Genomic DNA, 72,089 nt, shown 5'->3' with positions numbered 1-72,089 from the left:
TTTTCAAGTATAATTTGGTGAAGGGTATATAAGTTTCGGCACAAACCGAATATAGCTCTCTTACATTGTTTTTTATGAGATTTGCGCCCCCTGTTGTGGGTTTTGGAACTATTTTAAGGATTAAAAAACATCAATTGTATTAATTTTTGATGCAGAATCGACTGGTGAAATCATATTTGCAATATATTCAACAGTTTTTGCTCTATAGAAAAATGTGTTCAAAATGCGCTACTTTAGGTGCGTTGAACCACCACAAGGAGTGAAAATTTTCCAAAAAAAGGACGTCATTATTTTTATTTACGCAAAAACCTTCAGAAAAATCAAATTTTTGATAATAACTATAATATATAGCTAACTAATTTAATATATTAAAACAGTTCTATTAAAAGAAAAATTACCAATTTGCCATTACTTCTTGAACACACGTCAAGTTTGAAATTTAAATTTGTATAGAATTTCCTATATTATCAACTGATTTTGTTTCTATAACATTTAATAAATGATCACAAAACCAAAAATATAAATCGAAACCGCGGTTTTGAAATTCTTCGGTTTTTTGGATACTCTAGTATAAAAGATTTAATTTATTTTAACTTTTTGTAAATTTGTCCAAATAATCAAAATCTTGTTTTAATTCGCTAGTTGTTGTAATATTAGATCTTTTGTGTGGATTTTGAACTTATTTTAATGTTAAACTAAGCTGAGCTTCTAAATCAGATGAATTTTCATTTCATTCCGACTGTTTAAAATTTCCAAAAAGTTATATGTAGACTTTTATTACAGGTGAATTATTTATTGCTAAATATGTTTTCTGACTTCTATCTGACAAAGTTTGTTTACATTGTGTAAAACCAAGAGTTATAATAGTACTCCACCCGTTCATACGTCGAGTAATAAATGGTACTCCAAAAATTTCCGATTTGAGTTATAATTGGTATTCCACCAGAATCAATGAGTTCTTATGAATACAAAAATATTCGGTTTGTCGAATAACTCGAAAACCGTCCTTTTGAAAAAATCTGTTTAAAATAACCGGAAAATTGAAAAAAGGGTTTTTCGAATAATTCGAAAACCGTTTTGACCACTGTATTATATAACGATCGGACGAGTTGTTACAAGTTTCCAAATACATGCTGTTTATAAACAATTTAAAACGATTTAAATTTTCTAAAAAAACACGCTACAGATATTAATTATCTCTATACTATACGAGTTATTTACATTAGAATTTAAAACTAAGTTTTTTTCACCTTCCTTAGTAGTGGACCTATAAATGATTACATTTGTATAAGAAAATGCCCATGGAGGATATGGAATTCTGATCAAAAAATGATTTGGAGATTATATGTATTGGATTGAGTATATTTTTAGGGAAATTAATAATAAATGTTTCTTATGTGTTAATAGTTACTATAAGTAAATCAGATTCTACAATGTCAAGTATGTCACAATGTCTAAATTATTGTTTACAAATTTCCGCCAGCACCTGTAAAATTTTAAAAGAAAATACCTTTTTTAACCACTTGTCTGCAAAACATCATTAATTAATTTTGAAGACAGAGTGTTACGGTTTAATGATTTCTTATGTATCTATTTCGAGTTCAAAAAACGTAACATAATAATTGCACCTACACGCAGAGAAAAAACATAAGTCGGCATGGTAACAATATATTGTTGTATTACACATATAATTTTTATTTTAATTTAATTTCAACAATATTTTAGTTACTGTAAACATTTTTATGTTCATCGCAATTATAAATTTGACAATATTCTTTCTCTGCGTGTAGTACCTTTGAATATACATAAATACATATGGATGTACGTATATTCATCGGTAAGATACATCTTCTCTTGCTACATACATAAATATGTTTATACATAATCTATGTATATGAAAAACATTAAAGAGGAACTTAAGTTTTTTTATAATTTTGACTACGAAAAAAAGGAACTGAATAATTAAACAATGTAATTTAGTTACAAATATTTTCGGACATATGTATGTATACATATATGCATTATGCAAAAAATTAAAAAAAATAAAACGAAATGATTTTCATTTACATAATAAATAATTAACACTAGATTAAATATTAAAGTGTAAATATTCCATTATAAAATTCTGATTTTATTATTGCAAACTATGTAATGGTTTTATTCACAATACGTACTCATAGTTGAACGCATCTTTTTAAAATGCGATTATTAAATTGTCATGAAATTCCATAATTTAACAAAAAACCAAATGAGTTCATTTATTTCTCTTCTCGTATTGCATAATTTTATACATGAACAACTTTTGCAAAAAAAATTGTTATACTTTTTGACAAACAATTTTGTTACAAAAATTATAACAAAACACAAATGTAACAATTAATTATCCACACGTACTTTTATTAAATTGTTAAATGTTGCTCCGCAGATAACGACAGTGATGAAAATGACATAATATTTGTATGTTATTTATATTTTAGACATATTTACACTCGCATTTTTGTTAAAGTAACAATGAAGCGTAAAAGACAAGATATAAATATGTAATATAATTAACTAATGTTCAGTAGATACTCGTATCTACCAACTGGAGAAATGTACAAAGACAGGTACGAGTACTCACTCATAGTACCTTTGGATATTTTCATAAAATTTCAACCGTAACAAATAATACGACCTGTTTTTTCATTTGTTGTTAATACATATTTTTATTATTTTAACACAATTACATGTGTTTTTGAATAAACATTTTGTTGTGTCTTCTTGCATCTTCACACATAGGTAGATATCTGTGTCAGTCCTTTAAGAGAATTTAATCCATCTTTTTAAGCAGTTGTGAGAAATATAGTTTGGTTAACTCAAATTAGAAAAAATTTGGTATTGATAATATAATAATTTTGTTTTTAAATTTTAACTGCAAGACATATCAAAGTTAATTATTATTAATCTGTTATGACACAATTCGACAAGTCAAGTGATGTGTCCACCTTTCACATGCCATGGTACTATTGAGTTTAACACAATTTATACAAACTTCCCGCCCTAGTATTGACGCAATATGTAAACTGCTTTGCTTAGTTCCGGGATAGTTATCGAATAGAATATTTGAAAATTAACATAAATATAAATATTTTAATGTATTTATGCTACAGTTCTTACGTTGTGAGACAATGTTGGCTACCGATTCTGTAATGAGGCAAGGATTTTCATGCATTAAAAATTAAAAATATGCGCTTATAATATGCACTATAAAGATAGAAAATGTGCACTAAAAATTACAAAAATATGCAATAAAAACAAGCTTTTTATTTGAAATATATTTATTAATACAAGAAAAATATAAATTTCTGGTCACAGTTTCAATATATACACAGAGAAAACAGATTCGTGATAGCAACCGAATTTGTTGCCAATCGAATGATTCGGTTGCACACATAGAATTTTTCAGTTCTAACAACAGAAAGCCAGTTGATAAAGAAGAATTTCAGTTGAGGAAACCAAACTTTAGTTATCCCTTACAAAATATTGTAGTCACAACTGTAAAATTCGGTCACTAAGATAGAATCATTCGATTGGCAACAAATTCGGTTGCTATCACGAATCTGTTTTCTCTGTGTATGTACATTAGGTTGACAGCCGATTGTTTTTTAGATTTCAAAGAGTGCCGGGTGGAATATTGCGACTCTAGGCCTAAAAGTTAAGTGCTGAAAATTTGAGCCAAATCGAACAACGATTTCGAGACACCCATCTAGGTCAAACTTCAGATATATGCTAAATTTTACTATTTATATGAAACTAGTTGATCGCCCCGGCTTCGCCCGGTAGCTTTTACTAATGTTAGTTCTTCAAGTTTCTCCAACCGTTCTTCAAGTTTCTCCAACCCACGCACACCAGCCGGTTCTTATTTAATTGCAAAGAAAATATCTAAATTTGTACTGTATACTTTAGGGAGCTTTTTTATTACAGTTGACTGGACTCACAAAAAAAAGAATTCGCGAGTTTTACCCGGAATTTTTGAATTTTTTCTCCTGAAAATTTCGAATCGAACATAAAAAAAATCAGCCAAATCGCTCCAGCCGTTCTCACGTGATGACATTACATACATGGACCATTTCATTTTTATATATATAGATAAATAGGTGAAAGTCGTTAACTTTCTGCATTGTTTTCTAGAAATATGTAGATTTATATTAATGAAAATTACATTAAAAAAAATTTGTTGGAAATGGCCCAAAATCTGTATTATCGCTAATATTCGGAAAAAAATTGTAAAGGCACGAGATGGTGCCTTTAAAAAACACTTTTTCCATTCGAAATTAATAAATCTATATCTTCAAATTGAGATCTAATTTCTTCGGCTACTCGATGTGAACCATGTGCTAAACATGTTATATGTATAAGTTCTGAATAAAATATCTTTAGACTATTTGCTGCTACAAAAATATTATATAAAATTAAATATGCAATAAAATGGAAAAATATGCTAAATATATGCATTTAAAAGAGAAATGCGCAAAATGTGCATTTATAGCAAAATATGCAACAACAAACCGATGCCATTTTATAGCAAATTCTTTGAATCGAAAACATAAATTGTCAAAAGTGATTTTGAGTTACTGACTAAAAACATGCATTTGCATAGAAATCCTAGCCCTGATGATAAGTAATGAAATTTTAGCGGTATTTTAACGGCATTGACTGTCATTTCAGTCTGACGGAATTGACAGTCAATTAAATTACTAAATTTAACATGTAAGAAAGTATATGATACCCTACACCAATCTAATTATGGACCAATCGGCATTAAATTAGGTGGCATGACTTCTGTATATAAGAAACATATTTGTGTTGAATTTTATTTGAATACCAACATGTTTAAGAAATCTATACTCATTAAAATGATTTTCGGAAGTGGGCACTATAAGGGAGCTATGAGTAATTATAAATCGATCTTTATAAAATTTAGTGACATGACTGTTGTTCATGTATTGAATTATATGGGAATATGTACCAACAGATTATGCTAGTTAAAGTGATTTTCGGAAGTGGGCCTATATGGCAGCTATGACTAATGGTGGACCGATCATTACAAAATTTGGTGAGACGAGTTCGACTTATATAAAACTTATTTTTGCTCAATTTAAAAAAAGTGGAAAGAAACGTATAGTCTGATTTTAATAAAATTTCCCATGTCTATAGTGGAGTTTTAGTTTTGAATTTGGACTTTAAACAACACTCGATTATGTAAAAAATTTAAAATTATGCCAAATTTATGTTCTCGATCCGATTTTATATTAGAAGATATCTAGATTTAAATTTCGGATCCAAATCATTCCCGATTTTATTGAAATATTGAAACACAAATATTTGTGTTTGGGCCTTAAGTGTCATATGGGTACTCGTAATGACTACTGAGTAATAATCAAAAATGTCACAGCAAGTAAAAAATAATACTTGCACAAACAAAAAACAGATTCGTGATAGCAACCGAAGTTGTTGCTAATCGAATGATTCTATCTTAGTTACCGAATTTTACAGTTGTGGCTACAATATTTTGGAATGGGTAACTTAAGTTTGGTTGCCTCAACTGAAATTCTTCTTTATCAACTGACTTTCTGTTGTTAGAACTGAAAAAAGCTATGTGTGTAACCGAATCATTCGATTGGCAACAAATTCGGTTGCTATCACGAACCTGTTTTCTCTGTGTGGAATTATGTTATTCATATGTAATTGCTATGAACTAATCCCTTTAAATGCTTGTCAAAACCATTAAACAAGTGCACTCGTTTTAATACCCAGCAGTTAATCAAATAGGCAATATATCCCTAATTGACAGTAATTGTCACTAATGTCTGATCGCTTGGTCAACTCCAATTTATATGTTTGGGATAATTTGACACGAATGTGCAGATATAATTTAATTGCTTACTTAATACATCCCTGGTAACCTAGCGTGAAGTCAATTGTCACTTAAGTGTCTATAAGTAATCTGGAAAGTAATTTTTTTACCCACCAGAAGTAATCTTATTTAACGTCAATTAGTACTTGTTAAAATAACTAGTTGTATAGATGATCAAGTAGCCAAGGTAACTGAATCTATGTAACCCATATCTATGTGGATCAATTTGCCTCCCGTTTAGGACATGCTCGTTAAACTAACTAGTGACGTAGCTAGTTATGTAAGTAGTTGTCATCCTAAATATTAGGTAAAATCATTAGTTCGGAACAGTCTCCTAGAACTGCTGGGTAAACTTACAACTTCATTAAGCTCATAAATACATATGCATGAATGTTTTCATATAAATATATTAGTTTTGATTTATAGTTGTCACTTGTTGAATTCAAGTTTTTTTTTTAAATAAAAATTTAATTTAATCACTTTATTTTTACGAACAACTCGTGCCTTTTGTCGACTTTAACGGTTTTATTGTGCGTTTTAATCTTTTAATTAAGTCTTCATCAAAATGTTTAGTTCAGTTTAGTTTAGCATCCGTTCGTTGAAAACGATCATGTAAATTAAGTGGCAATAAAGTACGCATGATGATGATGTTGGTTTGACGGCCTAAACAACATTTCAATGATGGATATGATGATGAAAACGATGATTGGCAGGCAGACATTTTTTTGTTAGTAGTGAAAGTATGTGGAGTATGTAAACGTTTTTAATCAATATCGATCAAGAAATGTTTTATAGACTTGACAGTTATTTGTGATATTTAACAAATCTTGTAATAATAGATACTTTGAGGAAAAAACTTGCTTTAAAATTACCCAAATACGTGAGTATTTGAATATCATATTATATATGTATGTATATAAAAATATGTATATGAAAAACTTTGTTCGAATTTACCCCTATACATATTTTGTTGCCGGGAACATTTAAATGCACGAATCTAGCAAGATGAAATTTCCGGTAATAAAAAATATAAAATTCACAAAATCGGCACAAACGAATATAGATCTCTATATTAGGTTGTGCCGATTTTGTGTATTTTGTATAATAACATTTACCTGGTTTTTAATATTCCAGCGTAGTTCTTAGTATGAATTTTGGAGGAATGTGATTCAGATTAATGTAACACTTTATATAATAATTTAGCAATGAAATTTTGAATCAAATCGCATAATGTTAACCTGTTCTTCATAAGCAAGAAGCTTGAAAAATATAATTAGTCTATTAAATATTAAGTAATAACAACAGACAACTCTTTGTAGAATCAGGACATGACTGACATAAGGATTGATAAATTCAGGATAGTCTCCTTAGTATATAGATAATGGAAGAGTATGTTTTAGAGCCCACCGCTCTCCACCAGACAAGAGCACAGTATTGACTTTTTAAACACAGATTTTCGGTTTTATTGAAATCCGGTTTTATAAAAAACAAAAATTTAATTTAACTGTTTACATTCTGTGTACAATATATGATTAATCGTTAACATGAGCTTGGAACTTATCTTACTGAGCTTGGAAATGATTTTATACGTGACAATATTTATAGATACATATAGATACCTAATATTTTCAAAGCTGATAATCATATATCAAGAGTCTGTCTATATTTAATTTCCTTATTTGTTATCGTAATCACCTATTAACTAGACAAATAGTTGCTATTTTTAGTAAAATTCGTTAATTAACAAATTGTTTCGACTATTTATAATCTGTAAATCATTAAAAAACATTTTGTCAAACTGTCTTCAAGATCTCACTTTCATTCATCTAAAAATCTGAAGAAACTAACAAAAGTGATGCGAGATGTTACAATATGATTAATTAATCATTTTTATTACGACTCTTTATTTCAGTTTTATTAAAAATATTTATTTTCATATTATTGTTTTACCATACAAATTTTACAACGAATGGCAACTATTAACGAAGGCTTTGAAATGTAACACGCTTTTCTCAAGATACGCAGTGATGGGCACAATTAAAAAAAATCACATTAAAACTAAAAACAATTTCAATTAAGAGTTTTGGTGTTGTACGTGGTTAGTTTGAGAATAAACCAAAAACGTTGGCTGAGAATAAACTAAATTTGTGTAATACATACATATATTCATTGCAATGTATTTATGTTATTCACGAATTTTTAAAATTCTAATTTAAGTTGTTGACAGTTTAAATAAACATTAATTGTTAATTGAAGAAATTGATAACCAAGGCAACCCAAACAAAATATGTTCTAAAAAAGTGTTTTATGCACTTAAAAATATAAAATATGCAATACAAATAGCTTGATTTTGATTTATTTAAAAGTAAATAAAACACTAAACTCATAAATTAATATAGGTTATTATAGGATTAAATTTAGATTTTTCTGACTTTGGCACTACATGAAAATTGTTTGATTCAGTTCATTTTATTACAGCAATAAATTATATACAATATAAAAAAATATGTAATATGCAAAAATATGCTGTAAAGATAAAAATATTCACTAAAAAATCGATGCCAAAATAACTAAATCATATGTTTATACGACGCCCAGCAAGAAATATGATATTGCATATATTTGATTGCCCTGTTGATAACATTTGCTTTGCCTTTATAACTAACTTATGAAACATCCCACACATTGACTACAAGTTTATAAAACTTTATGTAGAGCAAAATTAAAAGTTGTAAATAACAACAATTACGACTACGCACATGCACATGAATTTATTTGAATTTAATTAAAAATGGAATCTATTTCATCCGAGTAACTAAACTATTTATTTATGTTGCTAATTACAGAATTGTATACACATACAATAGTAGATATCTACAAATCCTAACCCAACAAAAATTGGTCTAAATGTTTAAAAATAAGGATTTAAAACAAAATTTTAGCAAATAATTTCTAAATCAGCGAATTTTAATAAATTATGTTTACACTATTGCTTTAATCACTTAGTTTTGAAAAATCATTGGATTAAAACTAATTACGTTAAAATGATATAACCAGTCAAAGTTGATTTTTCCCAATAAATAGGTTGAAACGTGTGGTCCAATATTGTGACTTCTACACTCTTTAGTTCAGCTAATCAACCACTAAAGAGTTATGTTATAAAAAACGGACTTAAAATTTCCGTTTTAACGTAAATCGCGATAGTGTTTTAATAATATGCATTTCTCATAGGATAATGGTGCATAAACCAGACAAGTTCTATTGTAGAAAAATTTTTCAAAAATTTTAACAAATCCACCCAAAATCAAAATAATTTAAAAACAAGTAAGAGAGCTATATTCGGCTGTCCCGAATCTTACATACCTACACCAATTTATACTTCAAAATACAAATTTTAAATATTTTTAGGTAAACAAAATTAATTTTTTTTCCAAAGTTGTTTTTTTCATTTTTTGGAAAAAAAAATTTTTCGAATTGTTATATTAATTTTTTTTTTAAATTTAAATTTTTTTTTAGTGAACAAAAATTCGGGTCCAACTTACTATGGTCTTATATACATACGTCGTTGCAAAGGTCTTTGAAATATCTATCATTAGATATCCATATTGTGTATATTAATGACTTAGTAATCCAGATATATGTCAAAAATAGGTCAAAAATCGAGGTTGTCCTGGTTTTTTCCTCATATCTCAGGCATTTGTGGACCGATTTTGTTATATTAATTTTTTTTTTAAATTTAAAATTTTTTTTTTAGTGAACAAAAATTCGGGTCCAACTTACTATGGTCTTATATACGTCGTTGCAAAGGTCTTTGAAATATCTATCATTAGATATCCATATTGTGTATATTAATGACTTAGTAATTCAGATATATGTCAAAAATAGGTCAAAAATCGATGTTGTCCTGGTTTTTTTCTCATATCTCAGGCATTTGTGGACCGATTTTGCAGATTTTAAATGGAAACTTCTCGAAAGCATGTCTGACAGAATTATTGAAGATTTGGATCCCGAAGATATATGGTGTCTTCAGAAAATTGATTTCAACAGACGGACATGGCGTAATTCGGACATTGTGTAATTCGTATAATTTATTTTTTTTGTAAACACTTTATTGAAATTATCATTTTAGATATGCATGAAACAAGCCAATATCTACATAATTTTGTAGCCCTGGTAAAGTACTACTAATTCCTGAATTATTTTTTGAAATATTAAGAAGTGTATTTTTGAAATTTTATTTTAAATAAATCGATCTGCTTACCTGAATTTCTTTTAAGCGAACGAAACGATGTGCAATATAATTTTTTCATACCCAAAATATTAAATAATTCTTGAATTTTACCGTTTGTAATTTCTATAATTTTCATATTCTGGAACAGATAGAGATGTTTATTAAGCGATAAAAGTAATGACATATTTATAAGCGGTTGCATCCAATGACATCATCGTGTTAAAATAATGAGATAAAATGCTATTGTGTAAGTATTGAAGTTCCAGAATTTAGCATTGTTCAAAACTTTAACTTATCAACATCTACTCTATAGCCATGGGCAATTTTATTAAAATCGGGATATTCGTTTAGAAGTTACATCAGTTCCCACACTGTGCGCCATGAAATTAGGTCGCGTGATTTATTTTTACATGAAACTAACTTGTGTTGAATTTTTTCTGGTAACTTTCAGAGGTGGGCCTTATATGGGAGCTATGGTCAATTATGAACCGATCCGCAAGAAATGTTTAAATGTTATTTGTTTTCATATAAAACATATTTATGGAGGAATTTCTGATACCTATATAAATCAGACAATTATTTCAAAAAGGCCCTATTTCGGGAGGGCTAGGTGAAATTATTGGCTTCGTCCTTGGGCCAAATTGTATTGGAATATCATCAAAAGTGCGGCATTTACTCTGCGCACAATGTTCACATGGACAGCCAGACAGATGGTTGATCGAAATCGAAAGTGATTCTGAGACGTGCGGTATACTTTAAGGCGGGTGTTGGACTAATATTTTTAGGCGTTACAAATATCACCACTAACGCTATATACCCTCCCCACTAAGATAATATAAAAACAGATTTACAATTTTTTAAATATTGGGTAAGCGTGAGGCCGAATTTAAATTGACGGATTATGAGGAAATTTTATTTTTGGTTCCAAAATTGTTAAAATTATTTATTAAAAAAAATATTTCTTAGCCTATTTTCTAATATTTAATTTGGTATTGTTTCTTTGGATTGCTAATTTACGAATTTGTAATTTAAAATCTCTAGGACAATGTTAACATTTTTATATCTGGGGTCAATTTCAGAAAATTTTATATTTTATATTTAAACATCTATGAGGAAATAAAAAAAACATTTAATTTTAAATTTTTTTTTGAAAATACTACTACCCAAAACTTGAAACATAAAAGGCCTTATTCGATTTTTCTCCAATTTTCATCATTTAATTTTTAGATGACGAAGAACAGTTTTAGACCTTGAGAGCTTCGAAAATAAAGAAACATCCTAATGCCCACTTGTTGAATTTGGCAAAATTTTTATATTTAAGTATGATCTCCAAAATGTTTGCTGGGTAAGTGTTAACTTCAAATACAAATAACATAGCCAAGTTAGTGCGTTACATGGTAAATCTAGCGCTTTTAAAAAATCGAATTTTTCAGTTAGCGCTGATTTAAGTGTTTCTGAAATGGCAATAGTTTTCTTACGATTTTACCAACTATTAAAACAAAGTGACGGACGCCAAAGTTTAGACCCAAAGAACAACCTTCTTAACATTTTCTTTAATATATCAGTTATTAATTTAGCTATTTCTTATTTTATTTATTAATTAACTTCAAACTTTTTTATCTGATGAAGTCAAATTTAGCTAGGAGACATCGAGTACAAAATATACATTGTTTCTCGCGTGTAGAAGGTAGTTAGTTTAACAATACTGAGTAACCAAATATTTTCAGAAGCTAATTCTTAATATATTTATACCCATTAACTAAAAGATGGGGGGCGTATATTGATTTTGTCATGATCAACAGTTTTTAGTGATAAATGATATCACTGAATACATGTATACTACGTACTTGATAATGAATATACCAGGGTGGACAAGAAACGTTTTTGTAGGCCCTCATTTATCCTTATTAATCGTCCATTGTCTTGCTACTTAAGTTATTAATGCGTAATTTTATATTTCTTGAAAAGTTTTTAAAAAAAACATTTAAAGTGATACAATTTTTCTGGAAGGTGCTGTCGAGTATAACAAGAATCTGACTTTGAAATTGGCAAAACACCTCCAAAATCTTGAGTTACGGGTAAAAAACCGGTTTTTCATACCTTTAAGCACTTATAAGCCATTAACTATACTGATTCTCAATGGATTTTAATTTTTTAAACGGATTTAAAAAGAAGAAACTGTGGCCTTTCCAATGGTATATATATTATGTTTGCTGAAGAAATGCACACAAATTTTGTCAAAATACTTAAATAATATATATACCGTTGAAAAGGCCACAGTTTCTTCTTTTTAACTCCGTTTAAAAACTTAAAATCGATTGAGAATCAGCTTAGTTAATGGCTTATAAGTGCTTAGAGGTATGAAAACCCGGTTTTTTACCCGTAACTCAAGATTTTGGAGATGTTTTGCTAATTTCAAAAACATATTCTTATTGTACTCTATAAAGCCTATCAGAAAAATAGTATTACTTTCCAGGTATTTCTACTTTAGTTTTTTTGTCTCATAGTGTTATTTATTATTGTTGCTGAACTACGATATATGTATTTGAAATTTGATTTATTATTTTTACAAATCACATATTAAACACATTAGCTACTAAATTTCCAATGTCTTATTTTATACTGATTCATTAAAGTCATGTATGTAGTTTATTAAAGTTTTTCACGAGAGTTCAATTTTCAATTAATTTGTTTTTGCTTTTCAACAGAGGTTGTATGTTGATTTGTTAAACGCGAACCATATTTGATCTTTATATATTTCACAGTGGAGTATAACATTACAACACTGCGTTGTGCCAAAAAATATAAATCACTTTCTATTGGTGGATATTGCGATTTCTTTAACAGTTTCCTTAACACATGTTGAAAAGTAGCTTTGTGATATATTTTTAATTCAATATCATTATTCATTTCTAAACTAAAATTTCCCAACATCTTGTTTATCAACTATTAGCATACATGAATTTGTTAATGAAATTGTGAATGTTGACTAAAGATTTTTAATATCCTCAAATCTATGTACACATATTTAAAATTTTATATTTTCTTCCCGTATGTTTTTGTATTTCTTTTTAAATTTTAATCGAGATGGTGAAAGCCGCGATCAGTAGTTTTTCATCTTGTAATGTAGCGGACCTAATAGGATATTTACATATCTTTATCAGAAAAATCTATATCTATAAGAGAATAGTTTTGCAGATATCTCCCTCATTTTCCTTAAATATGGCCAAATGCCTAGCGGGAATCAAGTATTAAAGGAGAGCTATGTAAGTCCCAATTTTAAAGTTCAAAAGTTAAGAAACAAATAAATAAATTTAAGGGCTATTCACACAAAAAAAGGAAAGTAGTATGTTAACTTATATAGATACCTACAAACCTAGACTTCGTGCGATTTTACTACTTTGCTTGGACCACAAACATCCGACCGAACAGCTGCACGAGGAGACACTCGTGCATTTCTTTATAATCGATGTGATTTTACATATTTTAAATTTTTTATTAATTTTTGTTTTCAAAATGTTTGTGCTGAAATTATTGAAGGGCCAGCAGATGTCCAGACCTGGTATAAACAATCGATTACACATGTTAAGGGGTGTTAAACTTAAAAGCCTACTCACTCAAACAATTTATGCCTCCTACCTCCTTTAATAATGTTGTTGTATTTTCAAGTGCAACTGCTGTAATTTTACAAATTTGTTGTATGTTTTGTTGTTGTTGTGATTATGTTTGTTCAACAACACTATTAATAAACAATTGTAATTTTTGCTTGTCAGTTATGAAATTTATTGCTCATACGAGTGCAAGTACCAGCAATTTATTTACAACTTCAATTTTATCAAATAAATAATTGAGTAACAATAGCAACATTAATAGCTAATTCCGATATAACACTTGTAATAACAAAAAAAAAAACCGCTGTAAATTCGCAAGTGAAAGTGTTTAATGTTTTTATTGCCACTTTTTTCGTCTTCTAGCGATGACTTGTGTCTGACATTTGCAACCTTTTCTACTCGAGGGTTTTATCACGTCATTAAATTGTTGTTTTCATTGTCTTTTTATTCAGTATCTATGAATGTGAATAAGTGTGTATTACGTATGAGTACAAAATGAGTTTGTCATTCATGCGAATTAGAAGATACGACTACATAGTTTACTGGCTGTGTAATTTTTTTATGCAAATTAGGACGGCTCAGTTCATATCGAGTCAAAAACAAAGTTGACTATGACTTCAAAATCGATTTAAATAGATTTCCGAAACTACTCATACAAATAAAAAGATAAAGATAATTGGACTTTTTGAAATATTTATTGCAAAAATCTTGTGTATTTTGGTGCGTAATTTAAATAAGTGCATTTACAAACAAACTTGTATCCGATGTTAATTGAAAAAATCGTATTCAGAATATTCAATCTCTCGATCATAAAACCGATATGGTGTTATGGGATCCTACTATGTAGCACGGCCTCGTCGTCAAATGTTGAAAAAATCCTAAGACGACAAAACAAATTTTTAAGAATGATCACAGTTGCCCCCTGCTATATCAAAAACACGAACATACACAAAGATCTAAACGTGCCCTTTGACTGAGATCAAGAAACATGGCCCGCACGTTCGATTAAGAAGGAGGAACACAGCAGACCTAATCCATAGACTAGCAGGAAGAATACCAATTTAATCAAAGTAACAATAGATAAAACAAATTTTCGTTCGGAACTGTCTGGACTAATTAAATAAGAGTTACTAGATATAAGATTTGAAATACTTATTGTTAGTTTATTAAGTAATGAAGATACAATAAATAAATGAAAATTAAAAAATAACTTCGAAGTGCGATAAAATATGAATTTTGAAAAAGAACACAAGTTCTTTGAAACTACGAATACATTGATTATTAAAACATTGAAAATTAAAAATACTAACAAATTTAAAAAAAATAAATCAAAATTTTGCACAATATTTTTTTGGAACATTTTTAACGTTTTGAACAAATTTGGATGAATTCGGAGCAAGGACACACAGGATCAAAAATGTCCTTTTTCAAAAATTAAAAAAAAATTACAAAAACTTAGTTTTCATAACGTAGTTTTGTAATTGAAACACTTATAAATAACATTCCCAATATGTCAATAAAATATTGTTTCCGAATGGGAGGAAATATAAATGAATTAACCTCCATATAAAATAAGTTTTTTTTACGGTAATATGCTCCGGAATAAATTTTTTTTTAGCTTCTAAGTAATAAGACGTGATACAATCTTCATGAATAGAATTCACTACTTTTCACATCATATTATATTGCCTAACAGAGAGATCCATGTCTATATATAGAGCTAATGCTTGTTCCACCAATAACTTGTTAACTGTTTGTGCATCAGATATTTTGTGTGCTACTTTAGCTGTAGCATCGACTGAAGTTGATGCAACAAGTTCATCGACTCGCCTTCTTTGATCATTTCAGCCATGCAATCAATTGATTACTGAACTTCCATACCTTTATTCGATAGGAGATTTAATGTGTCAAGAACTGTTGGGACAAAATCCCTCCAGGAGAATCCATTAGAGATTTTCAGTGATGGCTCGAAATCGAAGGTAGGTGTTGTAGAGGCTTTTATATAGCATATATCGATATGTGTGCGTCTTTCAAACTATCGAGCATGTGTAGTATTCTTCACGGAAATATCTTAGCCATGGGTAGGGCAGAGAACTGGCTAAGGTTTCAACGAGTATACGGGGTGGATATTTTTATTTATACTGATAGTCAGCCCTTCATGAAATTTCGTAATGGTGTTAACACGGGAATCTCTGAACGAGATGTCGAGATATTCTTCAGTTGAACTCTTCTGGATACTGGATCATCACCATAGCCCTGGTAACTTTATTGCGGATTCGTTGGCCAAGAGGGAATCCTCACTCTTTGAAGAAGATGTTGACCATTTGTTCGGTATACCACTTTCATCGTGCAAACGATGAGGTCAAAATGGCCTCTATAACTTTACGCAAACAAGGTTGGTCAATTGAGATTACATTGGCGAAGCAAGGCTTACATGATCTGAATATAATTAAATCCGAACCTCGACACTGATAGACTCTCCACGTAGTTGGCTACTCAATGTACTTGCAGTGATTATAGATTACTGCCTTATCGGTGTGTATGCTAAGGGATCGAATATTCCATACAATGAGTTCTGTAGAAGTTGTCATGCCCGGTCCCAGCTTACCGAAGATCAGAAAGTCTGGGCGAACTTTTTCATGCACGACCTGGTGGATCTATCGGTGATGGACATCAGAAGCCTAGATGCCTAGAGCTAGTTTAATTTCAGGTGAAATTGTCATGATGCTTGGTCCATAAATTACCTTAAATCCCATATAAGGCCCACCACGGAAAATGTCTTTAACACACTTAAATCTCTTATTTATGTATCGATATTAACATTCAGCGTCGAAATAAAACATTAACAATTGCCCAATTCACAATTGGTGTCGTATCGTTGTAGCGTTGTATGTCGTCATTTTTTTATTAATATTTTGTTTGAAAAATATTTATGACAAACAACTTACAATGCTACGACTCCGATTGTGAATTGGGCAAATATATTTAAATAACTGTTTATTCTTGTATACTATGAAGACAAAAATTATTATTATATTTTTAACTTTTCCGGGTATTCATTCAAACAGGAAATAAAAAAAACAGATAATTACCCCTAAGAGTTAAAAAATAATAATAATTGTTAATTAAAAATGTTTTGCAACATTGCAAATAGTTTTTAGCAAAAACTATAATTACTTTTGCAAATTTAAAATATACTTTTTCTTGTCCAATTCAATTTTAATAAATTGTACTGTTAAAATAAAAATATTCAGTACACGTGTTTAAAATATTTGTAAATCTTATGGAAATATCTATATGACTTGGGTGCATACATACATTCTTTAAATGTATTCATATTTTTCCAACAAATACTAACTAATTGGTGGTTAGCCGCTGATTCCTTCTTACATTCCATTCACAATGGCCTTAACTTAATAACAGCAAAACATACTTTGAATAGGAAACTTATTGTATTGTGTTTTCATATTTCAAAATTTAGTATCAATTAATAATTAATTTAACGAAACTGAGTAAAATTTGTTTGGTTTGGCTTTGATGCACATTTTATGGCCCATTAACCAACATAAAAGTTTCAATAATATTCTTATTATTGTATATTTTTGTTTTACTTCATTTAAAAAACATCTAAAAAAACACATCTATTTTATTTATTTATGAATAGTGAATGGTACGTACGGTAGTTAGTGAAATAACACGAGTACAATAAATACAATACTCGTAATAAAATAAAGATAAGTAGATTTAGGATTTGTCATAAAGATTAAATTAATTACAATATTAAAAATCGCTTTGTTTTTTCTTATTTTGTTTCAGAAATGAAAGTGAATTTTTTAAAAATTTTAAATAAAATGGAGACAAACAAAAAATAATATGTAAAAATAAAATCTAAACGGCACTTGAGCTGTTAATTGGCCCTGATCATTCGAATTTAATGACAAAAGTCAAAGAACATTAATTTGATTGAGTATTATTTTTATTTTAAAGGTTGTCGTTGTTCGCTATTTGTGTTAAGGCTTTCTTTGTTGGCTTAATTGTCACTTTTGTCGTAAATCTTTTGAGTAAAAAAACAAATAAAAATACAAGTGAAAAAATTAACAAAATCATTTTGTGAAACAAGAAAGTTAGAAATTTAATCGAGTTGAAAACAGTACTTTTATCATTCGTACAAATATTTACGATTAGACAAATGCCTATGAATTAATGTTAATGCTGTTAGTAAACGGTACAAAGATTTATTTTACTTAATTATTTATCACAAAGAGAAAATGTTAAAAAATTAGTTTTTAAGGAAGGCTTGTTTTAAAATGTAGCCAGCTGGGTATCAAGTCTGGTAGATAACATCCAATGAAGCACATTAAAAATATCAATCACAAATCATTTATAATAATGCAGATAATTTTTAAATAAGTTGACAAAGGTAGTATTATTTTACGTTTTCGGTTCTGTAGATATCAATAAATTCAATTATTGAAAATAGGCATTTGTATTTTTATATAACGGTAACGGTATTTAAGTGTCAACGGTAAAAGTATAAAGTCTAGTTAACATTTTGCTTTTGATTACTTGCAAGTTAATTCGTAAATGTTAAAATTAAATATTTCCCGATTACTTATTATATTTATGAACAAAAAATAATTATTGCCCTGCACAGAGAAAACAGATTCGTGATAGCAACCGAATTTGTTGCCAATCGAATGATTCGGTTGCACACATAGAATTTTTCAGTTCTAACAACAGAAAGTCAGTTGATAAAGAAGAATTTCAGTTGAGGCAACCAAACTTTAGTTACCCCTTCCAAAATATTGTACCCACACCTGTATAATGCGGTCACTAAGACAGAATCATTCGATTGGCAACAAATTCGGTTGCTACCACGAATCTGTTTTCTCTGTGTGTAAATGTTAAATTATATTCGCTTGAATTAAATCTATTCTACAACAAATTGAAAACTAGCATTTTTGCAACTTTTTTAAATAAAAATTTAAAAAAGTTTTAATTAAAAATAATAAGAAATATTTCGTTTGCTCTAAGATCAAAATTACACCATTTCAAATAGAATTTCTGAAGTTTCCAGTTTTATCTCAGAAAATTTCCAATATTATCTCGTAATTATAATTAAGAATTTTCCAATTTTCGAATCATTTACATTAAATAATCATTAATCAATAAGTGGAAAATATTAATTTTTATTTATATTACTATACAAAACTTCCAGTAAAGAAACTTCTATATTTTTAATTAAAAATACTATTTTGAAGATTTTTTACTCTGTTGGCGATATCGAAAACATATCGGGGCATTTATTATTTATTTTTCTGAAAGCAGCTATGCGATTTGTGAAAATATGGCATAAAGTTGAAATTTACATAAAAATTAGGTCTACTTCGGAAGGGCCTGGGTCTCGCAGTAATAAACATTTTGAAATTATTTTTCTTCTTTCTGTATAACTATACATTCACACCTATTATATAACTCGTTGTCGGCAGCAAGAAAATTGTATACATATCGCACACCCAGTTCAAAAGTGACACAACTCAAAACTCATTTTTCGGGTTTATATGCTTAAACTATGGACAATACACTTGTTTATCTATAAAAAAATATCAGTGTATTTTGTTGTTGTTGTTAACTGTCGCTAAAACAACAGTTATGTCTTTCATTATGTTTCAATTTGTATATAATTTTTTGCGATTTCTGAAAAATTTAAATTTTGAATTGTTTCAATCTTGAACTGGGTGTGCGATATGTTTCGTTGACGTGTCTTTGTGTCGAGCCGACACTGTCGACAAAGACTAACATCATAGGGGTTATTAGAGTTTTATTTTTCTGAGTAGCAGTAGTTTTAGTAAAAATAAGAAAACTAAAAATGCTACTGCTATCACTATTTAAAATTAATTTCAGTTAAGTTTTGTGGGCCGAAAAATTTCATTATATATTATTAGGGGGCGGATTTTCATGCATTTATTATTGGAAAATATGCGCCTAAAATATGCTTCAAAAAAATCAAAATATGACCTCAAAATTTAAAAAATATGCACTTATATTTTTGTGCAGAAACATAAAATAATTAAGTATGGAATTCGAAATGTCCAAAAAATACACAACACTGTTGCCAGCAGTTAGAACTCTTTAAATTATACCACACACAGAAAACAAATTGGTTGGAAAACGGTTGCTAATACGAAAATTTTATAAAAGTAACCAAAATATTATTATCATTACTAAAAATTCATAAATTCAACCGATTTACTTTATTTATAGCTGTAAAAACATAGCTATAACGGAATTGTGGTTACTACAATAGCAACATTAGTTATTGTAATCAATTTGTATTTGGTTAAAATAAATTCAACGAAATCGGCAGATACAACCTAACTAAATTCAAATAAGTAGAACTTTAACTATATTTTCAGTTGTAGTAATTAATAAATTCAAGAATTCTATATTCACAACCGACAAAAGAATACGTAAACCCAAAAATTTAAATTTTGTTTGACTTTTTTCAAAAATAAATAAATATTAATTAAAATAAAAGTTATTTAAATCGGAAATACATAGTTTACATAAAAAATTGAAATGAATCCAAAAATAAATTAATGTGAATTAACTCTAGAAAGCGGTAGGACTTCTTTGGAATTATCATGGGTAAGTGTTCGAATGTTCATTGTTTCATTATGTATTTCAAGAGTTATTTATCCTTTAAACAGAATGGAAAATGGTCAACAAATATACTGCCTATTCCAAGAAACTTGGGCCAGTCTGTGTCTGTGGCCAGTATTGGTCGTTCTTGTCGTTGCAATGGAGTGGAAAGATTACAGAATTATATGGTCTTTATAGTAGATTGGTGACAAACGATGATGGAAATCTTAATGAAGCAGTCAATGAAGTGACTTACTCCCTGATGACGAATGTACGGAATAAAGGTAAATTGTAAGATATTCCTTGAAAATCATTGATTAAAATGTTTTATAAATTCTCCTCAGAAAATCTACAAAATTTGAACCACGTGAGAAACGTATAAGCAAACAAAGCTGCCTTCAGAAACATCGCGCTTCATTTTCATCTGTGTTATAAAAGGGTAACGGTTATATTGTTAAGAGAAATGAGCATTTATGTACTTATTGTATTTCGTTGTTTCATTTGCCTAGATCAAGAAACTACAGTCATGCTGTAATTCTAATACCTTCTTGAAATATAACCATAACCTTTTTTCTGTTGTTTTCCGAGACCTGTTGACGACATTGTAGAAGGTCGTTATGCTGACTATCGATTCTGGAAAGCTGCAGTAAAATCCATGTTTGGCTGACAAATTTTTAAATTCTGCTAAAAGCGGCTTTTTTGATTATATAAATGATCTTTACGTGTTCATATGTTTAGAAATGGAAATTTATTAACAATTGTTTCAGCTACTAAACGTTAATAAAACATGCATAATTAAAAAAATTATATTTTTTTTTACTTGGACCAGACTAATAAATATATATTAAATTTGTATATATTCCAACCGAATAAGTTTTTTATTGCAGTTGTGACTATCAATATATTCAGCAACTACAACCGAACTATGCGATAGTACATGCAACCGACAGAATTCGATTGGCGACAAATTCGGTTGTGACAACGAATCTGTTTTCTCTGTGCAGGAATTAAACAAATAAAGTTCTAAAACTATTTTTAAAATAATTTTTCTTCTGAAAAAACGATGGACGATATATTAATTGTAATATCTTGGTATGAATACTTGTTTAAATCCATAATCTTTAGAGCTTCTCTATTTTGATCGTGCTGTAAAGTAGCATCCAACCTTAACATTTATCTCGTAATAACCAAGCAATTAAGCAATTAGTAAATGTATCCCTTATAGAGGGAAATAATATCTGATCACTTGGCTGACTCCAATTTATATATTTTGGGTCATTTGACGTGCTATTTGTAATGCAGAGAGAAGTCAATTGGTTACTTTATACATCCCATGGAATCTAGCATAAATACAATTATCACTTAAGTGTCTCTATGTAATCTATAGTGTCTCTAAGTTATCCAAAATCACTAGTTTACTACAGTCTCGTAGATATTACTGTCAGGAGCGGTAACTGTGTATGTGAAAGAAGTTAGTTAGTAAATGTTATCTACTGCTATTTCTATAATAAATTCGACAAAAAAAATGTCGAAATAATGTATTGCCCATTAATGACAAAAAATTATATTTTTATTAAAAATTGGCATAATATGCATATAAATATGCATTTTGAAGTAAAATATAACAAAATATGCATTATCAATAAAATATGCAAAAATATGCACTAACAAATCGATGCCATTTTGCAGCAAAATGTGAGATTCAGATAGATAATTGGTCTACATTGTATTTGGACGTTCGAGAAAAAACATGCATTTGCATATAAATCCGCCCCCTATATATTATGTATATACCATAAAACGACTTTAATAATCATAAATATCTAAAATATTTACTTGTCTAGATAAAATTCATCACAAATAATTCCAATATAATGAACCGTAAATAATTGTTCCTAACTCTCATATACCCCGAAAAAATTAAATACTCAGAAAAATATTAAATATATGGATTTTAGGTAAATCTATAAATGAATGTTTATATAACAAATATTACATAATACGGAGTACACTAGTCAATAATAAAAGCCAATTTCCATACAAAAATCTTCCCGAATTAGGTTCATAACTCTCAGACATATTTTAAACATCTGGTTATGGAGTCATTATGAAGGTCGGGTAATAATTTGCTCCAGCTCCCATAAATTGCATTTCATGCAATAAATGTTTAAACATATGGGACTCTTAAAAATGTGACTATCATAAAAACTTACATATACACAGAAAACACTATTTCCTAAACAGTTTCAATTCAAATATGTATCAAATATAGAACTGGTTTCAATTGTTTCATAATTGAATCAATTATTCATATGCTCAAAAACAATTTTTTTTAATATTTTGTACTGAATTTTGAGTTTTGAATATAAAGAGATAAATAGCACACTCATGCCGAGCGGTTTCCCAAAATATAAAAATCTTTGAAATCGGATGGTAAACAAAAAATGGCACGTGTTTAAAAATTTTACATGTCGAAGGTATCCTACTTTGAGCAACCATAGCACCGCCCCTGTAAGATTTGTTGGGCCCATTTTAATATCTTAAACTCGAATACTCTTTGGCGATTTGGCCGATTGGACCTGCCGTTTAGAAATGCCAGATTTATTTCCAAAAAAAATATTGATTCTGCCCCACTGTGCAGTGATTGAAAGTAAATATTTATATATGGGGCATTTCATGTCAAGTGAATCATCTTTTGAAATCGATGTCTTCCGATGTAAAGACTAACCAAGGTTAGTTCTATTGGATAGTAACTCAGACACAATTTTTCAACAAGATCGGTAGAGAACTCTCTGAGTTAGAGGGGGTAAATATTTGACATTTTGGTCAAACAGGGGTTTTTCCTTATCCATGTAACTTATTACCTATTGTTCTTAGCAAAATGTGTCCCAAATAGTTTAGATAGCTCTTTCTTCAAACATTCGAAAAAAATATTGAAAAAAAAATAAAAATATTTTAATATATTTTTTTCCGAAATCAAAAACTTTTATATATATGATATCAAATTTAAATGAAACCGGGGAAAAGCTTAACATTCGTCGGAGTTATTATTTTAGAGCATGGAATATTAACAACTTCAAAGAAAATACCGTATAATAAATTACATTATATAACGAAATACCCTGTATGAGAATTCGTTATAGAGCAAAATAGAAATAGCGAAAAGAATTTTTGAATCATCAAATTTGTTTATATTCGTCAACACTCATATGTTTGTTTGTATGGATATAAAAAATAAATAAATATAAATATTTACATATTCCTACACCTGTATTTGTTTGTAGAGCATATCTGTGAGTATGTTTAAGATCATTAATTCGTTTGTTGTGTGAAATGAAAATCACATCAAAATGAAAGCATTAATTTTGAATAATAAAAGACTGTGAATTTTTTTATACTCTGCCTTTTATTTTGTTTATTTTCTGATTTTTTGTTTCATCTTTATAACAATAGATCTTCTTTAACAGACATTTTTGTGTTTTACCGTTAAACCTAATAATTTGTTAAAAATCATAAAAAAGTCGATTTTTTATTTTGTATTTTTTTAATTTAAAAAAAAACCAACACTAATCGTCTACTACACTAATTCATAAAGAGATTCGTACACAGAATACATACTTTTAAGACAATACTCCTCAAATCAAATCAATTAATTTTGTAATTAAATCAAAAACATTTTAACTACATATTTATTTAACTATTTTGAAAACCGTTTTAGGGTTTTAATGACTTTAATTTCTAATCAAATAAATGAAAGTTTTCTCATAAAACCAAAGCAAAAACTAAAATGAAACTGTTTGATTCAAGTATTTCAAAGATTCTTTCTTCTACTTGTTTTATATGTATAGTATACTGTTTCCATTCATCAGGCTATTATCTATTTATTGTAGCAAAAATGTTTTTAATTAAAGAAAAAATATTCTCTTAATATAATACTGCAAGAGAAAATGGGAAAAGTTTTAAAAGAAAATTGTTACAAAAAAAAATACTAAACTAAACAACCAAAAGTAGCCATAAAAGAGTTTTAGTTTTAGATACTTAAAGAAATACACAAACAAACATACGAGTACATAACGTTTGTACATTTGTATCTTTGGATAGATATAGTATTCATACATTCATATGTATTGTATCTATACATATGTATCTACATACATACATACAATATACGTATGTATGTTCATCTGTTTGTATTCATTGTTACAATCTCCCAACTTCAATCTTGACCATGTATCATGGTCTTTGGTTTAGAAAATTCATACACTATAATTCATTGAAGTTGTTTTAAATTGTAATGCTCTTATTAAAAAAAGAAATAAATAAAAAAAAACTATAAGGTTACCATATGTATTTAATTGTTTATGGAAAAACAAAACAACTTTATAAAAAAATTTTAAATAATCCAATACTTAATCGACAGAAAATATATATTTTCGAATATGGCATTTCCGATTCATCATACTTTCAATATGACGCCTTGAATACTAAAAAAACTACAAAACTTTATAAAAGTGTACACACATATTTACTTATAACTTTTAAACTGTACAATTCACAACTTTAATTTAGGTATAATTTGTTCCTTTCAATACCTCAAAAACCAAAATGTTTGAAATTCTAAAAAAATATGAGAATAACTAAACTTAAATACGGTCTACAGCTAGTTTTTCATAAAAATTCATATGAAAAATCTAACAATACAGTAAATGTTAATTACTTTCGCAGTACTACTATAGCTATTACAAATAGTTTAAGAGGTATTGACGAAAGGAACGAAAAGCATATTTTAAACTGTGGCAGATAATTTTGCACTGCAAGCATCATTTTTCTTTCTCAGTATATAAAAATCTCAATTTCATCCAAATTGGAAAATGGAATATCTTAAAACAAATTAAATTCAAATTGTTCAGCTATGACAGAATCAAAATGTTTTGGAAATAAATCTGGAATTTCTAAACGGCCATACCATTGTCCACTTTTTTAAAAATATTGGACGTACTTTTGGACCGAATGGACTCGAATTTTTTTGTTAGTTAGACAACTAAATTACTAAAAAATATACAAAAAATAAAATGCAATATTAATTAGGGATCCAAAAATAAACGATTTTCAATTAAAAAATTAAAAAATAGTCGATTTTTGCTGTTTTTTGGGCTTTTTGACTTAATATTTTTTTTTTAAATTCTTATAACAATTTTATTTTTTTCTGTAAGGAATCTTTACAAAGAATATTTTGGTATAAATACCATGTTTCTCGACCTTCGGAATTTGACCTATTTTTTTTATCAAAAATTCAATTTTGGGCCAAATGTTCTAAAATCCTAAAGCTAGAATCACAAAACCTAAAGAAGCTTTGGAAAAATTCATGTGTTCCCTATTTATCCATAAAAAAATTTCCCAGTCCCGAAGGACAAAATTCAAAAAAATATTTTTTAATTATTGCGGGATTCAATTTGACAAGTTTTTTTACACTTTGTTATTTAGAATGACAAATACAAAAAATGTGGAAAATTTCATTGAGTTTTGTTAAAAAATAAAAATTTTATTACATAGTTTTGAGTTTCTAAAACTAAAATTTGTATCGAAATTTTAATAGGATTGCAAATACATATATGCAAATAATTTTTTTGTTTGTTTAGATAATTTAATTTTTGGTCTTACAAAAACAAGTTAATGTTAATATCTCAATTAGATTAAAAAATATGCCATTTTAAAACTCAGCCCTTCAAAAATATTGAACTCTTTCATACTAAAAATTTTTTATAAATTTTCTTAATATTTTATTCAACAACAAGTCATTGGTTCTGAGTTAAGGTAGTCAGAACCAATGACTTTTTTTAGCGTAACCGCTAAATAAAATCTCAACGTCAAACTAATTTGTGCTTAAAAAAGTGGTTACGACTTTTTTTTAGTACGGACATGTGTGACCGTACCTTTAGTCACATTAAAATATGAAAAAGTGCGCGTCGCTTTAAATATAAAAATCTTTGAAATCGTATTGAAAACAAAAAAAATGGCACGTGTTTAAAAATTTTTAGCTTCGCACCTGGGCCCATTTTAGTAACTCGAATATTTGGCTACGCTCACGTTAAATTTTATTCCGATCGGAACAGCCCTTTATAAACTGAATGGTTACAAAAATAAATTTCTGATTGTCTGGATCATTCTGAATAATATTTGTTTCTTTATTCAGTATTTTAAAAGATACATAATATTTTTGGTTTAATTTGTAATAATTTAACAATTAACTAATTTCAATTATTTACAAATTAAAAAATACTGGGAAATATATCAAAAATGCATGGATAAGCTAAAATTAATTTTATTGTAATAAAGAATTTGGAACAATACTAGCTATACGAGCTATTTATTGACAAACATTTCTATTTTGTTATTAATTTGAGCTAATGTTCACTTTTACTACATTACCAGGTCAAGTAATCTACATTGTGAATACCGCTAATCATTTTCCAGTTTTCAAAATTAAATGATCCTTATTTTTTACTTATAATGACCAAAAAAAAATTATATTTTGTAAAAAAAAATAAATAAAAATAATAAAAAAAACATAACAAAAAATATTTTTCCTTCAACAGACACACTAACCGAAGGACATATGTAGCTATAGTCTTTAAGTTTCAGAAAGACACAAAATGTATGTATAAGTTATGGGGTCTGCAACTAATATTTGTGTGGAGTGGTCGATAAAAGACTCAAAAGTAATATTTTTTTATTAAATTATACGTATTTATACGTTCAGCAAAGAATTTCTTTCGAAAAACTTGTGAAACATCCTACTTTTCATGAAAAAACTTGAATTTTTTTTATTATTTTAGAATAGTTGAAAATTTAAAAAGGAAATTGCTAAAAATGTAATATATTATGAGGGTATGAGAAACCAACAACATTTTGTGTCAGAAAAGAAAACACCATAAATGTTTTGAGCTATTACATACATATGTGCATTTTCAAATAAATTTTTAACATCTGGTTACTCAAACTCACATTTACTTCATAACTAAAGATACAATAGAAAAAAAAAACAGCTCAAACAAAAATCTTAAATCCACATTACTCTCCAATGGACGTTACAATTTTGAAAACAACTTTTTAAAATGTTGCCACAACACTCTTATTGTGATCATTCAACTAATTCAGTTAATAAACTGACGTGAATAAAACCGCTCGTACGATTTGCAATAGACACATGTAGTCCAGTCGCTGCAGCAAGTAACTGAAAACCGAGTATGTGCCGCCGCCGAATGATGCAGGAAAACGTGTGGAAACAAAAAAGTAAAATAAAGCTAAAATGAAAAATAACAAAAAAATTACAGAAACAACGGTCAATTTATAAATAAAATTAGCAGTAGTTTTACCAAGATGGAAAACACTAAAAGGTGTCAGTTTAAAAGCTGCTTAAACATAAATACAGACACTCACTCATTCATTCGTACAGGTGCATAAATAGAGTCATTGAAATACAGTGAGACAGAAATGTAACACATACAAACGAGTGCTCGTGCAATGAAACATTTAATTAAATATGTTTGGATGTATTTATTATCTACTAAAAATTAACTAGATATGTATGCATATGTACTTGCAAATATTGTCAAACATTGACTCTACATGTGTCAGTCACTGAGTGTGGCAAAGACCAAATTTAGTTACAAACATTTGCCATGAATACACGATCATTTACACTTACTTCGATTTTGTCATTTACGTTGTTGTACGAGTAGCAACAGTTTCTCAGTGAAAAAAATGATTAAATAATATTATGAAATTGTTTAGCCCTTTCGGTACGGATGGTACACATAGGTACCACCTAGTTATAAACATAGCTAAAAGTCTGTTGAAATTTCTAGTCTGTTGGGTTTTAAAATTGATTATTTCACCTTCCCATTTTATCGGTTTGCTATAGTTTTAAAGCTGGTAAGAATATTTTACATTTTATTTTCACTTATAGAAATGTTGTGATGGTTTTTACATCATAGCGCGGTAAAATTAAATTTAAAAATTGTCATAGAAATTCGTCAGATTAAATTATTTACGTGTATGCTATTCGAGATATTGGATGTCAAAGGTCACAAAAATCTGTTTGTTTTTTTGATACTGTTAGCTTTTGGTGTACTTTACCTCTTCATATGAATAAATAGAAAATAAAATTCATATGTGGCTTTTTTTAAAGAAAAAAATCTGTGCTGAATGTTTCAAAGTTTCATCTAAACTCAATTTCAACTACTTCAAAATTATTTACATCAAATTACTATTTATATTCAACAAAAGTATATGGATATATTATGCCCTTATTTCATTTAAAATAAATTCTCAAAATCAGCTTGCTAAATAAATATAAACATTCAATTAATTCATATTTACTTAGTAACTGAATATCAATATCAATCAAAAAAATTACCTCCAAATTAGAGTTAGTTTTAACTGATTCTAATCGGTAACCCACACTAGTCTCTATACTTGTTATTAGACCATATACTTTAAGAGATTATAACGTTAAATACCATGGCGAAACGGTAACTCTAATTTAGATTATTTCGATAATGGTATTTGCTGTTATTTCGGTAACTAACTTTTATCGATTTAAATAAATTTAATTTAACACCTATAGCTTGTAATATATTACATTTTAAATTCCCTAAATTTCTATAAACTCTAATTTAGAATTCAAAAATTTATATTTTTACAATTTAAAAATATTTATAGAAAATTGGTAACGGCATTTAGAGTTAATGGTATTTTAACGGTAACAGTAATTGCAGTTATTTCGGAAATGATAGCTTAGCGTTACTGTTAGAGGTAACGATACCAACATTGTTAAATATTAATTTTCATATGCTTATTTCAGTAGAACTTTAAGACATTACCAATAAGCTAGGGCCATTATGGACTTAACTATCCTCAGATAGTTTAGTAAGATTAGTTAGTTGGAGAAAATGTATTTTTCGAAAGTGGGGTTTTATATGGAAAATTGTAAATTATCCTACAATATCAAAATTTGGTTGTGCGATATCTGTTAACATTTTACTTTTCGTAACATTTAAACTTGGTCTATACGTCCTAATTTCTATATTGATATTGAAATGTTAAAGCTACCATTATATACAATATGTAGGGGGCGGATTTATATGCAAATGCATGATTTTTCTCGAACGTCCAAATACATTGTAGACTAATGATCTATCCGAATCGCACATTTTGCTGTAAAATGGCATATATTTGTTTGTGCATATTTTATTGATAATGCATATTTTGTTATATTTTACTTCAAAATGCATATTTAAAGGCATATTATCCAAGTTTTTAATAAAAAATATATATAAGTTTTGGTCGTCAATGGACAACATATTGTGTGGAAAAAAGTAGTTTGTCGAATTTGTTATAGAAATAGCATACAATGTTATCGACTAACTTCTTGCGACACCGAGAAACTGGCATTAAGTTCATTAATTTCTCTATTAGTAATTAAAAATTATCATTTCAAAACATTTTGCTTCAAAAATGTTTAGTTTTTTTAAGTATCAAAAATTCATTAAATGTATCGAAACATTCATATTTGTTTTCATTGCAATTTCTATTTATAAGAGATTTCGTTATCGAAAGATTTTGTAACTTCACATACACAGTTACCGCTCCTGATAGTCATTTCCCAGCAGTTCTAGAAGACTGTTCTGGGGGATTACTCCCTAATTCGATTCGAATGGAAATCGTTTCGAATTGCAATGTATTTAGCACACATTTTCGAACATTTCCGTTTTCATATTGAGTTACGCAGTAACCCTCCTGAACTAGTGATTTTACCTATCATTTAGGGTCACAACTAGTTATATAACTAGCTACGTGACTAGTTATTTTAACACTTTCAGGTCCAATTGACTTCTCTCTGCGTTACAAATAGCACATACATACATGACAAATGACCCAAAATATATAAATTGGAGTCAACCAAGTGATCAGACATTATTGACAAGTGCCTATATAAGGGATACATTTACTATTTACTTGCTTAATTGCTGGGTTATTACGAGATGAAAATTAAGGTTGGATGCTGCTTTTCTGTACGATCAAAATATTGATGATTTTAAAAGGAAAGTGACAATATAGAACCTCTAAATATTATGGCTTTAAACAAGTATTCATACAAAGATATTAGAATTAATTTATCAATAGTTTTTTTCAGAAGCAAAATTATTTTAGAATTTTAACTGTATAATTCCTGGTACAATTTAAAGAGTCCTAAGTGCTGGGAATAGTATTTTTTGGACATTGCGAAATCGATAGTTAATTATTTTATGTTTCTGCAAAAAAAATATAGGTGCATATTTTTTAACTAATAAATGCATTTATGAGGTAGGACTAATATGGGAGCTATGAACAACTAATGTTTTAAATGTTTATGATAGTGATTACCTGCAGTGATCCTTACGTGAGAGCTATGATCAAGGGGCGGGGTTATCGGAACACTTTACAAAATAATTAAGAACATATTGGGCCATCTAAAATAGATTATTATAATTTGAATTTTAAATTTTACATAAACAATTTACATTTTTTGAATGGACCTGGTCCCCTCGGTATCAAAAATTATAATTTTTTTTTTCATTTAAAATATTTGATATAAAGTTAGCTTTTCAAAACTTACATATTCATTATACATCCTTTTAGAAATTTTTTAGATAACTTAAAAATAATAAAAGTACTTTTTTCCCCAAAAAATCGACTTTTTATTGAAAATGTTGAAAATTTAGTTTTCAAATGCAAATATCTCCTAAGCTATAAAAGATAATTGATAGCTAGATGAGAAGATTCTATATATGTAAGTTTTTTGAAATCGGAACACAAACGAAGAAATAGGATCATTTTTAAAATTGAACATACCCGAGGTGTCCTACTTTGGGGACCCCTGGTCCCGATCGTGGTGGGCTCATGAGATCCAAATTCAAAACTTAAACACGACAACACTTCCACATGTGAAATTTCATTCAAATTGGACTAAGTGTTTAGAAGTTACAGATTTATTTCCCTCTTTTCTTTTCTCATACCACTGCGTACCGTTGGTTTTTTTATAATTAAGCATTTGCGACCAATTGATCGGAGCACGACAATATTTCATTCATTTATTTGTGAGTTTTTTCTTGATTTCAAAGATTTTTAATTTTCTATGACAGACACGTCCCATTATTATAAAATTAAAAAGCAGTTAAGCAAGTAGTTATTGTATCCCTTATAGACAGTAATTGTCACTAATGTCTGACAACTTGGCTGACTCCAATTTTGGATCACTTCTAAGTAATCTGGAATGTAGCACTTTAAAAAGTAGTTATTCTACCCACCAGAAATAATATATTGGAGAATTTCTATTGTGTTTTAATTTTTACTTTCCGTGGTAAGTAATATTAGAATATCGATTGAATAACAAGTTGCTATGCCACAAAATTTAACTCATAAAACTATTACTCCTATTTTATGAACACAGCTGTAAATCTTACGGGAAGTCTTTAAAGATCGGTTCAAAATCACTTCCGACAATCACTTTTAATGGGATGAATCTTATTCAGAAGTCGGTAGCTTTATACGATTCAACAGAAAACTTTATGAGGATGGGTCCATAATTGACGAATTTAAAATATGTTACTTTTAGTCTCAAAGCAACCGTACACACAGAAAACAAATTGGTTGGAAAACGGTTGCTAATACGAAAATTTTATAAAAGTAACCAAAATATTATTATCATTACTAAAAATTCATAAATTCAACCGATTTACTTTATTTATAGCTGTAAAAACATAGCTATAACGGAATTGTGGTTACTACAATAGCAACATTAGTTATTGTAATCAATTTGTATTTGGTTAAAATAAATTCAACGAAATCGGCAGATACAACCTAACTAAATTCAAATAAGTAGAACTTTAACTATATTTTCAGTTGTAGTAATTAATAAATTCAAGAATTCTATATTCACAACCGACAAAAGAATACGTAAACCCAAAAATTTAAATTTTGTTTGACTTTTTTCAAAAATAAATAAATATTAATTAAAATAAAAGTTATTTAAATCGGAAATACATAGTTTACATAAAAAATTGAAATGAATCCAAAAATAAATTAATGTGAATTAACTCTAGAAAGCGGTAGGACTTCTTTGGAATTATCATGGGTAAGTGTTCGAATGTTCATTGTTTCATTATGTATTTCAAGAGTTATTTATCCTTTAAACAGAATGGAAAATGGTCAACAAATATACTGCCTATTCCAAGAAACTTGGGCCAGTCTGTGTCTGTGGCCAGTATTGGTCGTTCTTGTCGTTGCAATGGAGTGGAAAGATTACAGAATTATATGGTCTTTATAGTAGATTGGTGACAAACGATGATGGAAATCTTAATGAAGCAGTCAATGAAGTGACTTACTCCCTGATGACGAATGTACGGAATAAAGGTAAATTGTAAGATATTCCTTGAAAATCATTGATTAAAATGTTTTATAAATTCTCCTCAGAAAATCTACAAAATTTGAACCACGTGAGAAACGTATAAGCAAACAAAGCTGCCTTCAGAAACATCGCGCTTCATTTTCATCTGTGTTATAAAAGGGTAACGGTTATATTGTTAAGAGAAATGAGCATTTATGTACTTATTGTATTTCGTTGTTTCATTTGCCTAGATCAAGAAACTACAGTCATGCTGTAATTCTAATACCTTCTTGAAATATAACCATAACCTTTTTTCTGTTGTTTTCCGAGACCTGTTGACGACATTGTAGAAGGTCGTTATGCTGACTATCGATTCTGGAAAGCTGCAGTAAAATCCATGTTTGGCTGACAAATTTTTAAATTCTGCTAAAAGCGGCTTTTTTGATTATATAAATGATCTTTACGTGTTCATATGTTTAGAAATGGAAATTTATTAACAATTGTTTCAGCTACTAAACGTTAATAAAACATGCATAATTAAAAAAATTATATTTTTTTTTACTTGGACCAGACTAATAAATATATATTAAATTTGTATATATTCCAACCGAATAAGTTTTTTATTGCAGTTGTGACTATCAATATATTCAGCAACTACAACCGAACTATGCGATAGTACATGCAACCGACAGAATTCGATTGGCGACAAATTCGGTTGTGACAACGAATCTGTTTTCTCTGTGTAGGATTTTAGAAATCTGATAAATATTTAGCGTAAGTGTGAACAATTATTGTTGCTTGATTAAAAATAATTAGTTGCAACAAAAGTTTAACTCTATTGTCATGGTTCAATGATATTGTTCGTACAAAATGTAATTTACTGACTGACTGACGTGTTGGCTTGGCTGACTGTGTATTTGACTGAACGTGTAGTGAAAATGATGTTGACGAAGATATTGTTAGTGACGTATGGTGATGAAAAGTTGCCTTGAATGAGAGCTGCAGCTAAATTGAGGTCTGGAGTTGTTTTATCTAACGAACTAACGATGCTTCACAAGTGTAAGCGCTCGCGGCTTTGCTCACTCACACACTCAGACAAATTGTTAGAAATTCTTCATTTAGCAATGTTATTAACAACTTTGTTGCGTGTTGGCCATTTACAAAAGTTTGCTTTTGTTTCGTTGTTTGTTTGTTTTTTTCATTTGTTTTTCATTTGTCAGTTTGTAAGACAGTCAGTGTAAGCGAAACACACAACAACAGATGTTGGTCGACCAAATTTAGTCAGTTGGATTTGAATTTCAAATTCAGTATCTATGAGTGTCTGTTTGTAAATGTGTGGTGCTTGGTATGATTTGGATTGGATTGGAGTTCATGCATTTGGTTTTGTGTTCAGCTCATCGACATTAGTGCGTGCGCCGTGGTTAAGAAAACAACGCGTGTAACTTTAAATCGGTTTAATATTTATGCGGTTCGAAAAAATAAAACAAACATAACTAAATCAATTTTAAAAAGTTACGGTTCAATTCAAATAAATCGTATCTCAGATAAAAAATTAAAAATAGAGACTGTAATATTTACAGAAATACCCAAAACGAATGTGCCAAAAAAGAAAATATAATTTTATTTGAATCAAATCAGAAAACAAGTTCGTTGAAAATACCATCAATATGAAAATGATAAATTATGAAATATTTAAACAATTATTTTGGCCAATTCAGACAATCTGGTGCATGTTTGAGGTAAATAAAGTGTTGAAGAGAAAAAATATGTGACAGGTTTTTAAACAAACATCCATCCAGTGGATAGAAAATTTAAAATAAAATTAAAACAAACAATCTTGTGCAATTTGAGCCGTCTTCTCATGAGTGAAGCTGTTGTATTTTTTCGGTTTAGTTTTACTAATTATTGCAAAAATCTATTAAATAAAAGCAAAAAAACAAAGATATTTTAGAGTGAAAGTAAATTATGAACTAAAAATTTGTAAAGCAAAAAAAATAATTGTATTTTAACAGCAAATAAATAAATCAATATACTACATACATACCATTCAAACATGTGTTAAAATGTTGAATAAGAAAAAACTTAAACTAAAGTTTAAAACAATTAGTTAAAGAAAACACAAAAAGTTGCTAAATATAAAAGAAAACCAAAAATTAAAAAAAATACCACAATCTTTTTTTGATTGTTTTTAGTCATTTTACATAAATCGAAAGCATTTTGCCACAAACATACGTTCAATCCATCAAGTACTTTTAAATACAACAGTTTTTTTTTTTGTTTCTTAATAAATATTTTTTTTTATTATTTTTGTTTTGCAGTGCCCAACAACAAACAAATAACAAAATTTAACAACAAATTACCAGTTGGCATGTGAAATTAACAACTTGTAAAAACAAATCAAACAAAAAAAAATTACTACCAACTACACAAGAATTCGCAACAAAGATTTTTCACTTATTTACTAAATACATACAACAACAAAAACACATAATTAATTAAAAAAATTTAACAACAAAATGTTTATTAGAAATCTTCATGTCTTCGGCATGAATTGAAATTTTTAAACGAAACACTCTACCAAAAGTTACATAAATAATAAAAAGTGTATAAAGTAAAAATAAAAAAAAAACGTTATAAAAGTAATTAATTTTTTAAGAATGGTTACATGCAAATCGGATAATCAAGTCGTTGCTATACCAAAAATGAATTCAGTTCGTACACGTAAAACCAATGGTAGTAATTCATCTGGCACCCGTCTATTGGAGAGTGATCATCAGGAATCTTCATCCAGTGTTAGCCGCAATTCGGTCTATAAATTAAAAATCGATTTGATGTTTGACGATACCAGGTATGTTTACTTTTTTTTTATAAATTATACCAATTACTTATATTACCATTTCGCTCATTTGCTACAAGTGGTTCAAAACTATGGTTTGGGAAATTGAAATTCCCAGAAATTGTACACTTTTCATTCCAGGATTTTTTTTCTATATACCAGGGAACATTTTAAATTTATATAAAATTAATGATGAAGATAATGATTATCAACATTTTCAACTATAATTAAAAATTTGATTATTCATTTCAAATTGAAAATATACCAATATACGTATTAATTGAGATTTTCCATTTGATTTTTAGACAAAAACCTAAGAGAATTTCAATTTAAAATTCCTAATAGAACAATTTGAAATTGAGAATTTTCCGTTCAATGTCAGAAAAGAAGAATTGAAAATGGTATTTTCCATTTTAAATTCAGAAAAGAACAATTGGATATGAATTCATTGCATCTGACAAAATGACTTCATTGTTTTGATTTTAAGCGGAATATATCTATGTCTCAATGCAATACTTAAATTAATGTCCAAGAGCTTAAAAAACTGTTCTCTTGAAGAGTTCAACCATCCAAATAAAAAATATATCTTCCACCATGTTTTAAAGTAAGCAGCCAACCACTTATTATTGTTTGTCAGTATACTTTGCTATTTAAAAAAAAACTATGGCCAAGAATATCGAGATTTCCTTGGGAATGCACATATATATTTCCATTCCGGGAAGTAGGAAATTCTTGAAAATCCGAATTGTAGTCATAACATAAGAAACCTAGTTTCGTGTAAAACGGCTTTGAATATTTGAAGTGATTTTGTGTTTAATTAGTACACCAAAAAATACTATTAATATAAAAAAAATCAGCATTTTGGATCAAAATTTAACTACTGCAGGTTGTGTTTCAGCAATGATTTAACCAATGATTGGTATGCACAAGGATATTCAAATTATTTGATTTTTCTCTTGTTCGAACAAATCGAATAATTCGAATAAGTGATTTTAACTTGTTCGAATAATTCGATCACACGTTTAAAATTAATCGAATTATTTGAATAATTAAAATTTTTTTAAAAAAGTACAGAATGAAGTTTTGATGTAGGATTTTTAATATTTTATTGTTAAAGAAAAACAAAAACTAACGTTAAAGTTAACAATTCAAGTATTGATATTTTAACATTATCAATACTTGATTTGTTAACTATCGAAAACAAAGTCCATCATTAAATTTTCATCTGAATATTCTGATCAGATTCCCTCCCGAACAATCTACAAAACAATTGACTATCAAACTCTTTAGTTTCCGTTTTGGAGCTATGCTTTACAAAATTTGAGCTAGTACAATATAAACGTATTAAAAACTTTTTTATGCCGTTCATTAATTCGGGTTTTAAAATGAGTAACTAATTCTAAATGAATTATTCACTTTTTCTAAATTATTTATAACAAATTGTATTATACCCTCAAGCTCTATCAATTGTTTAATCAAGTGGTCTTAGGGAATTACACAAATATGTCCAAAGTTTGATATCAATGTCAACGTAATCATTATAAATGTTATCCTCTATATCACTTTCGACGACCGTTTCAAAATCACATCACTTTCAATACCACTTTAATCTAAGTTAATATTTTGATTATTAATTGCGATTATGCTAATATTTCGCTAGCATATGTTCATGTTTAGACGTTAATATTTCAGTTTCGAAATCAATTCTAAAATCATTTAGCCTTTTTTACAAAATAATAAATATTTTATTCCGTACCTTTTATTTTCATTGGATCAAGTCCTAAATTAAACATTTTGAAAGACTTGTTTTTAGAATTGTAACTTCTTGTAGTAATATTGATATATTTATAGAAGGAGCTATCGGACCACTCATCTACAGTGATCGAAAGACTCCCTTATCTTTAGTTATTTGTCTAATTTCAGAAACAATACAATTTTTGTATGTTTATTACTTATTTAAATTTGGAATTATGAAAAATTTTAAGAAATTTAATAAATTTAAATGTATATGTAAATTTATTCGTTTTATTCTATTATTCTGCATAAAATTGTTCGATTATTGCAACAAATCTCTCTCACTCTAAAAATAGTAAAAATATTAAACTGTCTGAAAGATTTGTATTTTACTTTTATTTTATGTATTCCTTCGAATAATCGAATTGTAGAACTTTATAAGATTCTCATTTTTATACCCTTCACCTTCGTGAGAAGTGTATATATAAGTTTGTCATTCCGTTTGTAATTTCTACATTTTTCATTTCCGACCCTATAATTAATATATATTCTGGATCCTTATAGATAGCGGAGTCGATTAAGCCATGTCCGTCTGTCTGTCTGTTGAAATCAATTTTCTCCAAAAAAATTTTTCGAAAAACAATTAAATTTTGTTTACCTAAAAATATTTAAAAAAATTTATTTTAAAATATAATTTGGTGAAGGGTATATAAGATTCGGCACAGGCGAATATAGCTCTCTTAATTGTTAATATACATTCTCAGCAAAAACTTGGTAATAAATAAATAAATTTTCAGTGACTACTAAGTTGTCGTATAAGACTTATTTTTTATATAACTGCTTACTCTTTAGTCAATGGCATAAACATATTAAATGTTTACTAATAACGGCTTCTGCGAGACCTAACTTATTTAAGTCATTACTTGTAACTAGTTTTAGTGATATTAAAGTGTGTAACAATTTTATGTGGTTTATCGATTTTATAAAATAAACTTTTTAAAAAAGCAACATGACTTTTTACCTTTTAAAAACGGTGATTTATTTCTTTTAAATAAACTGTATTCTTTTAATTGCAAATAAAAGCAGTTAAGTAGTTTAAAATTGCAACAGCTCATTATTTATTTACTTAAACTTACACATCAACTACTTACGCCACGTCGAATTAGTTAGCCACTGAGAACTAGATATTTGGATAATTATTGAATTTGGTCAAATGCTAAAAATCGAACTTTAAATTAAATGTATATTAATACAGAATATTATTTTTTGGAAATAGTGCATCATGTATGCACTGTTTTGTAATTTATTTTATTAAAATTAAAATGCAAATTTATCAGTTTTTGTAAAATTTTTGCTACTAACTAAATACTTTTGCAATTGAAAGCAAAATAATCGAATTGTGTACGTAATTATCATTGTAATGAAATATAAATGACAAAATTTGGTTAAAAAATGTTAAAGTTATTACAAATTCGCCAGACCATTAACGTGACTCAGCCACAAGAAATTTAAGAAAAAAAATTAACATATTTTGAGAAATATTAAAATAAAAGGTAATTTTTACTTAAAATATATCCGTATTTACTTGTGTATGAGTTTTTGTCTTCGAACGACACCATTAACTTTGTCGCCAAAAAAAATATTTTTTTTAACGGCCGTTTCAAATCTACATTTTCAATTTTTAAAAAATTTTGTTATACAAATTTAAGAATTTTTTGATCATCACATTGGGATTTATTGAGATCAGAATAGGGAATAAAAATATTAAACAATTATGTCAATACCTCTTACAGTTTTTCCGTACCTGATTTAAATTTTGCCAGATAGCGAAATGTTATATATATATATATATATATATATATATATATGACAATCAGTTGTATGGAAAAAAAATGTTGTTAAAATTTTTAAGAGTGCCGGGTGGAATATTGTGACACTGCGCCTAAAAGTTAAGTGCTGAAAATTTGTGCCAAATCGGACAACGATTTCTGGACGCGCATCGAGGTCAAAGTTCAGATATATGCAAAATTTTACTATTTATATGGAATAAATGTTATATAATTTGGGCCAATTTTAATGAAATTTTCAGCACTTAACTTTTAGGCGCAGTGTCACAATATTCCACCCGGCACTCTTAAAAATTTTAACAACATTTTTTTTCCATACAACTGATTCACTCTAATATACATACTATTAAGAAAATAATTTTTGCTCTAAATTCATTCTGGTTTAAATTTAAACATTGATTTACACCGGGTTTAAAGAGTTTGTGAATTCTTTATAATATATCGTGTCGTTTATTTATACAAGCATCAAAGATTTGAAAGGTTTGTCCATACAATGGAAACCATCCGAGATCTGGCGACCACCCAAGTTTACGTATTATTTTGTCTATTAGAATTTATGGTCAGATACCATAACATAGGATATATATTAATTACAGCTCTTTTTGAAATACCTCAGATTTATATGTTTATGCTGAAAGCAATTCTGAATAAACATGTTTTTTTGTATTCGGAAAAAAAATAATCTTGAATATCACTTTCATTTCCTATTATTCTATTAATTATAATCTCTTTTGGAGTATATTTCACTTCATTTTGTTTTTAATGCAAAGAAAACAAACACACCACTCATTTTTTCAAACAATTAAACTACAAAAACTGTTATTTTTTTTAAATATTAAACAATAGACCGACCGACCATACGCTTGTCTGCATAAAATTTTATGGGTTTTTTTATAATATGTATTTACAATGAAGAAATTGTAAATCGGTAATAAAATATTCATAGATTCTTAGCGACCTTAATTCGGTTCACACAAGAGCGAGGGAGCGAGATTTTTAAATAAAGAATATACAAGAAAACTCACTCAAAACTCAAACTTAAGGTGTGAAAGAAACATGGGAAAAGTAACACGCGTCTTCAGCTGCGCAAAGTGAATGCTGTTCTGTTCATTCACTTCCATTTAGACGTTTGACAACTTTAAGTTGGCAATTTAGATGCTTTAGATTTTAAATTTATGTTTTCTTAGTGAAGATTTTGTGTCACATAGCGGTATTCGATAAATAAATTACCTATACAATAGATTGATTGTCTGTCCGACTGACTGTCTGCATGTCTATATATTGGTTTGTTGTCATTACACTCGTATGAGTATCTATTAAGTGAAGAGTGATTCCGCAGTTTTGTTGTTGTCGAATCCAATGTTCATTGCAATGAACAACAGCCCACCAAAAGTGTTTTCAACAGGTGATCCATAGATTCCGGTTTACATATTTATTGTTATTTTTCTTTCGTTTTTTGATCTTCATTTTAATACAATGGTTTTTTTTATTTGTTGCAGTAATTTTTACAATCTCTCATTTTATTTAAAATACTCGTTTACAATATATATTTGTACATATTATGGGTATTTCAATATTTAATATTATTATATTAGATGGTTTAACTATATTAACCCATTGGGGGTGTCATGATAAATCACAGCAAATAAATATTACTTACTTATGTTTCTAACGGTATTGAAGAGATATCTCAGACACTTATGTAAATTTGAACATACATACATATGTATTTATATTTTTATTTTATTTACTCCCACTGAAAATTATGTTAAATACTGTCGGTGTTATTCAGAAAAAAAAACTTACTGTAGATTTAAAACACAAATTGGTTAACAAACACTTTAGCTTTACAAACCATTAATAAAAGTATTGTATTCATAAACGTTTGTTAAAGGCACAATAATTAATATAACGTTTTTGGTGTAAGCTGGCAATGCTTCTTTTTCTTGTTAGTGTTGCTTGTAATTAGGATAAAATATTCGTTAATTCTCTATTATTCAGTATTTGTTCTTAGTATTGTAATAATACATTTTTGAAGATAACAACTTATATTTAGAACAAAAATGTGTAGTTGACTCTATTAAATGTATGGGGGATTTCAAGTCAAGTGAACCAACTTTTGTAATTCAGACACAATTTTTCAAAAAGATCGCTCAAGAACTCTCTGAGTTAGAGTAGGCCTAAAGAGCAATTTCTTCAATCTTTCGAAAAAAATGTTTAATATTTTTTTCCGAAATCAAAAACTTTTTTGATTTTTTTTTTTTTTTTCAAAATGGTCCCTTTTTTTCTTAAAATAAAGCTTAGATATTTTCCTTGAAGATAAAGAGAGGAAATATGCACTAAAAATTAAAAAAATATGCAATAAAAACAAGTTTTTTATTTGAAATATATTTATTAATAAAAGAAAAATATAAATTCCAATATTTTCAGATAGGGCAATTATATGGGGGCTAGGAGAAATAATGGATCGATTCTAACCAAATTCAATAGACTTCGTCTTTGGAGCAATAGAAAAGATGGTACCAAATTTTGTCGAATAATCTTTGACAAATAGACATGACTTCGTTACATCATATGTATACATCCGATGGTAAATGCAGACTGTTCTGCTGGTATTATCGAATTACTTTGTTAGCAAAAGTTTAATGATTTTCTGACATTAGGTTGGTACCAGAGAACGGATTGAATGATCAAATTTGTGCTTTGAATGCATTCACAAAAAATGAGCCTTTTGTTGACAATATACATTAATTCTGTAAAGCAATGCATGACATTATTCATAAAATGGAGTGCAACGAAAAATGATGCATGTATTGCTTGTCTTCAATAAAAGTAAACTGACACTCCCAAAAGCAACGAATACTTAAGGAATGGTGTGAATGTTTTTAATGCTGATATAATGAATTTACATACATTTTAAAAGTTTTACTGTACACAAGTTTAACTTAACATATTGGTGTTGCACAGTGGTATAGAAAAAAAATAGAGGGAAATAAATCTGTAACTTCTAGACGCTTAGTCCGATCTCAATAAAATTTGAAGAGCGTAAAGGGGAAATATTGTCGAGTTTATGTTTTGATTTTCGACCTCATGGGCCTACCACATACGCGGCCAGGGTTCCCCAAAGTAGGACACCTCGGGTATGTTACATTTTTAAAACGATCCTATTTCTTCATTTAGGTTCCGATTTTCAAAAAATTACTTATAAAGAATCTCCTTGTCGAATACTATAAAAAACCTCGTCGTAGCTATCAATTATCTCTTATATCTTAGGAGATATTCGCATTTTAAAATTAAATTTTCATAATTTTTACCCACCCAACTCCAGTTTTTTGATAAAATCGGCACTAAATATTTCCCGATTTTCTCCATTTTTATATTATTGGACTAACAATAAATGTATATGTTAAACAGAAAAAGAATTATTTAAAAATCATGACCGACTTCAATGTTATATGCATTTTAATTTAAAAAATTTAAAATACTAATTCCGTAAGATTCTGTATGTTCACAAACTACATACATATGTATGTATGCACACAAATGTCAACGAATACTTAACGAATGGTGTGAATGTTTTTAGTTTCTTTCATATGGCAATCAGAAAAACAAATGTGTTTACGCATAGCTCGGCATTTTTTTGTTATTGTCGATTAAAGGCAATGCAATAGCAATGAATTTATGAATGGGCAGTAAACGTGAATGTTTTCAATCCGTTCTCTGGTTGGTACACTAGGGTGGTAGGAAAAAATATTTGGTGGATAAATACTAGAACGGGATACTTGAGGTCTATGGCCCTTAGAGCAAAACATGGGTCTTAACGATACAAAAATATTGATATATCATACTTTAAGATCCGACTGTTAAAAAGATAAGTAGGCGACCCCTACGTTCGGCAAAAATTGTTCGTAACTGTCTTGCAGAAATACATTATATTGTACTGGGAATCTTTTTTTTTAAGGTACGGTCTAATGTACAGTGTACACTAATATAAATATATATCCAAAAAAAAATTAAATATGCATTAAAATGGAAAAATATGCTAAATATATGCATTTAAAAGAAAAATATGCAAAATATGCATTTATAACAAAATATGCAACAACAAATCGATGCCATTTTGTTGCAAATTCTTCGATTCGGAAAGATAAATTGTCAAAAGTTATTTTGAGTTACTAACTACAAACATGCATTTGCATAGAAATCCTTGCCCTGTTTATAACTATCATTATGAAAACTAAAACTCGATGAAATCCATCTTTTGCACTAAACATAGAGCTACCAAAATGCTATCGAATCGAATACCAAAATGCAAAAAAAAATGCTAGTAAAAGTTTGTTTTCTACATTCTTTGGACATCAAAAGCGTACGAACGTACGTTCGTTACATTTAAAGCCGGTTTTTGTTGTTTCAACTTTGTAACTATATTTTTGATAATTTTGAATAAAATATTTAAACATTTTCAAAACTTTAATCATATTAATTTAGATTTTTTTTTTGTTCGTACCAGATTTTAATAACATTTTTGTTTCTAAAGATTTTTTATGGTTGAAGAATTACTGAATTTGGAGAAAATTGTATCTATAAATTGCAAACAAAAACATACATAAACAATTTAATTTTTACAGTTATTAGTAGTAATTTGGAATCTAATATGTGGAATATGAGTGCAAGTGATTTATTTAGGTTCAAAATTTATTTATTAATCAAAATTTGAGAATATGTTTCAGATTATTTATTTATTTAATTTAGTCTATGGATATTATCCTTACAGACTGAGTATTAAATTATACAACTTTTTCTTAATGTAAAGATAGTTAGTTATTTAAATGGATAATAATATTTCGTTTAATAACATCAATATTTAATGTGAAATCTATAAAGTTGAACATTTCGTTAAAATTACAACATAATTTCCCAAACGGATCTGCCATTTTTATGGTCACGTTAGTTAGCATGTAATAATTTGTATACTACATGTGAGAGGAATCAATAGGAGCCTGTTCGTTATAGCCCTGTACGACTATACATAGAAAACAATAACGTTTTGACAGCCAAATTTATGGCCATTTGGATGGATTAGTTTCCAAAACAAAATTTTTTATTATTTGTAGTTTAGCATTTTTAATTTTGGTAATAAGAATTGCAATCATTTTCATTCAAAAACAAGTAAGAAAATATGGTCGGTCATGCCCGACCATATAATACCCTACACTAAGTATTTGAGCAAAAACATTTTTCTTTTAAAATTTCAATAATTTATATTCGTGAGTGATTTTCGGAAGTGAGCCTAATATGGGAGCTATGAGCAATTATTGACCAGTCACCATGAAATTAGTTCGTGTGATTTATATCTATATAAAAGATAGTGATGTTGAATTTTTTATGTATACCAACATTTTTAGGAGATTTATGACCGATCATAATATAATTTGGTGGCATGAATTCCGCATACAAACATCTGCACAAACGAATAATACCCTCCCCACTATGGTGGTATAGGGCATAAATACCTGTAATACAATATAACATTGTAACCAGTGAGAACTAAAATTTCAATGGAAAAGTGGAAAATCAGCTGTTTATGAGTTATAAAACGTATGGTAAAAAGATAATTATAAAAAATATATTATCTCAAATTTCAAAGTACGAAAAACTTCATAGAGAACAATTTATATTCGGCTATGCTGATAATGAAACCAAAATAATACGATCACATAAATTTCACATTGCTAGAGGATAATGTATTTTCCAATTGTGGGTTTACAATTACGATTTAATTCAAAACAAAAAGATATATTCCAAACCTAGTTCATAACAAAATGCATTTTCATCCGGTTCATAACAATTCAAAATTTATTATCTAAATAACTTAAACATTTACGGTCATATGAAATAATTTATTAATTTTAATTTTTTATTTGCAGTCGTTCCACCCGCAGCAATCGCCTAGATGACCCGCATGGCTCTCATCGTACCCGCTCCATTATTATGTATGGACGCAGCGAATTGGCCAGTACAGCTGGGGAGAGTTCGCGTTCGATTACAAGTTACCTGCACGAAACCAATGAAACAGCGAAAATTCTAGCCGACAATGCGAAAAAAGATGTTCAACGTATTAGCAATAGTGTACAGGCACAAATCGAACAATTATTCACAGATGTCGCTAAAGATGCAACAAGCAGTTTTCCCGTCACCTGTTTGGGTTCGTTGCCGCTGAAAGACAAAGTAACCAGTTTACAGGGTTTGCAGGAACCGTTAAGAGAACTTTATTTAAGAGAAATTAACGATGAAGTAGGTTTTTTTTAATAGATCGTATAAAAACAAATATGATTGAATGTGCTAATTATTTTCAGAAACAAAATTTGGGTACTTTGGATATATGTGCAACAGGTCTGAGAGTGAAGACGAACAATCTCCACAATAATAATTTAAATAATGACAGCAGTATAACACCGTTTCACAATATTGCTGTTTGGTCCGCTGTAAAATTCACCGTATCAAAGGAAGATGGAGGTGCAGCATTTTTACCGCTCATTACATCACCTGAGAATATTGACAAGTCCACACTATTTCAACCTTTAAGGTATTTAATTACTATATATGTATATTAGGGTGTTTTAAAATTTTGGAGTATGTCGGAAGAAAATTTGAATCAATTCGGATGTAGACCCCTTGTAAAACCACACTAATTGTATATATATTTAAATGATATTCAATATTTTTTAATATTTACACATTATTAAATTCGTGAAATTCCAGTGCCTTGGAGCAGAAACGTTTGGCCAACAACCAACACGCACCAATTTTTGCGGTCGTCATGCGTTCACCTGGCATGCCGAAAGTGCTCGAATGTCACGGTTTCATTTGTAAAAGCACTGAAGATGCCATCGTTATTGCGGCCACTCTCTATCAGAGTTTAATGGCACATGTCAGCTCCAATTCACATCGAAGCACAAAACGTCGTACTCCGCGCAATCAAAATGGTGTCAGTTGCATAAGTATAGCCAGTAGTTCGGCTGTAACAGGTTCAAATTACCACTCAAGGTCACAACTGATATCCGGTGGTCGTAAGAGTTCATTTCGCAGTGCAACGGGTAGTACTATTGGTGCGTCCGTAGCCTCACGTTCCAGTCGCAAGAAACGTGTTTCAAATAGTTCACTTAGTTCGAGTAGCAATGTAATCAACGAAGCTGTGGAAACTTCAACGGAGGAAAGAAAGCGCAAATCGCACAAGACCAAAAGAGCTCCGCCAATACCAACCACCATACCGGGAGAAGCTTCCAGGAAATTACACTCATCTGTACGCAATAATTCAAGTTCTAGAGATAATTGTAATTCTCCTTCGCTGTCGTATCTGGAGAAATCGGAAAATAATCTTCGAAGTTCACATCGTTCTCATTTGAGCCATTCGAAAAAGACATCGGGTGATAGTGTTTACAAGGCATCTCAACTAATTGGTAATGGAATACCACCAGCTGTGGTGGCAGCAGCAATAGCTTCATCTAATACTGGATTACGGAGTGGTGAGAGTGGAGATATCTTTACGCGTGTTGCAATTCCTAGATCCGGTAGCTTCCTGAACACAGGAGGCCTTACACGGTACAAATCCAGAGCTGCACGTCGCAATTCCGGAAAAATTGGTGGTTCAAATGGCGGTGGTGGTGGGTAAGTACCTAAACTGATGACGCACATACGGACCTTTTTAAATCTTAATTAACACCATTGTGCAGAATTGTTTGAAAAGATTTTATACATACAATTTTAAATCATTTTACATTTTCAAGTATAATTTTCTAATATTGCAAAACGACCAAAACTTTTAAATGAATATTTGAAGTGAAGTTATTAGGTTATTCACATTTCAATTTCTTATCTACTTTACTATTCTTATGATATATTTTCTATGTTAACACCTTGTGGACCAAGGCTAGAAATCGTTGAAAAAGTTTTATTTTTTTATGAAATATTGAAAATAAGAAATTCAGGAAGTTATTTACAAAATTTTAACTTTGTGGAGAACCTGCAAGGATCCGAAAGGGACCTGGTACCGTTCGGTCCGCATCAGCCAAAAGATAAAAAACTCATAGATTTTTGTTTAAATTTTGTTAATATATTGATTAGTATTGTAACTTTTATAACATTTTCTATTACATGTCTATTTTATGGTATTTTATGAAACAGTATTTTTTATCATTACAACATAAATAAACACCACAATGAGAACATGAAATAATTCACAGCTATTCTGGGTAAGCGAGTTTGTCAATAGGCAAAAAAATATATTATTCCAAAGATGATAGTGTACTTCAAAGTACTCTTGGGCAAAAAGGGTCAAAATATGTTTTGTTTTTATTTTGTAAGCTTATTATTGTTATGATACTTATAAGTACCGTCGGTCGACAAAGAGCTAATCCGTGTACAAGTGGACAATTTTTTAAAATTTCTGAATTATAAGCAACACAGAATTATCTATCTAAGTAAAAAAATTGCACTCATTTTGGCAAACTTATAAATGTATCTAACCATTCCCATCTGCAGCCAAAAAAGGAAAGTTTTTGATACTATTTTCAAGCTATTTAAAAAATTTTTAAACAAAACCTTTTAGAATTTCTTAAGCATATGTATATTAAAGATAAAGGAAAGAATAAGGGAAATCAATCTCATTGGTTATAATTTGAGTCAAATGGAATAATATTTAAATCAAATTATCAGACTCTGACTATTGTACATACAGTGATCCTCAAAAGTCAGTAAGCACCAAAAATTATTTGATTTTTGGTGCTTACCAAAATGAAAATAATGAAAATCCTAAAATCTATCCATCGATTAACCCTTAAATGCATGATTTTTACTTTTATTTTTCTATAAAATATCAAATATTTAGTTGATTTTCATTTATTATATTTCATTTAGCTTTAGTTTGATTTAGAATTTCGTTAGATGAAACTTTTCGTACTCCATTTGATTTTTCTGAATTAGAATATGAATTAGTATCAAGCTTATATTCGTCTAAAATTAAGTGGAACTGGAATGTAGACAATTGGCAACAATGTGCATTAAGGGTTAAAATTTAAATGTTTCGGTTTGTTAAAGATTGTGTTGAATAATAGATTCGGTTTTGAAACAAAGATTTAAGTCGGACTATAATGATTTCATGATCTTAAAATTCACTATTGTTTACTCACTAATAATAATATTCTGATCCTCATCCCTCGCAATTCTCCAAAAAATTACCACAAATAATACCCTTCCAACACTCCATTCCACAGACTTGTTATGATGCAATTCATTAGTAAACATCAACTTATTTGAAATCAACTTGAAAAAGCGTGTGTCATTCATCATTATTTATCATCGCTTTTTTATTTAAAAATACATGTACTCAAAGTTATTCCAGTATAAACAAATACAACATGTTTTAAAATTGTTAAAAAATCGAATCCAAACACTTCTGCAACATAAAAAAATAAAACAAATAAAAAAAAATTCTGTACTGGTGTGGTTACGGAAAGTCAGTAAATTGTTGCTCCTTATTTCGATTTATGTTTCTAGTTCACCACTTGGTTTCAGCGAACTCTTCAATGAATTTCGTTTGCACGAGAATTTGCATTCACTGGATGATATTCTTTCTGCGATTATTGATGCCGACGGCATGTCGTTTAATGATCTAAAGCCGATCTACAAGGAATTTCTCCTTAAACTAGCAGTCACCCTAACGAAGGATGAGTTATTTCAAAGATCAAAGAACATAATGCGTCGACAAAAGAAGAAGAAACTTAAACGCAAATTATATTCCAGTGGTTCCCAAGTAAATACTAAACTACCAAAGATCCCTAAAACTTTACTTATTTTTATAAATTTTGTTTCGTTGTAGAAAAAACCGAAAACCCCAATTTTTGGCACAAAAAGTTTGAAGAAGGTTTTTCAGTTAGGTCAGTTTCGCTCGTGTCGTGGAAAACCGCCAAAACCACCCCGCAATAAAGACTTGGAAAATCATCGAAATTCCGAACCTCCGCTTGTCATTGGACAACCCACAACAATATCATCGCGTCAAAATCACCGCCAGCTACACGGACATCACCATCAGCACCAACACCACCATAATCACCATCAAAATCATCGTAATCGTGTGGCTACCAGCGGTTCAGATGTGTCCGTGATACGTCATGAGAATGCATTTCAAGGACTAAATCGGAACAGTAGCAGCGGGTATGTACTGAACAGGTTCGATAGTTTTCGAAAAATCATTTGCGATTGAAATTATTTTGCTTTGCTTTGTGCTGTTTTGCTTTTCTCACACATCGTGTTACTGCAAATAATTAATTGCTCTTAAATATTTCATTGTTTTCAGATATGTCTCCTGTTCGGAATGCAGTTACGATTCGGAATCATGTACTTGCACTTCGGCTGATCGTTGCTATTGCAGCCTTCGTACAGATCAGCTTGACAGCCATGAATTGCGGCACAAAAATGAACGTCGGAATCCAAGGCCTGTCCATAACTCCAACAATATAAATCGTCATTCGTTAATATCTTGCCAATCGGACGACAAGTGCTATTGTTCAATGGTAGAAGAAGAAGTGCCCAATACAGCTGACGAAGAAACGGCCAACGCTCATTCTGATACGACCTGGTGTGATACCGACAGCTGTATAAGTACCAGTAAGTGCTATTGCAAACGAATTGAAACTCGTTCCAATTCCAGACATATCGACTGCAATAGCAAAACTAAATCACCAAAACGAAGATCACGCTCCATAACACGTAAGACGTCCGACAAACTCGCCGTCGATTATGAACTGTTCAATATCAATGGTAACAACAAACCCATACAGCCCCACGAAGCGTTGAGTGTTAAGAAAAGCGTTGAGGCAGCTGCCATTTTTGCCGATGTTAAATTAAGCCAGACAACAGATATCAAAAGTTTGTGTTCTGGTGGTTCTACAAAGCTTAAAAATGTCGACAGCTGTCGTTCATACTCGGTTGCTGCACGAAAACAAACACAGTCGTATCGTAAACGGGAATCGTTTAGTATTGGCCGCCGGAATGAGCGAAATCAAATGCCAGTGCACAATCTCTCGTCTAATACTCTATCATCGCAAAAGTCCTGCAGTGCCGATGATCTTCTTAAACAATTGTCGTACATCGAGAAGAATATCGCTCGTGCTGCATCGGTACACAGTGGTAAGAGTAAAACACGCGACATCATCTTGAGAGAGAATTTTCAAAATAACTACCAATCAATGCGTGCTGTAAGTGCCTCTCTCGAGGATACTTTAGGATATTTGCCATAAACTCACATTAATTTAACACTTCTCTCAAAATACTGTAAATTTACTTCAGTAATGAAGACGAGCATTTAATTTTAAATTTTGTTGCAATTAACAATTTAATTTTCATTTATTTAGGTTTAAGTAACATATTTATTTATTTTAAGTGCAATAAATTAAATTAGAATAGAAGCTGCTTATGTTTCTCAAGGGAATTATAATTCCTGAGTGACTCATTTAATTCCTTTGCGAAACGTAATCACACAATCACGTAATAAATTCATTAACATAAAAAATACATACATGCATATTTAGAAATTAAATTCATTTTATTTTAAATCCAGTATTTTATTTAAATAATTATCTAGTTTCACTTTAAATAATGTGCAATATCCATACCAATATTAAAATTGATCCTTTTTATAATCACCACTAAGAATTGTTTTAAATCAAATCTTTAATTGAATATTTTATGTGCAATTTCGAATGCGATTATGTTTAATATTAATTTATGGAGATTATATTTATTTTCTAATTGACAATATTAATTGTCCGTAATATTGTATTAAGTATTAGAAATTTTAACAAATAAAGACAAATTATTAAACAAAAAAATTGTAATTCATTTGTTATTTGAGAATTAGTTCATGCTTCGACTATTATAAGTATACCAGACTCCAACAACATGCAAGTTGGCTACAAATGGATTAAACCCGGCAACATACTCAACCTCATGCACCCCCACTCGACAAGACTTCATTTTGTGCCTGTCAAATTTCATTCAAATCGGCTAAGCGTTTAGAAGTTACAGATTTATTTAACTCTATTTTTTTTATACCACTGCACAGTGGGGCAGAATCAAAATGTTTTGGAAGTAAATCTGCTATTTCTAAACGGCTGGTCCGATCGCGATAAAATTTGACGTGGGCGTAGCCAAGGAGAATTCGAGTTTAAGATATTAAAAAGGGGCCATACAAATGATCCAGGGGCGGAACTATGGGGGCTAAAAGTAGGATACCTTCGACATGTAAAATTTTTAAACACGTGTAATTTTTTTGTTTCCTATCCGATTTTAAAGATTTTTATATTTTTGGAAAGCGCTCAGCTTGCGTGTGCTATTTATCTCTTCTAATTTCCGAGTTATAGGCATTTCAAAATTGAAATTTTAAAATTTTTCCATACCTTGGTCCGCTTTTTTGAAAATATGGGTAAAAATTTCGATTCTGCCCCACTGTGCACTATGCGGCCGTCTTCCACACAGCTTAAATTTCAACAGTGTTGTGAAATTCATTATCGAGCTGCATGAATACGCTGGCATGTACCGTTATGTTTTTATTCCCAAATTGTAATGAACTCTTAAACTTGGTTTAGGGGTTATTTAGATAAGAAATTGCATTGAAAATAAAGAGAATACGAAAGTTTGAAAATTGCTGGTACGTATTATCCCAGTAGTCCCGAAAGGGTTAAATAGGAAGAGCTGTAGCAAAAAGAGCTTAATTCTGTGTTACGGCTGTTTTGATTTTGTATTTTACCCTTGTTTTTATTTTCTATGAAGCATAAATAATTTTATTTGCATTATAGAAATTAGTTTGAAGAGTTTTTGTGTCTAATTTGATATTTACAAGTCCTTTATGATAAAAAATCGTAAGACACCATTAAAAATGGACCACAGATGTTAAATTTCATGTAGTACCCTTTACGTGTTCACACTTCATTTTAAAACATTCGAGCTTAAAATTAAATTTTTCTATTTTCTTTATTTTTATACATATTGGGATTATTTATATGTAAAATCAAATCCTGTCTTGCGCATTTCGTCTTTTATCCAATTGGATAAAAGACGAAATGCGCAAGATTGGATTTGATTTTAGACCTATGGTTTCTAGAATTTTCTTTAGATTGCGTTTCTGCTATACGATTTTTTACTTTTTGATCTTCCATACAATTCGACCCTGCCTAATGTACATATTTATCTAATAAAATTGGAGCAAAATAATAGAAAACTACTTAATGATCTCTTTTATCTTGTAATGTGTATAATTTTTTATCAATTAATATTTTTATGAAAGATTATCTTTAGTCCCCTGTAAAATCGTTGCCAAAATTCTCGCCAACAATATTAATAACATGAAGCCTGTCGCGCTTTGTCTATCGTAATGAGCTTTCACACTTGAGTTGGTCATTCCTCTGTGTTGTTTTTTTATTAAAAAAGTTCAATATATTTTAAAATTTTGTGTGTGTTTTTTAAGTTTAGTTTATTTAATGTAATTACTAAAATTGTCAGGTAACCCTTTCACGACCATAAGACTATTTGGGTAAAAGTAATCATTTTGTCTATTTAATGTAAATCAGTTAGCGCCAAAAAAACATATTTTGGAATTAAAACAAAAAAAATTTAACGGATTTACTGGAATTTTGCTCGTATAGTGCACATTTTCGTTCCACATACTCATGTTTATTGACTACATATCAATGCACGCAACATGAATAAGGATTCTATAACTTTATGTAACAAAAATGCACATACCAGGCCTAATACATATCGCAATATAAAATTTTAAATTCAGTTTTACACTTAAAAACATTTTTCCACAATTCGTGAACACAGTAAGTAAACTGTCAATTTTCAAAGACAATAAAAAATAAATGCTGTAAACGAACTTGTTTTAATCTAAGCACATTAATAAGCGATACGTTTACGAACTAATTAAAATTAAAATGGCACCCATTCTTTTTTTCCTTATTTAGTTATTCAATATTTTTGTGTTGGGACACCGGTGACCCCGTGGTCGTCAAAGGGTTAAGAGAGTTTTGTAGATAATCGTCATTACAATGCCAAAAATAAACACAGGGGAATGACGACTAGCAGTGATAACATGATTCGTAAATTATAAAAATAAAGGACATTCGTAATTCAGCCCTCAGTGGAGGAATAATTCGCGCGCCATTGCTATTATCGTTAAAGGGCAATCCTTTATTCTCTGCCTTCAAGGGATTGCGTTTCACTCGCATTGGTTAACAGTTGGCGTTGTCTAACTGTACCATATGGGAGGGGGCAAGTTCACCAGATATTAAATTATGTATAACTATTTTTTTTATATGAAAGAAGTCATTCTCACTAAGCCGATCCCACCTAACTTCAGCCAACATCCTAAAAATAAATGAAAGTGATTCTGACAAAGCAAAATACTCTCGAAATTTAAATTTTCTTTGTAAAGTAGGTCATACACCCTCTGTTCCGATTTCACTCATTTTTTTGTAAACTTCGTACAGTGGTACGAAGTTCGAATTTATGTAAAATGATAAATGAGCTATTCGGACATAGTTTGATGAATATTGTAATTATGGTTCTCGAGTTGTTTAGAAATAACTATTTACTTTGTTTGGTAGATCACTCATCCCATGTTCCGATCCCTCCCATTTATGGTAAACCGTAAAGACTCACAATTATAGTTCTGCAGCTATTCCAAAATACTTCGCATGGGAGGTGCCTCGGCCACTAAATTAATTTTCAGCCAGACTATGTAAAACTATAAAGAGATATTCGGACAAAGTTTGAAATATATCGTAATTATAGTTTTCAAAATATTTAGAAATAACTATTTACTTTGCATGGGAGGTGACGCACCCCTCACCGAAAATTGGATTGAATCGGAATCAATCCCAATTTTCAGTGAACTTCATGCAGTGATATGAAATTGATTCGTATGAAGTATGGTGATAAGAATTTAATGTGTTCAAAGTTTAAATACTTTTGCAATTATAGTTCTTCAGATATTGGAAATAAACAATTTACATTGTATGGGAGGTGGCACGCCCACTAATTCAATACTGCCCATGTAAAATGCTAAAGGTGCTCTTCGCAAAAGTTTGAAGACTCCCGCAATTATAGCTCTTCAGATATTTAAAAATAATTATTTACTTTGTATGGGTGGTGTCACACTCCCTGTTCCGATCTGTTCCGTTTTCGGTTAAACTTCATGGGGTGATAAGAAATCAGATATTTGAAAATAACTATTTACTATGTGTATTTACTATGTATTTACTATAGTGAGCTAAATTCAAAATGTTTTCTTTTTAAACAAATATTCAATATTTAGAATGTGAATTTTTTTTTGCATGAGACTGGTCTACATAAACGTATGCTTCTTTTGAGTATAATAATTCTAATGGATATTTTGGCATATTTGTCTGATCTTTCGGGAAAGTTGAAATTTGACTTTTTTAGCTTTATGCTTAATAAAATTGTGCATTATGAAAATTTTAAATAAAAATTTATCACTGCACATTCAAGGCATTATAGCGAATATAGTTTTTAATTCAAATGAAAAATAAGTTAAAAATTTAATGAAATATTTAGATAATACCCCGAAATTTTACATCCTAAAAAACAATTTTTTTTATAAATAAATTTTTAGGTAGTCATTAGTCTTATTTTTTAATACACATTTAAATCTAACTACAGCAATGTAAATAATTCATTTGACGTTTTTAGAATATTGCGAATTTTGTATTTACGTGATTTACAGCGTTTTTGGTGAAAATATCTTAAATTTTTTTTTAAAAACACTAGTATTTTATAGAAAAAAATAAATTTTTACAAACATATAGATTTATTTCTACATTATATATCCAGGAATTGTCTATGTTGCGAATTTGAATACCAAAGTAAGCAAAATACAATTGGAGAACAGTGTAAGTAATTGATTTTCGCTGATATTTTAACATATATTCGTCACAAATGTAACAAATCATATTAGGATCTTTAACACAGCATCTATCTTACTAGCCATAATGAAATAATATAACAAGTGAAATTATATTTATAAAACAAGTAAGAGTACTATATTCGGCCGTGCCGAATCTTAAATACCCTCCACCTAAATTTTTTCTAATTCAGCAATTTATAACTGAAGTTCCTATTAGAACGAATGAAATTTAACAATTTATACACTTAATAATTAGTTAATACGTTTGGATCAACATTTTTCCCTTTTAACCTCAAGTGAAGAAACAGAGTATAAAAAAGGGTATACAAATATATTTAGACAAATTTCAAAATATTTGGTTGTGGGACTTATGTGGGAGCTATGACCTATTATGATTCGATTGTCATAAAATATTTTTACGTGATTTGTATGTACTTATTTGAGAGCTGTGGCCAATTATGGACCAATATTCACAAAATTCAGTATTATGATTTTTGAATACAAATTACTGATCTGTGTACTATTTTGGTTTAATATATGGATGCTATGACCTATTTGGTCCTAAGTATTTAAGGGCTATTTTTGTATAAACAACGCTATTAACAAGAGTGGACCTTATATGGAGCTATGCCGAATTATGGACCAATATTTAAAAAATCTTGTAGTACGATTCTTGGATACAAATTACTGATCGGTGTAAAATTTTGGTTCAGTATAGATTTTTATGGATATTTGTGCAGGTTAATGTGTTTTCCTGAAGTGGTTCTCATATGGAGGTTATGACCAATTATGGGCCTATCATCATAAAATTTGGTACATCGATTTTTGTATATATTGAATAAATTTGTTTTGAATTTCAACCTGATAACTATATTCGTAAGAAATTTATGAGGATTTTAGTGATTTTCGGGAGTGGAACTTATATGGGAGCTATGGTTAAATATGAACCGATATTCACAAAATCCAGAAGTATGATTACTGGTTACAAATTACTGATCTGTGCGTAATCTCATTTTGATATCGATATGTTTTTAATATTTTTTAAGGTTAATATCTTTTTTCGGAAATGGGCCTTATAGGGGAGCTATGACCAATTATCGGCCAATCTGCATAAAATTTGGTACAGTGATATCTATATATATGAGTATTATTTTTGTCGAATTTTAGCATTATAAATGTATTTATATGAGATTTATGAGTACTTAACTGATTTTTGGAAGTGGACCTTATATGGGAGCTATGGTCAAATATGGACCGATATTCACAAAATCCAGTAGTATGATTTATAAATATAAACTACGGATGTGTGTGAAATTTTGTTTTGATATTGATATTGTTTAGATATTTATGTAGGTTATTGTGTTTTTCGGAAGTGGTCCTTATATGGGAGCTATAACCAATTATCGGCCGATCTTCATAGAATTAGGTACAGCGATTTTGGTATATATGGGGATTATTTATATCGAATTTCAACTTGATAACGACATTTATGCTTATTTAAGAGATTTTCGGAAGTGTACTTTATATGGGGGCTATGGTCAAATATGGGCCGATCCACGAAAAATTTTGTAATATAATTTTTTTACCACGAAACTTATTTTTGCTGAATTTTATATGGATATTCCTATTCTGTAGGCATTTATAGACCATAGAACCATATTTCGGGAAGTAATTTGTATGGGAGCTAGGAGAAATCATGGACCGATTCTTATAATTTTCACCAGAGTTACTCCTTTTATCATAAAAGTAACGAGTGCATCATTTTATGATATTAGCTGCAATATATTTACAAAAAAAGTCCAAAAATATGTGAAAATTATCAATTTTTTTTTTGAGGTTGTCCCACATTTTAATTCATAACTTTGGTTCCACTGTACCGATTTCGCTGATTTTCAATACCAAACTGCTTAGGACAATAATAAACATTTTTCTTGCAACTCTACTAAGTTTCTTTGCGTATTTTGGACGTGAGCGTGTTTTACACAGACGGACAGACAGACGGACATGGCTCAATCGACTTAGAATTTCATAAGGATCAATAATATACACTGAAAGAAAAACGCTTCGTAACCCCAATGAAACTTTTACGTTAACCTGTTTACGTTAATGCAATGAAAAGTTTCGTTAATGATATGAAATTTTACGTCGTATTTACGAAAATTACGTTAATATTACGATTCAGGCAAAATTAGTATTTTTGGCATTTCGTAGAGTCATTGATGCTACGAAACTTTTTACGTTAATATTACGTAAAACTTTAACGTGAGATTCAATGTATAAATTGAATAACGAATGTGTCCCAAATTAATTTTTTGGAATAAAAAAGGTTTAATTGGCAAATCCTAATTGTTTTTGTGTAAATATAGTAATATTTGTATGAAATACAGCACCCCTTAAAAATTCAATGAAATATTTACGTAGCCATAATGAATTTTTTGTTTTCCATTTTTTTGGATTAAATATTGAAAAATAAAAAAAAAATAAATTATATAAAACAAAATTATATAAAGGAATCGAATTAATGTAGTTTTTAATATTTAAATTGCTTAGTTCTTGTTATTTTGCTAATATAACAAATTGTCATTAATGAGACGAAAAACGCCAAAAATTATGTCATTTTACATTAATATTTTAAACAAGTTTTTTAACAATCACGTAATTATGACGAACGTTTAATGAAATCATGTCATTAAATTAATGGTCTTGTAATCCATGCAACGTAATGTGTCATTGCATTTCTTTGCAAACAAATCATAACGGGACTTTATGGCAAACATATTTTTAATGAAAATTTGTAGTAAATACAATGATTTTATCATTAATTTAACGTAATGTGTCATTCAATAAAAAAACAATTAAGTATTTAATATAATAATAGTAAATACAACGATTCGGTTATCAATACAACGTAAAGTTGCGTTGTATTGAACGTTTCTTAAAGAAATAACGGGACATAAGAGAATGTTGATGCTGATGGACACAAAGAAAAATAAAATAGAGTTGGAACATAATGTGGCACGTTTAAAAAAAATACAACAACAACATAAATTGCATCATCTTCTGTTTTTGAGAGTTTCTTTTTATTTAATTTTAGTTTATTTTAAACAGTCAACAAGTGAAGAGTTGTTGTGTTAAAAATATAATTGATTTATTTGTTGTTTATAAAAAGTTGAAATTGTGATCAAAATCTAATTTGGTAATAAATAATTTGAAGTGTTTTTTGTGCAAAAATGGATTGAGGAGGATTTATTTCAATCAATTGAGGAAGTTGTTTTCGATTCAAGTGGATCAATGACTCATAAGAAAGGTAAGCTATTATTAATACATCAAAAGGAAAATTTATGATACCCATTAAAGAATACGTTTAAATTTTATTTTTAGATGAAGAAACTCAAAAAACACGTTACAATATCTACTAACTTCTTGGGGCCTAAATCACCTCATAAACTTTTTTCAAGGTAAACATTATTAATAATTATAGAAAAATTTAAACAAACTATTAAAATATTTTTTTTTAGAATTTCCATAATGTCTGCTAATGACTTATTTGAAATTACTCAGCAAATGAAAATTGGCGACAAGATCGTTTTTAAGTATAATTTAGAAAAGTGGAGGGCGGAGAAAAACATGTCTCAACAAATTTTGAGTGACTCTCAGGAATCCAAAAACGTTTCATCACCATTTTTCACTATCTCGGTCTTCCTGCAGCGAAAATTTTTTTACTGATATTCAATTATTTTTCATTTTAGCGGTATTCACAATGTAGAGTACTTGGCCTGGTAATGTAGTAAAAGGCACAATATCAAAAAAATAAAAACGAAATACATTAGAAATTGAAATGTTTGTCAATAAATAGCTTTTCTGCTTTTTTACTAGGCCAAGTACTCAACATTGTGAATACCGCTTATATTTTTTGTATTTATTTATACAAATGAGAAGTATGTATATTGAAATCGAATTTAAATAAAAAAAGTATTTTAAAACTATTAACACATATGTACATTTAGATCAAAATCCTAATAAATTGTAATTATAAATAACTTATTTTTGTTCATTATTATTATGAAAGGAATCGTTTTTGAAATGAAACCTTTTATTAAAATAATGATTAATATTGTTAATATAATATCATATAATCATTATATTTATGATATATTTCATTTCATTAATGAAGGAGCACATTCTATTTACGAAACAATGTAGGAAAATCAATGACAAAATTAATTTTTGAAATGTAAAAACATCGTTCCATTAATGTAGGATATAATTATATTAGTGAAGCAATGTCATTAAACCAATGTCAAATTAAATTAATGATTTTTTTCATATTAGTATTGAAAGAGATTCATTAATTTAATGAAACCCTTTCATTATATTGACGAAATTGTATCATTGGTTTAATGATATTTGACATTGTAAACACGTATGGTGACGTTATTTATATATTCTATATTAATGACATTATTTCATTATATTTACTAAAATTTTGAGATTAATGAAACATTTTTCGTTAATGCAATGACACCGGTAATCGGACTGATTTCAAGAACAAAATCATTAATATAACGTAGAAAAACGTTGTATTTACGAAGGTTTTTCTTTCAGTGTATATACTTTGTTGGGTCTCAGATGAATATTTCTCAATGTTACACACGGAATGACAAACTTATATATACCCTCATTCACCACTTATGGTGGTGGAGGGTATAAAAAACAGGTGTAAAACATTCAAGTTACGAACATTTATATAGTTTTTTTAATATGAAATACATATGAAAAATACTGTAAAACTTTGAGTTATTTGCCAAATAGTTTAGTATATTTTCAGCGAATTTTCGATATTATTATATAAATTAGTTTATTGATAAGTTTTTATTGTATATAGTGACAAAATTTTGAACCCTTTTACCATAGGTCAAACTTATAAGGATGAAACTGAAAAAAATTAATTTTCAACATCCTTGCGATATCACCAATATATCCTGAAACTTAGATAAACAAAATTGATGTCAAAGAAAAGATAATTTTGTGTAGAATACCAGTACAAAGATGCGTTTTTAATTTTAGTCTCCATTTATGAAATAACCCAACAAAAAGAAAAAAAACTAAAACCGCGATATCTTAAAAACAAGAGCTCCTCAAAAAAAAACTAAATATAGTTTTGACTATGTAATGTCCCATACATGTTTTATAAAAAACATTTTTCGCGGCACCAAACCAAAATGTCAATTTTGTTCCTCTGTGTAATGGATAATTTAAAAATAAATTAAAACTAGTTTTTATGGATAAACTTAGGATTTAAAAAAATATTCATTTAGACCATTGTCTGAAGAATGCATTTTTGTAAAAATTTTGATATTTTTCAAACTCATTTAACAATTGTTTTAGATTCGGCACAGCCGAATAGTACTGTTTGTATTGTTTTTGGTGACACATTTGAAAATTCTCAGTTTGAATTATAAACGTACTATGTCCATCACTAAAAGCTGTAAATAAAGCTTTATCGACAAGTGCATTATAAATACCATCTCTAAACTTTCTGTATGATATGAGTATGTGTGAAACTTTTCACAAAAGCTCTACTGAATTAAAACTTTTAGCTTATAAAAGCTATTTTTATTATTTTAGAGCTTTTATCAACAAGTACTAAACATACGTCAACTTTAAATAATACACTAACAAATGAATATTAAACAAGTTGCTTGTTGTTTTTAATACATAATTACACAGTGACACAACATTCATTTTTTAATTGACTTTTTTTCACCGATTTTCATAAAGTTTAAGAATATCGTTATTTCACTACAATAGTTAACAAAATTAGCACTAAACGAAGTGATCGTGAACAATTATAACTCTTTGGAGTCCAATAAAACAGAATTGTTGTTTGAGAACCCTAGCATAGTTTTGGTGTAGCATAGTGTTATTATTTGCTAAAAAAAAATACAAAACAAAAAACTAACTTACCTATGTATATATGTTTGTACATATACACACATACAAGCTTTGGCAAATTTTGTGACGCTAAACATCAGCAGAGAAACATTAAATATGCGAACAAAACAAATAGACGAAAAATAGTAGAAAGTGATAAAGAATTATTTCGGGGTTATCATTAGATAGCAATAACAATAACAACACGAAAAAAGCATAAACAAATATGGAACATTCATTTAAAGTTGTTTTGAACTATTTATTATTGTATTTAGAAAGAAATTTATATAGAATATTCCTACATAGCATATGATGTTAATTTTAAATGGGTATTTAAGGCGACTAATTAAATAACCCTACAACAAATGTCCTATTTAATTCCCCTAAACTGTTACACATCTGTTATATGTACATACCAACATACTTAAATGGTCTAACACGTTATGTGTTCCAAATGTATTGTGACATGGATCCGAATACATTTGGGCCAATTTGACGATTTTTTCTACTATGAGTGAAAATTGAAAAAAAAAATTACAGATACCGAGGAATAAAGTCGCCTGACACTGTTCGAGTGGAAATTTTTTGGTGAAGTAAAAACTTATTTATAGACCAAGAAGAAATAAATGAAGATGATAATGAAGCTAATTTAGAAAGTGAAACAGAAATAGATTCGGCCTCGAAAGATGAGAGTGACGATACCCAGAATTTACAGCTTCCATCAACATCAAAAAGACTTCGAACCATATAGTTTAAAATATTTATATTGGTTCCAATGAACAAAATGACAACTCTGAGCTTATTATTGCAATAAAACTATTTAAAAAAATGTTTTTAATAAAACAAAATAAATCTTAAAAATCGTTTTATTTTTCCAAATAATCAGATCACATTCTGAAAATAAATTGTATTATTCAATACAATTTTAGATGCATTTGATCTAGAATAGTTTTAAATTTTTTATGAAAAAGACAATGAATGTCATGTAGTGCATTTTAATCAATATTAATAATTTCTTTATATTTTGAAATTATATTGTTCCTATATTGTTGAAATAAAGAAAAAAATATATTTTTCCACAAAACGTTTAAAGTGACTACACTCCAGATTACTTAGAGACAATTATCTTCACGCTAGATTACTTGGGATGTATAAAGTAACCAATTGTCTTCTCTCTGCACTACAAAGAGCACATACTAAATTATTACAAACAATAAATTAAAACAATTTTGTGGGATATTCCTTTTGTTTTAAAACTGATTTATGTCTAGATTGCATAGAGTTAATTAGTTGTTGTGTACATATATTCCGTCGTTATCTTCTGTCATTCATGTTGGAGTGCATTTTTTAAGTCCTGCTTATTATTTATCTGATGTTTTCTAATATTTATCTTCAGAACACTCCACAAATTCTCAATAACATTGATATGTAGTGGGTTAACTTAAATTTCAACGATGTTAGGACAGTTACAAATAAGCCATGTTTGTACAAGTTTCTACGTTTGCTTTGGGTCATTGTCCTGGTAAAACCTAAAATCGCCTCTTATACCTAATTTCTCAGCACTTTGCAATAAATTATTTTTAAATAAGTTAAAATATACTTAGTGTCATCGATAAACACTAAATTCCCGACCCCTGTTGACGACATGCATTCCCACACCATGACATGGCCTCCATCGTGTTTCACAGTGTCACGTTTATCCAAAAATACAAATAGTATTGATTTATATAGGCTTAAATAATTGTTGCTCAAACGTTGTTCATCAATCTTTCGATTGATGCAGACACTGTCAAAAAAGAAGGGGGTACATTGATTTTGTCACTCCGTTTGTAACACATTGAAATATTCATAGCAGTCCCACATAGGTATATACAGTGGGGAGCTCAAATGAGTACATGTTTCTATTTTGTGCACTTCTTATGGAATAAAAATAAAACTAATAAAGCAAATCCAAAAATTTTTTCTGTCATTTATTTTATGTTTAATATGTAACAAACATAGTTGGGGGTAGTGCACTAATTTTTAACTATCACTAATAGTTAGTGGTAGTGTAAAATAATTCACTAATTTTTTTAATGTTTAGTGATGAGTTGAACAATATATAAGCCTCACTCAATAATAGTGATAGTGTAGTTAAAATTGTTTAACTAATAATATTTTGAAAATAGTTAAAATATTTTTTTTGCAGCCTAATGAAATAATTTTTTCTACACTAAAATTTTTAGTTAAAAAAATATTCCTGCACTATTTTTTTCAACAAAGAAATGTTTTACTCTATTCATAGTTTAAGTTAATATATTTAATAAAAAGAGAAATAAACAATTACACAGAAAATAATTAGCGATTATTGGCTTTAAGTAAAACAAGCTTTTCGAAATTCGAATCACTTAATTTATTTCTCCGAGGAGAATCCACCATTCTACTAAAAAAAAATAAACGCTCTACTGGAGCAGAAGAAGCCAAAGGCGTGTTAAATTTAAAAAACATTAGCCTTATTATTGAATATTTTGTGAGACTGCAAATATCAGTGTCCGAGCTTAAAAGGAACGCACGTATTTCACTTTCTATGCTATCTTTCTGCACAAAGGTTGAAGGTCCTAATATTGAAGATGTTAATAAACTAAGTAATTTCTTCAATAACTTTTTCACTTACTGTCAATTTCCCCAAAATCTAAGAATCCTACATTACACTTTGTGTTATTATTTCTTCGGATGCTGAAAAACACTTTGAAGCTTGTTCAACAAACATCTGTATATTTAATATTCTAGTTTAAACTGGAATAACTTCATGATCACTAATTTTGAATATATTAGTGTAAAGAAAATTATTGAAGCTTTTTTATTGTTAAATTTTTTAACTATTTGAGTTTAGTGCTTATTTCTACACTACCACTCAATTGATTTATAGTTAAAAAAATATCACTATCACTAAAAAATATTAGTGATAAAAATATAAGCTTCACTACCACTAAAGCTGATGAAAATTAGTTAAAAATATATTTTTTTAAATAATATTTAGTGCTAGTGAAATGTTGAATGCACTACCCCCAACTCTGGTAACAAAATGAATTACAATTCAAAACAAAAAACATCCAGTTCTAAATAAAAAAACAGACAAAACTAATATAACTCGCATGTACTCAATTTTGCACCCCACAATAACTTTAGGGAAGAATTGCATTTTTTTAAAAAAATTCAAAATCCTTTATTACGTAAATAAAATTTTACACGCATTGGCATATTTTCTATAAATTTTTCATTAACTTTTTTTGGAATGCTCTCTCTCTCGTACTCAACCCGCTGTTAAAGCTCGTACAAATTGGTAGGAGTTAATCGGTATTGTTTCAACCGCCAATTCACGATTCACTAAAAATTCTCAATAGGATTGAACTCAGGACATTGAGCTGATAACTGCATTAATAAGAAATTTTTCTAGGAACACCATTCTTTACTATTTTTGATGTGTGTATTGGGTCACCATCCTATTGAAAAATTACTTCTTCTGCAGGAATTCCTCTTTTATATACAAAAACGTGATGATGAGACCCAGCAAAAACTTTTCTTACAAATAAGCCGAAAAATAAGGTTCAACTACTTATTTTTCTACTGTAAGAAGTCATTATTTTTGTTCGCGATGTCCCAAAAGTAATCCTTTATATTTTGACCAGAAATAAGTTGTTTTGTTAGTAGAGTTATTTATAGAATTTTTATTTACACAAAAAAATAAAAATAAAAAAAATAAGTCGCAGACCCGATTCGAACCTGCAACCTTCTGTTTGGCAGTCTGCCGTTGTGCTCACTACACCACTGCTTAGTTATTTCATTGTGCATCAAATAATTGTAGTCGACTACAAAATCGGTATGGTGAGTCTGCAAAATACTCAGATGGTAATTCTTCCCTAAAGTTATTGTGGGGTGCTATATAAATTTAAAATTCAATCTGGACGGGTTATAGTTTAGTGAATGCGAATTCAAAAGATGTAATCAGTGGTACTATTTCTTTATTGAATATTTTATAATAATAAACCTAAAAATTTAAAATTCTATTACCTATGTATAGTCACTGATTGAGTAAATCCCTTGGCTTATTTGTCTCACATTTGATCGTTAGTAGGGTGTATTTTCAATTCATATATTATTAATAAATGAATCAGAATCTCAATCTAAAATATGTTTTCATTAAGAAAGCAGTTTTTCACTACATCATCCTAAGGTCACTGCCATTCAAATCCAAATGAACAACAACAGATCAATATAAAAACTATTCAAATCAGAAAATTCTACTGATAAGATGAATATATAATCTATTAATTAATACGTGCCTTCTCCAGTACAACTCATTAAATTACGCTGAACATTTGAAAAAGCTACACCCTACCCTAAGAACTGTTCAATGAATAACATCTTATTAAGAGCTCGATTATGTATTATGTCATATGGTAGAGTAATCAAAGATCGGTGTGATGGGTCCTAATAAAAGCTCTATGCAGCACAAATACACGGAAACAACGGTGGAGATTTTAACGGTTTATCAGTTTCGCTTTCGTGGTTTACACAGACACAGTTTAAATTCGCTTTTAACGGTTGCTTTTCAGTGCGTTTATTCGTAGTTTGTTGTCATTTCTTTAATTCTTCCACTTATCAAGTGTTGTTGACGCTATTTGTTGTTTATTTGTAGCTTTTTTTTTGTAATATATATTTTTGTTTTTTTATTTTTTTGACGAGTTTTGTTAGGAAAAAGTTTTTGTTAAAAGTAGCATTAGAGTGCAAATTTAGTTTGAACATTCACTTCGTCTGATCAAGTACACATTAAAGAAGAGCTACGCCATCATGACTGCCAATTCCGCTGATAGTGTTTTCGTTGCCCGTTCAGAGGGTATTTCTGCCGAAGGTATCCGTGATCAGTATGCTGATGGCAAGGCCGCCAAAGTTTGGGAGATTTTCATTGGTGACAAAAACTCCCGTACTGATAACTACAAACAGTTTTTGATCAATTTATTAAAATCGAAAAATTGCAAACGTATTTTGGATGTTGCCTGTGGTACTGGGTAAGTAGTAGGGTATTCGAATTATTCGATTTTTCTCTTGTTCGAATAAAACGAATAATTCGAATAAGAGATTTTAACTTGTTCGAATAATTCGATCACACGTTTAAAATTAATCGAATTATTCGAATAATTTAAATTTTTTTAAAAAACTAAAGAATGAAGTTTTGATGTCGTTTTTTTAATATTTTATTGTTAAAGAAAAACAAAAAATAACGTTAAAGTTAACAATTCAAGTATTGAATGTTAAAAAACATTCGAAAACAAAGTCCATCATTAAATTTTCAACAGAAATATTCTGATCAGATTAACTCCCGAACAATCTACAAAACAATTGACTATCAAACCCTTTAGTTTCCGTTTTGGAGCTATGCTTTAAAACATTTGAGCTAGTTGGACAGGATCCTGAATTCAAATACAATATAAACTTATTAAGAACTTTTTTATGTCGTTCATTAATTCGGATTTTAAATTGAGTAAATAATTCTTTAGTAAATTAATTATTCACAATTTCTAAATTATTTATAACAAATTGTATTATACATCAAACTCTATCAACGTTACCGAATCTTTGCTTAATAAAGTGGTCTTAGGGAATTACACAATAAAGGGAATCTGTCCAAAGTTTGCTATCATTGTCAGTGAACGTGGCTAATTTGAAGTCAGGCAGTGAATGATTGATGCATTTACAAATACGCAAAAAGTTTATTACCATGTTAGACAAAGATGTTCAACGATGTTCAAAATCATGTATAATACGAACTCCATGCTTTTCTTGCAACAAATATTGCAATATTTGTGTTTATCATTTGATTTATTAAATATTTTGCAACTCTTATGTACGCGGTTAATAACGTCAGTTATATATATTTTAAGATCATGGCCTTTATCGATTTCAATGTAATCATTATAACTGTCATCTCAATATCACTTTCGACGACCGTTTCAAAATCACATTCTCTATCACATTCAACTCCAATTTTATCTAAGTTAATATTTTGATTACTAATTGCGATTCTTCTAATTTTCGTCAGCTAAATAACAAATATTTTATTCCGTACCTTTTATTTTCATTGTTTCAAGTCCTAAGTTAAAAATTTTGAAAGATTTGTTTTTAGAATTGTAGCTTCTTGTAGTAATATTTATATATTTATAGAAGGAGCTATCGGAACACTCATCTACAGTGATCGAAAGTCCCTTTGTCTTTAGTTATTTGTCGAATTTCAGAAACAATACTATTTTTGTGAGTCTTGTTACTATTTAAATTTGAAATTATGAAAAATTTTAAGCAATTTAACAAATTTAAATATATATGAACATTTATTCGTTTTATTCGATTATTCTACATAAAATTGTTCGAATTATTCGTTATTCGAAAATGGCCATTTTTAAATTGTTCGAATAATTATTCGTAAGAAATTATTCGATTAATCGAACGATCATTAGTCGAATGAATACCCTAGTAAGTAGCAATGAAGTTCAATCAAGTTCATAGAGTTTTATAAAAACAAAAACGCTAATAAAATTGTTTTATAATTATGTTTAAATAATCGTGGCAATATATGGCATAACATCTTAAATATCTAATTTTTTTTTGGGGTTTGAATTAAATTGCGTATCCAATTGAATATTACAAAGATAATTGCTTTTCACTATTTACTGAATAGAATTTTAATTCATTACATTGGAAGTGCTTATCACAAAGACTTAGTAGGTAGATAGGTAGTTATATAAGTCATTACTTTGATATTATTAAAGGATTATAATAACTGATTGATTTGTAAGGACTTACAGAACCCGTTATCAGTATAACTCCTTCAGCCACGCTTTTTTGTGTATAAGTTTAAAATCAAAACAATTGCATTTTTACTTTAATCAGAGTTGGTTTATTATAAAGAGTAAGACAAATAAAATCAAAACATGAAAAACAACCCCATTCCAAGGTTTTTGTAGAGTGAAATGGTTAGTTTACTAACCACCGTGGCGGTTGGTTTTAAAAATAATTATGATACAAATTTTTGTTTCCTATAAATTTTTTTGAAATCGAATATTTTTTACTAAATTTTCTGACCAAACAACCGAAATACCAAAGTAACACTGAATTCGATGAACAATAAACACTCTGATTTTTACAATATTTTCAAATTAATATATTTAACTAACCAGAGCAACCTAACGGCAAAGTTTTGCAAAAAATCATAAACGATGACTTCAAAAAATACAATTGTTTAGCAAAATGGCAATAGATGCCAATAAACTATATTTTAAAGACTATAGAAAATATGGTTAGTAAACTAACCACCCAATCGCAAAGAGACAAACGGATTGTTTGGTTAGATACTACCATACGTTAACGATTCAGGTGACTAATTTACTATAAATATAGTAAATATAAATACTAAGAACTAATACTTCTTTCAAATCAGAATGTATATAAACCAATTTCAATTTTATAAGTTTAATTATTAAGATTCTTTAAGTTGTTTTAATCGAATTTATTGCTAATCAACTGATTGAATCTTAATGATCGAATTCTTTGTTTTGGCTGAAAAAAATCGGTTATTTAAATTATAGTTCATTTGTGTCGACTGTTTTTTTTTTGCTACGAATCAGTCAGAAATAATACTGCAACTTTAAGAAAAATAAGAAATTATTAAGATTTAAATTTATTTTTGGTATAGAAAAAAGGGTTAAAATTATCCGATTAGACTGAATACTAATTTTCACAATAATACTAACCGCACTTCCCGAAATGTATGGATTTTTATAACTTTTTATTAATTTTTCTTTTGAAATTATCTTTTCTTACAGCGTTGACTCCATTATGTTATTGGAGGAGGGCTTTGAAGTTGTTTCCGTAGATGCCTCTGACAAAATGTTGAAATATGCCTTGAAGGAACGCTGGAGCCGTCGCAAGGAAGCTTCCTTCGATAAGTGGAGTAAGTGTCCTTTATATATTTTCACGTTCAATATGTTTTACTAAAAATTATGCCTTATTTGAAAATGTTTATTCCTGCAGTTATTGAAGAAGCCAATTGGTTGACTCTTTATGACGAAATTAAGGATGTCGTTGGAACTGGTTTCGATGCTGTCGTTTGCTTGGGCAACTCATTTGCCCATTTAATGGATTCATCCCCTCAGCAATTGTTGCACAAACAAGCCATTAAGAACTTTGAAAAGTGCTTGAAACCCGGTGGTATGCTTTTGATTGATCACCGTAATTATGATAACATTTTGGAAACTGGTTCTACACCCGCTAAAAGTATTTATTATAATGTAAGTGGATTTTATTTTCTATGAGATAAAAAAAGTTAATAGGTATTTATGTATGTAGATATTTTGTTAGTCAACAAATCATTAAGCCTTCTGTATATTAGGATTTGATACAATAGAAACATTATATTGACACATATATCAAATGAGGCTATTTTTAAATTTCGGGATCTTGAAATATTCCGGGATTATTTCAAATATTTTATCTTCGAATTACAAAGTAGTTCAGTAAAATAATTAAGTGAAGCATCTTTATAGGCACCATTGAAATTTAAAATCAGATATTATCTTTAGTTATACAAGTAAAAATTGGGTTTTAGTAATACAAAAACGGTTTAAAATCTAAGGAACACTAACTGCAAGCATCTTGATTAAATTATATACAAATAATATAAAAAAGCCTATTTTTTAAACATAAAGTTAATATACATTGGACTTGCTTTGGACATGTCAACTGAGTGGTACAATCGCCATTTTTTTTGTTTTGTTCCACGTATTATAAGTTTGCACCAGTTCAAATATATACATCTTCCGATAGTTCTTACAAGGAAATGCCCCTAACAGAAATTAGTTTTCATTTCCATTTTATCTTGACGTCAATATAAATAAGTAGTTCATTGCAAAAACATATTTACTGATAGTATGAGTGACCCCTAGTCAAATCATTTTCTTAATTGGTTTGTTTTTAGAAAAAAACAAATTCTAAACATATGTTTTAGAAATTGTATTCAAAACTAGAACAAACCGGTCGTTTACTTAAAGAAATTTGATAATAGTACCACGGAAATTAAATTATAAAAGTACATTCAACATATGCACGATATTCTATTCGGAAATATATGTATATAACTTCTTATCAATCTGTGACATTGACCTTTAATAAAAAAAAATAATAAAAAAAACAAGAAACAAACAAACAAGAATCATGCATTTATAAGTACAAACTCGTACTATTAAATTTAGGTAATTTGTCATACATACTTAGTAGAATGCATGATAAAGATTCACTATATTTTACAGTCTTTTTTTATACCCCCTATTTTAATATTTTTTATTTATATTAATCTTACTGTTGTCAATTGCATAATTTCAGACAAGCCATACCGCTGATATCAAGACATCTGTATTATTCTATTGCGGCAAACCAGCTATGGTCACCATGGACTATTTGATTGCAGCCAACAACTTGAGCAGTGAATTCCGTTTGTCCTACTATCCCCATGAGTTGAAGAGATTCACTGAAATTCTTAAAGAAATCTTCGGAAGCCACTCGGAACATCAATTGTTTGGTGATTTCAAAGATCTTAATGTCATTAAAAATCCTGCCTTCTATATTCATTTAATTGAAAAGAATTTAAATTAGGTTTAGTTTATAGTAAAATAGTTAAATAATCTCAAAAAAAATATATAGTAAATATGTAGATTTTATTAAATAAATGTTTGTTATTTTAAATAGAATTATACTTATTATTTGGGATTACGTTTTTAGCATAGCCAACAGTTTATTGATGACTATCTGGAATTCCAAGTTTGCATGGAACTCAATCTAAGTTTTATACATAGCGATGATAATTTTATTGTTAAAAAAAGCGGGACAATTTATGAATTACATAATTTTCAAAACTTAAGCGGGACTAAAAAAATAAGAATATAGCTTCCATTATCTTAATACCTTACTTAGTACTACGATTTTCATTTCATAGCATAAATAGTATGATTTTGTTCAGATTTTTTGTTTTAAAATAAAATCTGCTATGCTTATATATCGTCACCTAAAATGCAAAACAATGTAACATAAAAAAACTCGAAATTGATTTTATTATTGATTACAATTCACTACATTATATTACATATGTATTTGTACAAAATTTTAAACTGTTACTATCAAAAATAACCAAGTTATAGCCAAAATTTAAAACAATGCACAGTGGTTTAGAAACTTTTTTTTTTTGGAAATAATTCGGTATCTCGGGAACTATTGGAGATATTATTACACATATATATTCACATGGTTAGAGCTGAGGTGTTTTTGAGTTGAATTACATTTGTTCAGCTTCCTAGGGGTAATACGGGCCAAGAGATATTTAGGTTTAATTATTTTTTTTTTTTTAATTTTGCTCGATTTTTTTTTGTTTTTTAAATATGGCGGCCCTACGGAGGGTCGAATTTTTTTTTCAAAATATCAGCTATATTGGCAATAAAATTCTAAATAAAATAAAAAAACTTGGTAACAGTTATCTCGTCCGTGTAAAAAGTTACACGCATCCAAAGTTGGAACATGTAAAATGGGCCTAATTTTTTACGATTTTTCCTAAAAAAGTCCCTATATTTTTTCTTTTGTAGAAACAAATTTTCTTTGGGACTATATACAATTTTTATATGTTCCGGAAAGAAAACTTAATGCAAAAGCATGTAAAGTAAAATTGGGCTCACTTAAGCGGACACAGTATCCCCCAGACCTATCCAAACTAATATCTCCAATAGTTCCCGAGATACCGAATTATTTCCAAAAAAAAAAAGTTTCTAAACCACTGTGCAATGTGTCATCAAGTGCACGATTTTTTTAAACAAAATAACGTATACGTTTTGAGTAATTAATTCATAAATAGTATTTTACCTTATTTAACG

General features: G+C 28.9%; 2 protein-coding genes across 5 annotated transcripts; both read left to right on the top strand.

The window, feature by feature from the left end:
* Nucleotides 1–35,133: 35,133 nt before the first annotated feature.
* On the top strand, nt 35,134–50,961 carry LOC135949144 (uncharacterized). 4 transcript variants are annotated; one of them, XM_065498610.1, is made up of 7 exons: nt 35,134–35,658; nt 45,155–45,521; nt 45,584–45,813; nt 45,990–46,895; nt 48,801–49,038; nt 49,105–49,439; nt 49,582–50,961. In XM_065498610.1, exons 1-7 carry the CDS (start codon nt 35,468–35,470, stop codon nt 50,522–50,524), a joined length of 3,210 nt encoding a protein of 1,069 aa, XP_065354682.1. In that variant the 5' UTR covers nt 35,134–35,467; the 3' UTR covers nt 50,525–50,961. The 4 variants fall into 4 exon arrangements, with proteins under 4 accessions (XP_065354682.1, XP_065354681.1, XP_065354680.1 ...); XM_065498609.1 differs by having other exon boundaries at nt 49,105–49,454; XM_065498608.1 differs by having other exon boundaries at nt 48,783–49,038.
* Nucleotides 50,962–65,900: 14,939 nt separating this feature from the next.
* Nucleotides 65,901–70,919, top strand: Gnmt (Glycine N-methyltransferase). The gene is made up of 4 exons (XM_065514697.1): nt 65,901–66,191; nt 69,000–69,127; nt 69,208–69,464; nt 70,555–70,919. Exons 1-4 carry the CDS (start codon nt 65,974–65,976, stop codon nt 70,822–70,824), a joined length of 873 nt encoding a protein of 290 aa, XP_065370769.1. The 5' UTR covers nt 65,901–65,973; the 3' UTR covers nt 70,825–70,919.
* The last annotated feature ends 1,170 nt before the right edge of the window (nt 70,920–72,089 follow it).

Source organism: Calliphora vicina, chromosome 1 (genome assembly GCF_958450345.1).
Source record: "Calliphora vicina chromosome 1, idCalVici1.1, whole genome shotgun sequence".
In the NCBI taxonomy this organism is placed as follows: Eukaryota; Metazoa; Arthropoda; class Insecta; order Diptera; family Calliphoridae; genus Calliphora; species Calliphora vicina.
Note: the sequence above shows the minus strand (reverse complement) of the source record. Positions and strands in the feature narration are given on the sequence as shown.

What these genes read in the sequence shown, in the direction of transcription:
- LOC135949144 (XM_065498607.1), top strand. Translation starts at nt 35,468, where the DNA reads ATGGTTACATGCAAATCGGATAATCAAGTCGTTGCTATACCAAAAATG. An exon ending in TAAGAGAAATTAACGATGAA is followed by an intron (nt 45,522 to 45,583) that starts GTAGGTTTTTTT and finishes AATTATTTTCAG; the next exon opens with AAACAAAATTTGGGTACTTT. An exon ending in ACACTATTTCAACCTTTAAG is followed by an intron (nt 45,814 to 45,989) that starts GTATTTAATTAC and finishes GTGAAATTCCAG; the next exon opens with TGCCTTGGAGCAGAAACGTT.
- Gnmt (XM_065514697.1), top strand. Translation starts at nt 65,974, where the DNA reads ATGACTGCCAATTCCGCTGATAGTGTTTTCGTTGCCCGTTCAGAGGGT. An exon ending in GATGTTGCCTGTGGTACTGG is followed by an intron (nt 66,192 to 68,999) that starts GTAAGTAGTAGG and finishes CTTTTCTTACAG; the next exon opens with CGTTGACTCCATTATGTTAT. An exon ending in CTAAAAGTATTTATTATAAT is followed by an intron (nt 69,465 to 70,554) that starts GTAAGTGGATTT and finishes GCATAATTTCAG; the next exon opens with ACAAGCCATACCGCTGATAT.